Consider the following 72,089-nt stretch of genomic DNA (forward strand, 5'->3'; position numbering starts at 1 on the left):
AGTTATTCAATTATAGGCACTCATCATTACGTAATGTGATTGAACGTTGTTTTGGTCTTCTAAAAGCTAGGTTTCCAATTTTGAAGTCAATGCCTCCATACTTTCTTGGAAAGCAACGTCGAATACCAACATCATGATGCGCTATCCACAACTGGATCAAAATGCATTCTATTAATGATAGAATGTTTGAACAATATTTAGTTGATGCCACACCTGTTGAAGATATTGAAGGAACTGAAAGCCAATCCAATACAACAATAGAAAACCAACAAGAAGGAGATGAAGCAGGAATTTCTGAGGCACCTGTAATGATCCAACTAATTCTAAGACTTTGGACTATTAAAACTACTATACATAGACACTATTCTTAAGAAAACATACATACACAACATTCATAACTTTATTAAAAACTCTAAGGTAAATATTGAAATTCATAAATTCAGGGTATGAGATCCCATTGTTTTAAAAATAAAACATAACTTTAACTTAATTAAAATTTGTTACAAAACCAAGTGCGGAAAATACATAGAAACATAATTAAAAAGACAGAAAATAACATCGTCCTCGAATCGTTCACGCAGTCCACTGAATCCATTATTCATCAATACACAACCCCAAGTTGCCATGAATCCATCCACCGCCATAACTATTTTCCTGCATACATAAAAATAAAGGAATGAGCCTAAAGCCCAGCAAGGAAAATCTACTAAAAACATAAAACATACACATAAACTATATCATAAACATATGTCATATACTACTACAATGACCATTATACTACATGGGGCTTTTTAACTAAACAAGGCATATGCCCAATAGATTTGTGGGGCTTGCTAGCTAAGCAAGTCATATGCCGATAAATTATTGGGGCTTGTTAGCTATGCAAGTCATATGCCCAAGTCTATCAACATACATAATATAACATTACATAACATAATATAACATATAAACATATCATATAAACATATAAAATTCTATCCTATTTTCCTTACCAATACCCGGATATGAGAACAAGGACGGGATTTGGAACACTCCTAAAAACCAACAATGAGAAGGTGAGTATTTCTAAAAGAAGGAGATGAAAAAGAAATGAATCTAACCCACCGAGAAGAAGAGCTTACCGAAAGGAAACTTTAAGTTCAAAGAACTTTAAATACCTAACCAAGATAATGAAAAACAATGAGTTAGGATTTGAGTAAAGAAAACTATAAGAAACTAATGAAACATATAGAAATGAACTAGGAATAGGAATACCTTTGAATGCACTAGAACTGAACTACACCTCGATATCGAAAAACACACTATTAACCTTACTTCCCAAGTGTTTTTAAAGCTTAAAATGATAAAGCTCATAACCCAACCCAAGTGTTTATCACTCTAAAGTAAACCTACAGCTTGAAGGCTCTGAACACAGCTTGAAGAATGAGAGAAATGGTTGGGTACTAGGTCATATTTATAGAGTTTCAAGGAGTGTAAAGATCTTCTTTTAGCTTGAATAAAAATAATGAATATTACTTGAAAAACATTTCAATATTCGTTCAGTAGAGGCTTAAGACTCGGTCAAAAGGTTCAGAGGCTTGCTAAGAGGTTTAGTGTTGAACTGAGCTCGGTTTCAAAATTATTTGAAATATTTTCCCTAGAGCCAATATATCACCCATAGTAGGCGATATATCACGTGGGCTTATATAACCCGAGGCTCGTCGATGCGTTTGCGAAGTTACGTGTTTTCGTATTCCCCGTGTGGCGATATATTGCCCCTATAGCTGCGATATATCGACATACGCTGAAATATTATACACGTAGTTGCACTTTTTTAGCTTAATTTGAATTGGGTAAATAGCTTTGACTAAGTCATAAAACGATTTCAAAGCTACTGGCAAGTTCTGAGGTTTTCAAATATTTCTCTTATAAAACTATTCATCAAAAATGCTTAATTTCTCAATAAACATGCACTTGACAAGTGTCATGATCTTATTGGTTCTATCTAAACCTTATAGTATAATAAATAACATCTTTATAATCAACTATATTAATCAAACCTTATGTTATAATTAATATTCTTAAACTATAGGTTAAACTTATAAAATCTATAAGTGTTGCTACGAGTGTTCAATTAAGTCCCAGCTTGAACCAAAATCCACAGTAATAAACATACTATAACTACTACTAGCTATTACTTTATCTAACTAGCTAAGTAAAGTTCTGGGACTCTACAATTCTCCCCTACTAAAAAGAATTTTGTTCCCAAAATTTACTTACCAAACAATTCCGGATACCGAGCTTGCATGTCCTCCTCCAACTCTCACGTTGCCTCCCATTCAGAACTATTACTCCATAGGACTTTTACTATCGGAATACTCTTGGACCGTAACTACTTCATCCCTCTATCTAGGATGCTAACCGGTCGTTCCTCATAACTCAAGTCTTTCTGGAGTGCTATTGTATCATACTTGAGGATGTGTGATGGGTCTGACACATACTTATGCAACATTGAAATGTGGAACACATTGTGGCTATCTGCTAAAGCTAGCGGTAGGGAAAATCTATATGCAATTGCTCCCACTTTGTCCAATATCTCAAAAGGACCTATAAAACAGGGACTAAGCTTGCCTTTCTTCCCAAAACGCTTCACACCTTTCATAGGAGATATCTTTAGGAAGACTTGATCTCCGACCTTGAATTCCACATCGCGCCACTTGGCATCCGCATAACTTTTCTGACAGCTTTAAGCAGCGAGCATGGGCTTTCTAATTAGTGCTACTGCTTCCTGAGCTTTTCTAACAACTTCGGGACCAAGAAGTTTCCTTTCTCCTACCTTGTCCCAATGTAACGGTGATCAGAACCTTCTTCCATAAAGCAACTCATATGGTGCCATCCCGATCATTGACTGGTAGCTATTGTGGTAGGAGAACTCTATCAGCGGTAAGTACTTATTCCATGATCCTCTGAAATCAAGTACACAAGCGCGTAACATATCTTCTAAAATCTATATGGTACGCTCAGACTGACCATCGGTTTAAGAATGAAAAGTTGTACTAAGACCTAACTTAGTACCCATGGCTTGCTGTAAACTTCCCCAAAATCTCGATGTAAACAATGATCCTCTATCGGATACTATTGTCTTGGGGATTCCATGTAACCGTACTATCTCTTGGACATAGATGTCTGCGTATTGATCCGCTGTGTATGAAGTCTTAATAGGCAAGAAATGAGCGGACTTGGTTAGTCTATCTATTACTACCCAAGCCAAATCATGCTGCTTATTCGTTCGTGGCAAACCCGTCACGAAATCCATGGCTATATCATCCCATTTCCATTCTGGAATGCTAAGTGGTTACAATAAGCCTGCAGGCCGCTGATGTTCTGCTTTCACTTGTTGGCATACTAAACATTTAGACACAAATTCTGCTATATCCTTCTTCATTCCTGGCCACCAATATATTGCCTTGATGTCGTGAGTCATCTTGGTTGACCCTGGGTGAACTGAGTATGGGGTACTGTGTGCTTCTTCTAAGATCGTCATCTTAATCCTCTGATCATTTGGCACGCATAGTCGATCCTTATATCTCAATAACCCTTGACCTGATATTGAGAAATCTGTGGCCTTACCTTCTCTAACTGCATCCATGTGTGCTACTAGTGTGTCATCATGCCCTTGCCCAATCCGTATATCTTCTAACAGACTTGACTGGATAGACAAGTTAGCCAGCTTACCGATGACTACTTCTATTCCAGTACTGATCAGCTCCTACTGTAGCGGCTTTTCTATTCTGGCTAGTGTTGCTAGATTTCCACAACTCTTCCTACTTAGTGCATCAACAACTACGTTTTCCTTTCCCAGGTGGTTGTAACGCCCTAATTTCTCATAGATTACCGAGAACACAGCATTGGGTCATAATCGTAAATATTGCTATTTTATTTAATAAAAACTTAAAAATAAATACATGGATCCATGGTTTTTTAAAAAAATACTTGTCTTTAACATAAAAATCAGCAACATTTAAATAAATCTTAAAGTAAACTGTTAATAAATAAATAAATAAATAATTTGGCTTGCTTGATCTTGCTCGACTATATGGTCCCCAACGAATACATCACGAAGCTCTTAGGTCCCACTCGCCACCGACCTTTCTATCCGTAATTTCTTGAAATAACAACATCATAAGGAGTGAGCTTCTAAGCCCAGTAAGGAAAATACAAACAAAGGGTTAGTCATATAATCAAACATAACATAAATTCACAAGAGTCATACAAACACAAACCTCTAGATCATATCATAACTTGAGTCATAATTCTAAATCATAATCTAAGCCATAAATCATAAATCATACTCTAAGTCATAAGTCATAGGTCATAAGTGATAGATCATAAATCATAACTATAGGTCATATATCATAATCATAACTATAAGTCATATATCATAATCATAACTGAAATAACAAGTCAGATATAATAAAAAGATAAGTGTTTATACATGGGTGGCAATTAAGCCCCGGACAAAAGTCCGTCATACACCGGACATAAATCTGTCATAATGTTTTGGCAACCGAGCCTACCGGACATAGTCCGTCATACATCATTGGACACCTTAGGTCCAGACACACTTACCCCTTTATTGTGCCTGAAATGTTAGGACATACAAACATAAACTATATCATACATTACATAAACTAGGTCATAATACTAAACTATCTAATTTTCCTTACCAACACCGGGATAATTGAGAACAAATGTGGGACTTGGAACATTCCTAAAACTAGCAATAAAAAAATGATGAGTATTTCTAAAGGAAAGAGATGAAAGAAATAGAACTAAACCACTAAGAGGAAACTTACCAAAAAGATACCTTAAGTTCAAAGAACTTAAAAACCTAACCACAAAACCATAACAAAAGTTAGAACCTGAATGAAAACTAAAGAAACTAAGGATTCAAACAGAATTGAACTTAAGAATAAGGGTACCTTTGTTGACTTTATGGATTGTCCTAACTCTAATACCGAAATAATCTAATCCTCACTTCCCCAAGTGTTTGATAAAGCTTAAGAATAGCAAAGCTTTTTCCCAACCCAAAGTGTTTATCACTCCTATGGTCTCACTAGCACCTTGGAGTCAGATCACAGCGGAAGAGTAAGTGGAAGGGCTGGGTTCTAAGTCCTATTTATAGTGGTAAGGAGTGAAACTAACCCCATTTTGATTTGAATAAAATAATGTTTTTAATTGGAGATAATTGAATATTCGTCAATCAGAGGCTGAAGACTCGGTCAAAACTATCAGAGGTAGGTCTAAGGATTCAAAGTGGGTTTTTAAAATTAAAATAATAATAATAATAATTAGGGTGATATATTGCCCCTATGTGGCGATATATCAGCTCTACCCTAATCCCGAGCCTCCATTCGTACGATCGTGCAACATCAACGTGTTTTCCGTATTCTTCGTCAGCGATATATCGGCTCCACTGCTGCAATATATTGGCATACGTGAATATTTTAAACACGTGATTGCACTTTTTCATCTTAATTATGGTTGGATAACTACTTTGACAGAGTCAAACTACGACCCTAACAGTTTCTGGTGAAGACTAAGTCTTATATTCCCTTATTTTATCATTAAAATAATAATTCCTTAATAATCATGCTTATGACAAGTGTCATATTCCTATTGGCTCCATCTAAACCTTAGGTTAAAATAAGAAATATATTTAGGAGCAGCAATATTAATCAAACCTTACGTTATAATTAATATTCTTAAACTATAGGTTAAACTTATAAAATTCATAACTATTACTAGGAGTTTCCAACTAAGTCCCGGTTTGAACCAAAATCCACGAAATTTAAAATACTACAACTACTACTATCTAGCTAACTACGTAAAATTTTAGGACGCTACAGTGGTATAGGATTTCGCAGTCATAATCCTTCACTAGCTCTAACCACGTACGCTGCCTCATGTTGAGCTCCTTCTGAGTGAAGAAGTACTTTAAGCTTTTGTGGTCCGTATAAATCTCACACCATTCTCCATAAAGATAATGGTGCTAGATTTTTAACGCAAATACCACTGCTGCCAACTCCATATCGTGAGTTGGATAGGGTTGCTCGTACTCCTTCAGCCACCTTGAGGCGTAGGCTATCACCTTGTCATTCTGCATCAGCATGCAACCCAATCCTTGATTCGACGCATCACAGCAGACTATAAACTTGTCGTTGGGTGTTGATACATAGAGTACTGGTGCTGAGCACAGCTTATCCTTAAGCAACTGGAAGCTCTCTTCACACTTATCAATCCAGTTGAACCTTTGTTGTTTCCGGGTCAGGTTGGCGAGCGGAGTGGCTATCTTAGAAAAGCCCTCTACAAACCGTCGATAATAACATGCTAATCCCAGAAAACTTCTTACCTCTGATGCGTTCCTTGGTCTTGGCCAATCCTTCATAGCCTCTACCTTAGATGGGTCTACTGCAACTCCGTCCTTGGATACAATGTGCCCGAGGAATGCTACTTGCGTAAGCCAAAATTCACACTTCTTGAACTTGGCGTAAAGTTGATGCTCCTTTAGTCGTAATAAGATCAACCTTAAATGTTCATCATGCTCGAATTCGTTCTTCGAGTATACCAAGATGTCGTTGATGAACACTACGACAAATTTATCCAAGTAATCCTTAAAGAACATATTCATTAAATCCATAAACGCGGTTGGAGCGTTGGTAAGACTGAAAGACATAACTAAAATCTTGTATTGCCAATAATGAGTTCTAAAGGCTGTCTTGGGAATATCCTCTCCTCGCACCTTGAGCTGATGATACCCGGACCGTAAATCAATCTTTGAGAACACGGTTGCTCCTCAGAGTTGATCAAACAAGTCGTCAATCCGGGGTAGTGGGCACTTATTCTTAACCGTTACCTTATTCAGCTCGCGGTAATCTATGCACATCTGCATGCTTCCATCCTTTTTCTTCACAAATAGCACTGATGTTCCCCATGGCGAATGGCTTGGTCTGATGAAACCCAAATCTAGGAGTTCTTGTAGATGTTTCTTTTACTCCTTGAGTTCTGTAGGTGCCATCTGGTATGGTACCTTGGAGATAGGCTCGGTGCCCAGTACTAATTCGATCGTGAAGTCAATTTCCCGAGTCGGCGGCAACCCTGGTAAGTCATCGGGAAATACTTATGAGAATTCTCTTACAATGCGGACTTCTCCAACCATAAGTGGTGTTTCCTTTACCACATGTGTGATGCTGGCTAAGAATGTTTGACATCCTTTTTCTATCACCCTTTGAGCTTTGAGAGATGATATTAGCGATCTGTGTAGTCCTGAAACTTGTCCCATGAAGCACAGTCTCTGGCCATCAGGAGTCTCAAACGTCACTTTCTTGCATTTGCAGTCGATGTTTGCGCCATGCCTTGCTAGCCATTCCATTCCTAGTATCACGTCAAAGTCTTTGATCTACGTTCTCAATCTTGATCAGTACACCTCGTACTATCCGTGATGATAGAACTACTTTGCCCGAAGGCAACTCTGTTACAAACCTAGTTTTAAATCTTTCAAAAGGTTTGTCTAGTTTTTCTATCATTCCTAACGAGATATACGAATGAGTGGCTCCCGAATCAAATAATACAGAACATAAATTATTGAGGATAGAAACCTGACCTATAACCACTATATTGCTAGCATTAGCTTCTCCTTGGGTTAAGGCAAATACCCTGGCAGGAACCATCTTGTCTTCCTTTTTCCCTTCTGGCTTAAGCTGGGGACAATCTCTCTTCTGGTGTCATTTCTGACCACAGTTGTAGCATCCCTTGGTGTTTTCCCGACATTCACCAGGTTGTTTCTTCTAGCACTTATCACATTGCGGGTATTCTACATAACCTGGCCTATTACTTCCATTATTCGTTCGTGCCCTTTTATCCTTATCAGACTGCTTATTGTCAGGATGCCTTCTTTTATGACCGTTATTGTTGTTGCTGGACTGATTGCTATTATTGTCATGGTTGTTGTTCCAATCATTCTGAGGTTGACTTGACTGTTTAGGCTCAGGCTTACTGGCCTCCTCTTCACTAACATTAAGCTGAAGCCTTTCTACTTCTATTGCCGTCTCTAGAACATCAGCATAGGTATTATTTCTTGGGTTGGCTAGCTTAACCCCTAGTTCAATCTTTGGTCGAAGTCCTCTAACGAACTCGGTCACCCTCAGAATGTCAGTTGGAACAATTTCCAGTGCAAACTTGGCTAATCGGTCGAACTGCCGAGCATATTCTGCCACTAATAAACTCCCTTGTTTCAGACCAGCGAACTCCTCGACTCTTGAAGCGATGACTGCCAAATTGTAGTACTTTTTGTGGAACAGCTCCACAAATCTGGTCCAAGTCATGGTGGTGACATCGTGAGTCTGTTGAACTAAGTCCCACCATATTCTGGCATCTTTCTTAAGCAGAGACGAAACACAGGATATGCGGTCTGCGTTGCCGAGATTCATGTGCGTTAGGATTGGCTCCATATTTCTGAGCCATTCTTCCGCCTTGAAGGGGTCTGTAGTCCCTTCAAAGTTTGGAGTATGTTGCTTACAAAACCGCTCATAAACTGGCTCCATGTGCTGAGTTGGGTATGACGCATAGTTCACCATTGGCCATCCCCATATGGACCAACTTGATGGGGTGTTGGGGCCATCTGCTGAGGCTGTGATTGCAGTGGAGGTGGAGGCTGAGTCTGAGGCTGAGCCTCTTGTCGCTGTTGCAACAGTAATTCCTCAACTTGCTGTTGTAGTCTGGAAATTTCTGCAGAGTTGTCAACCGACAGCGGCGGTGGCGCATTTTGGTTGGCAGTAGCACGCACTCCCCTTCTGCAAACTGGAGGGGCTTCATTGTTCTCAGGAGCAACGTTGGAGACATTATCATTGTTGCGAGCAAACCTTCGAAGCGACATCTTCAGCAGAGTTCTAATAGTTGAGAAAAACATGTTAGAACTTTACCCTAATAGGCTCTAAGGAAAAAACTTAATCTAAACAAACATAACTCGGACCTATTAATTATGATTTCTTATGAAAATTATATAAGCCTTCTTTATCATTAGAGTGGGTTTCTAAACTTAGAAAAATAAGCCATCTTTATTATTTTCTAAGTCTGTTTCTAATCATCCTATATGGCTTAATTCTCAGGCTCAAAACTCATCGTTGTTCCAAAGTTAACCATATTGAGGGAGGGCTGGGATCTGTAAAATCGTTCCCACTACTATGGCCACCTAACTCTCAATATAGAGAACCCGGTTCATTGATTTGTATCCACCCTCACCGAACTTAATCATTATTCATTAAATTTATTATTTATTATGATTGCAAAAGAAAATAAAACTCATACATGTCATCAAAATACATTGATATTAATTTGGAAAAAAGTCTTTCACTATTTACAATCACAAATGCAAATAAATAAAATAAATCAAGGAAACTAATCTATTAAAAATCGAGATCTTCTACATCTGATCCTTCATCTAACATATCATCGTCTATTTCTTCATAGTCATCATTATCTTGAGCCTCAAAATGCCATCGAGGAAGATTCGTAAAAATTCTATGTTTTTGCTCATTTGTAAATTGGAATTCCATTTTAGAAGTGAACCTAAGTATGAGAAAATAATATCTCATAGCTATCGGTAACTCATCTTCATCATCTATCGTCTCCCATATATCTTCTAAAGCTGCAATCACAGTTGGATAAACTTTAAAAAGTCTAATCACTAAAACATATTGCTCCGTTGATCTCATCATAATCTGCTTAGTTTCATGGAGGTGATGTATCTCCCTATGGAATAAAAGTAGTCTTCAAGTGATTCTTTCTAGTGCTCCTACGATGTTTTTTTGGTTCTCTAATCCTTTTTAAGGCCTTAATGGCTCGGATATCCTCATAAGTTAATGCTCTGTTCATTCTTAATTGAAAACATAAAGGCTAAAATCGTTATCTATATATATATAAACATAATAGCTATAACATAAACACTTACTTGGCGGTTAGATTAGCCATCGGTAACTCATCTTCATCATCTATCATCTCCCATATATCTTCTAAAGCTGTAATCACAGTTGGATATACTTTAAAAAGTCTAATCACTAAAACATATTGCTCCGTTGATCTCATCATAATCTGCTTAGTTTCATGGAGGTGATGTATCTCCCTATGGAATAAAAGTAGTCTTCGAGTGATTCTTTCTAGTGCTCCTATGATGTTTTTTGGTTCTCTAATCCTTTTTAAGGCCTTAATGGCTCGGATATCGTCATAAGTTAATGCTCCGTTCATTCTTAATTGAAAACATAAAGGCTAAAATCGTTATCTATATATATAAACATAATAACTATAACATAAACACTTACTTGGAGCTTGAGCATGTGTATCAAGGAGAACTTCATGCGAATGAACTGTTTTCTCTGTTACCAACTGTAATGATCCAACTAATTCTAAGACTTTGGACCATTAAAACTACTATACATAGACACTATTCTTAAGAAAACATACATATGCAACATTCATAACTTTATTAAAAACTCTAAGGTAAATGTTGAATTTCATAAATTCGGGGTATGGGATCCCATTGTTTTAAAAATAAAACATAACTTTAACTTAATTAAAATTTGTTACAAAACCAAGTGCGGAAAATACATAGAAAAATAATTAAAAAGACTGAAAATAACTTCGTCCTCGAATAGTTCACGCAGTCCACCGAATCCATTCTTCCTCAATACGCAACCCCAAGCTGCCATGAATCCTTCCGCCGCCATAACTATTTTCCTGCATACATAAAAATAAAGGAATGAGCCTAATGCCCAGCAAGGAAAATCTACTAAAAACATAAAACATACACATAAACTATATCATAAACATATACTACAAACATATGTCATATACTACTACAATGGCCATTATACTACTTGGGGCTTGTTAGCTAAATAAGTCACACTACAAGAAAAAATGCTTTTAATAACACCAACAATGTGTTATCAAAACATACAATAACACTTTTTGATGTGTTAAGACCGACTATGTTATCGTAGGTCAGGGTACTTTACATAACACTTTATCATTGCTATACAGATGTGTTATTATAATGTCAACGATAACACACTTTCTTTGTTATTTTAATAAATCGATAAGTGTTCAATTATATTATTTATAGTCGATTATATAACACATTTCAATACTTATAAATTTGTGTTATACTACACTTTAGTATAACACATTTTTTGTGTTATATAATGAAGTTTGCATAACAAAATTCCTTACTTATAAAAAGTGTTATTGTAATAGATATTATAACACATTTTTCGTATTATTTTAATATTTTGATAAGTTTAAATTCTCATTTATATAACACTAATTTATTCTATTATATTTTTATTTTTTATTTATATAATTAAAATTAACTTTCTAATATATACTAGCATCATCAAATGAACTTGATTTTCAAATAACAAAAAGTAAAAACATTCAACATTGTATGAACAATCCACAAATTAGTTTAAAACATTGAAACTGTCATCAAGGACAAAATGTTCTTTAAGTATTCAAGTAGTCTTAAATATTCAACGTATTCTACTACTTTCAGCACAAAATATTCTATAGCTGCCCAACACAAATCCTTCAAAATTAAGTATCCTTTTCTATTTCGCTTGTCACATCTGCAAAAATAAACAAATAAATATTTTATTTTTATTATCTAGCATCACAAATTACTTCAAGAAAAATGCTATGGAAATTATTCCCAAGAGAGGACACCAAATACAAAATAATGAATTCACAACTACACCAAAGCAAACAAAGAAACCAAACACTAAATTATAAGACATTGGTTCTTTTTTTAGTATGAAATCATGTGGTCATGTATATGTGTGAGAGAGAAAGAGAGGAAGGAAATGATAGAGAAGTTAAGATCCAATGGCCTAGAATCTAGATGACACTCATATTATATGTGTGCAAGGCAAATATGTGATTAGGCTTACTAAAAAAGAAGCAGTAAAGAGCATAAATGGTTGTGCCAATTCATTAGTCTGAAATAGTTTGAGAGATTAAATAAAGAGCATGACCATGTATTTAGACTAAGTCCAACAAGCCATAAGAAACTCATAAAAGAGAAACACAAATAGAACACCACAATAAACTAAGCTACAAAAATCAGCAGCAGAGTGTGCTTTATGATCGAGCCACTACCAAGACTCCTCTCTTTGAATCTTGGCATGCTACAAGCTCATAACTGACAAGATTCATACCATCCCTTAAAGATGTGACTAGTGCTACATCTGAAAAACATAAATGGGTATTTAGATGCAAATGAGGCTGCTTGAAGACATTTCATGCGAACTTGAAATTTTTTTCCCACTTAATCTGGGATTCTGTCACTACCTTAAAACGGGGTTGCTTATAATTCACAAATTTCAGTTATAGTAGCACTCTGTCTTTCATTCTCAGAGTTTCTTAGCAACAATATTCAGAGATATTTTTTATATCGAAAGAAACAGATAGCTAATATGATGTAAAAGATGACTTTTAAGATAGCTTTTTGAAACCCCAAAGGAAGTAGGGAAAGAGAGGGGGGCAGGTAAGTTTACAATAAGGAAACAAGAGAAAAAGGTATGCGCAGAAATAAATTAAGGAAGAAAATTGGAATTCATCATTGGGGAGTAAAAATAATCCAAGAGTAGATTAAAAAGGAGAACAAAAAATTGTACCTGTGACAGCATATAGAGCACATAAAGCATGGAAATCAAGAGAGCGATCCTGTAAAGAAAGAAAGATAGGACCAGAAAGAGTACACAGTCATTACTCCTTAGGAACTAGAAAGTTACATCTAACATGTGAGAAATAATCATAGCAAAATTGGAGTGTATAAATATCATATGAATGAAAATACATATAGCATATTAGCTTTTATGTTTAGATATTTAGTTGACTTACTGGCATGAGAAACTGAGGTTCAATTCAAGAAAAAAACAAAGATGGAGCACAATGATGTGACCTGCTCATCAAGATACCACATAGATGGGTCACTGATGTGATATGCACTAAGCTTAACACTCTCAAGGTCCTATTTTAATCGTACCAGGTAAGCCTATACCATTTGAAATATAGAACCATTGTGTCTAAAAGAGTAATTGCTTAATCTAACAATGATAAGATACGGTTCAGTATACACAACTGTCAACAACACTTAAAACATTTGTCCAAATACCAAATAGCCCAAAAAGAATATAGTGAGATATAAATTGTCCATTCATATAGTAATTACTAACTAAGATGGCCATAAACAAACCAAATGATGTATTGGAACAACTGTCAATGTTCTAAATCTACCATTAATTCGTCCAACAATTTTATGGACTTGGCTTGTGAGTTTTTGGTCTGTGAAAATGAAATATAAAACAGTGTATTAATTGAATTTTAGCAACAAAGCAAACAAAATGCACTTAGAATTGAAGTGTACTTCCTCAAACAAGGTAAGTTGTTTAACTCTGAAAAAAAAAATATATCTTAACCATTGTTGATTGAGTAAATTATTTTAAAACAATGACAGTAATAAGATGGAGAGACAAAATAGAACACTATTCTACATCAACCCCAAGCTACAATCAGAAGTAACCTAGAACTCAAAACATAAAGCTTATAGCTCAAATTCAGACATAGAAACACATTAATCTACTAAAGGATCTAGCACAAGGAATTCAACTTAAATTTAGACATTCCAATGAGTTTTTCTCTCCTTACTAAAGAAGAAGAATTCCTAAAATGCAACAGACGCTAGTCCTTCTGCCAGGGCTTAAATTAATCAAGGAAACAAAAAGAAATCATGAAACATAAAGAATAAAACTATTTTGCAAATCAGGCAAACACAAGAAGAAGCAATGCAAATTTAGAGAGAAGTATACACTCTGGAACATCTGTTCTAGTTGGCACAGCAATTTGCAACAAAACTACTTTGTCACGCCAATCAGGGTTTTCCTCGAGGAATTTTTCGAAGGCCAATATCTTCTGAGGAATCCCTTTGATCATATCAAGGCGATCTACACCTGACATCACCTGTAATGCCATATATTTCACATAAGAAATAGTTAATATATAAAACATAAGATATATCATTAAATATACAAATTAGAGAGGAAAAAAATATTAATCTACTAAAATTAGAATTACAAACACCTCTCTACCCATGCAATAAGCAGTAGCAATAGCATAAATAGAAATGTGTCACTAGGAAGGTAAGGACTAAGAATAGCTTTATAGTAAAAGAACCAAACATGAATATCCAAGATGAATACTCTGAAACAAATCATAAGTTTCCATAACGTGTGGGCTGAATAAACTAGACAGTGATAACTTGCACATGTTACTATCATAAACAAGGTCTCAAAGCATATCAAGCGACCAGCTATCCTAAAACTTCATGTCATTGGAAACTAGACAGTGAGATAAATTATGCTTAAGAATTAATACATGTTCCCATTATGTTGTGGAAGTTGAGTGTATGCATGGCATACTTTTATTCTAAAAATATATTATTTACCTTCCGCCCAGCAAATCTTTCTTTAAGTTCTCTGATGTGTTCCTGGACTTGAGGAAGCTCCAGTGCACGTATAAAGCGATCTGAATCTATACCGACGGGACACTGAAAATTTTAGCACTGGAGTCAAAATGAGTAACAAGTTAGCATACTGAAGTTTACTCATATAATATGTCTTCAACTTTAAATTAAATGGGCATGTAATTTCAACTTACTGCAGCCACTCGAGTAAGCCTTCCTTGATCCTCAACTCCCTCGGGAGTACCCTCCAATCCAAGAATGCGAGTACAAGCACTAACGAAATGACGTGCATAATCATATGTATGAAAACTGGAAAAATGACGATTAATACATAAATTACATGTTCAAAAATTCATATAGTCCAAACACTTGAAATGAAGAAAGTAATATAGAGTCAAATTACCAAATAACATTATATTTAATCAAACTACTACTTAAACCAACATCATTCAAATAGAAGATGTTGAGTGGAAAATAATAACACTTTATAAATAATGAAGGGCAACACAAGATGTTTAGGTTAGAGCACTCATGACAAAAGAACTCTCTAAGGCACTTTTACAACTGACACACCTACTATTTTCCAATTGCCCTCTAAGCACACACCACTCTTCTATTAGGCTACAATGAAGAAATCTAAAACTTTCTAGAATTTTCCAAGTCATTAACTAGTTTATACTATTCTCTAAATAATTCTATAATAATCTATATCATAGTCTAATTAATTCTAGGTTTCTCCTAGAACATTCTAGAATACTTTTAACAGAAGAACATCATAATAAGTGAAGCACGTTTGCATATGCTGAACAAACTACCTATTTTTTCTACTCCAGCTGACTTTAAAAGACTGGTTCTTGACAACTTTAAACAAAAGTCATATATAATATTCACAAGTGCTGCCGATTACTCAACATACCCGACTAAATCTGCAGCAAGAACTGAGCACAACAGCTCTGATCGAGATGGCAATGTCCTGTGAATTTCAGATGCAGGAAAAGGAGTATGTAGAAACCAACCAACTTTCATTGATTTTTTTAAATCTTTCAAGCATTTTGGAAGATACATAAGATGGTAATCGTGGCACCAAACAACATCACCCTCTTCACAATGCTTGATAACCACATCAACAAACATTTCATTAGCCTTTTTATATGAAGCAAACTGAGACTGGAAACCCCTGGTGGTAGCAAGCCGATTTTCTTGTGGAAGTCCAAGGTAATGAAAAAGTGGCCACAAAATGTTGTTGCAGTAGCCATTATAATATTGATGAACAATCTCTTCATCAAGAAATACTGGAATACATCTCTGTGAGGAAGAAATAGAAAAGCATCAACATAATTGATTTTCACATAATTTAACTAAAAAAACATATTTACTCAATAAGAGGGAAAAAAATCAACCCAATAAGCAAAAGCAGTAATATTAAATGGTCTGAATGACTCTATGTCAAGAGTCGACAATTAAACTTTTCGACTAGAGACTTAGTAAGTGCATTCTGTCCAACTGTATCGGGCACATTTACACCAGCCCAACTGATCCACCTTGCCTCAAACTCCTTCAGGCCTTTAAATCAACCATACAATACAAGTGAATAACAAGTTTACAAAGAAAAAAACCAAATAAGGTAAAAAAAAAAGTAACAAAAAACTATTAATACGGGGAACTATTTTGTTAGACACGCAATAATATCATCAAGTAACACAATCTTAATATAAATATAAATAGACCAAACAATCTTAAAAAATGAAGAGTAGGAATTTCATACCCAGAAGAGCACTGACTAAACCCCAGAACTAATCTCTAAGTGCCATACATCTTCACCTTTCCTTATAGTAGAGACTGGTAATCTGTTAGCAACTACCAATAACTGTTGCCTAGCAGGCTTTTTATCTGGCTTTTCACATCGCTCATAATTGTTAGTCATTGCAGTATCACCATCAGGGCACTGTCCAACAGTGGCAACTTTCGAATTATCATCTTCTGTTAAGCAGACATCATTCTCAATATACTGAGCCCCCTATTATTATTGTTATTATTCTCAGTAGTTACATCGTTTGATTGAGAAGTCCTGCTGTTTTTCCTAATCTTCCTATCATTCACTAGCCGTCCAACTCGACCGGTCGACAAGGTTTGGTCACTCTCATACTTATTCCCTGGAATGCGCTCTCTATGCAACTGAACCTTGTGTGCCAAAATTTATAAGCACAAATGCTTCTCAAGACAACTGCCTCTCCTACATTATATTTTTGGAATAGTGAGTCTTCAAGGGCCAGTAAACAAGACAAAGCTTTGAAAATTAATTAAAAAAAAACATAAATACTGCTGTAGAATTACTCTAATAAAAGTGTTAAGCAATGAGATAGGCAAAAGGGTAAGTGAAAAACACAGTTACGTCATTGAATCAATTATTTGAGTCCATAAATTTGAAGGAAAAAAACCCAATTAATAAGAGAAAAAAGTAGGTTATTAACTAGTGAAGAAAAGGATCCACTACTACCCAGAAAGAAAGAAAAAATGAATGAAAGGTACATCGAGCAAGTCCCCACCATAGGTACATATATCACATCATTCAGACAAAACAGCAAACACATTGCATGGGTGGAAAACATGTTGGAACTACAATTCAGTGATATTGAGAAAGCAATTATCGTGATATATCTTAAGATGCCAAAGCCAACTTCAGAAACTTGAGAAACAAAATAAGAAGAAAATCTTCAAAAACCCAATTCCAGAAACACTCAAAAGAGCAATTACCAATTTCTTGATACAAGAGCCAAATTTCAATTGTCAAGCTTCTTTTGCAGATGAGATTCAACTATAATCTATATCCCACCCACTACTACTACTACTACTAGGTATGAACTAGAGAGAAGAAGAGATAAGAAGGGATAATGAGAAAGAGAGAAAAGGGAAATCTCCAGAATGTGAATGGCAAGGAGTTAATGAAGTGAGAGAAAAAGAAAGCGAAAAATCGAATCCTCGTGTAAGCTTTATAGGGTATAGACAACTTTAAATCCATGCATGTAACACCAAACACTGGGTTGAAAACAGAAAGAAAAAAAAATGTTTTACCGAATAAGAAAACAAAATGAAAACTTGTTATTGCCCAAAATCAGTATGAGGTTAGACAAGGTGATAAAAAAAATAAAAAAAAATAGGTGAGAAAAAATCTTACCCATTCGTCAACCTTCAGTCCTCGTCTGTCCCCGACCTTGCACAAGACACAGTCGACCACCTCCTGCACCGATCTAGCCCTCACCACCAAAGCACCGTCTGCATCCCATCATCATCAACCTTTAGTCCCTGCCTACGTCCCATAGTCGTCAAGCCTTAGTCCACGCCTGAGGGACAATCGGAGTAGCTCTTGCGGCAGAGCAGAAGAGGAATCAGAGAAAATTGGTGCGGAGGAGCTTTCAGAGCCTTTGCCTTTTACATTTGCTAAAAAAAAATGCTTTTACATATGCCATTTTTTTTTGTTTCCCTCCCTTTTAATTTTACCCAGCCATTTTTTTCCCTACATTTAACTTTACCGCTTTCTAACTTTACCTATTATAATACTTTTCCAATTAGCTTATAATTATGTATTATAGAAAGAGGTATTTGGTGTAGTGTCATATGCCCAATAGATTTTTGGGGCTTGCTAGCTAAGCAATTCATATGCCCATAAATTATTGCGGCTTGTTAGCTATACAAGTCATATGCTCAAGTCTATAACCATACATAATATAACATTACATAGCATAACATAATTTAACATATAAACATACCATATAAACATATAAAATTCTATCCTATTTTCCTTAACAATACCAGAATATGAGAGCAAAGACGGGATTTGGAACACAACTAAAAACCACCAATGAGAAGTTGAGTATTTCTAAAAGAAGGAGATGAAAAAGAAATGAATCTAACCCACTGAGAAGAAGAGCTTTCCGAAAGGAAACTTTAAGTTCAAAGAACTTTAAATACCTGACAAAGATAATGAAAAACAATGAGTTAGGACTTGAGTAAAGAAAACTATAAGAAACTAATAAAACATACATAAATGAACTAGGAATAGGAATACCTTTGAATGCCCTAGAACCGAACTACACCTTGATATCGAAAAACACACCATTAACCTTACTTCCCAAGTGTTTTTAAAGCTTAAAATGATAAAGCTTATAACCCAACCCAAGTGTTTATCACTCTAAAGTAAACCTAGCAACTTGAAGGCTCTGAACACAGCTTGAAGAATGAGAGAAATGGCTGGGTACTAGGTCATATTTATAGAGTTTCAAGGAGTGTAAAGATCTTCTTTTAGCTTGAATAAAAATAATGAATATTACTTGAAAAACATTTCAATATTCGTTCAGTAGAGGCTTAAGACTCGGTCAAAAGGTTCAGAGGCTTGCTAAGAGGTTGAGTGTTGAATTGAGCTCGGTTTCAAAAATATTTGAAATATTTTCCCTAGAGCCAATATATCGCCCATAGTAGGCGATATATTGCCTGGGCTTATATCCCGAGGCTCGTCGATGCGTTTGTGCGAAGTTACGTGTTTTTCGTATTCCCCGTGTGGCGATATATCGCCCCTATAGCTGCGATATATCGACACACGCTGAAATATTATACACATAATTGCACTTTTTCAGCTTAATTTGAATTGGGTAAACAGCTTTGACTGAGTCATAAAACGATTTCAAAGCTACTGGCAGGTTCTGGGGTATTCAAATATTTCTCTTATAAAACTATTCATAAAAAATGCTTAATTTCTCAATAAACATGCACCTGACAAGTGTCATGATGTTATTGGTTCTATCTAAACCTTATAGTATAATGAATAACATCTTTATAATCAACTATATTAATCAAACCTTATGTTATAATTACTATTCTTAAACTATAGGTTAAACTTATAAAATCTATAAGTGTTGCTACGAGTGTTCAATTAAGTCCCGGCTTGAACCAAAATCCACAGTAATAAATATACTATAACTACTACTAGCTATTACTATATCTAACTAGCTAAGTAAAGTTTTGGGACTCTACAGCACCACAGATTAATTTCAGTCAAGCTTATATGGCTGGCTCAGATGGAAAATGTTAGAGATGACATTGCTGGACAAATGTGGCTTAGTTATAACAACAATGTTTAGTTATTTAAAAAAATGCAAATTTAATTTAGAAAAAAAAAATCAAAATTAATGACAATGCAATATTGTTATGAATTTAATCAATGCACTATTATTAAATTTTAATTTATCAATATAATTAAATTTTACTTAATTAAATATATTGATAAATCAAAATTTAATATTATACAACTTATGTATATAAAATATATAAAATTAAAATAATATTCAGATTCAGCTGAACCAATAACGTATTCAGTTTCTGTTATATTTTTAAATTTTATACCAATGACAGATTCAGTTTTTTGAAAGTCAAAAACAGTTTACTGACATTGAACCAATCACATTTTCAGAAACATGTTTTTAGTCACTAAATTCATATTTTCATTTCGGAATCCCACTATTCAAAAATACAGTTTTCTAATCGCGAACCAATCAGACCCTATATCAAACGACAAGTTTATAAATATAATTAATTCTCATCAGTCATATTGATAACTCTAGGAATTAGAGTTATTTCAATGCTTTTTTAAACTTATATTTTTATCAAGAAAATAGGGGTTTTGAGTTTTTTGTAGTGTCTTTATTTTAATTTTGTCAAATACTAAAAATAATAAGATAATATGAAATATTAGTATAATGCTGGAAAAATATATCCTAAATTGTGGAATTTTATCTTGGCAGGTGGTTGATAGAGTTTTAAATATTTTGAAAGAAATTGAAGCTTGAAATGGATTCAGGAGGATGGAATGTTGCGGCATTGCAGCATCATCGCGTTCTACCAACTAGCTGTTTGGAAGGCCCACGTGGGAAACTTAAATTTTGTCTTATCCAACTCAGTTTCTTGGACTCACTTTAAGTTGGGCTGAATATTAATTAGAAGGCTATTAGGCCATTAATTACCTTTGGGTTCATTAGCTTACAAAGAGAAGGGAAAGAAAGAAAGTGAGAAAGTGAAAGGAGGACCACATGGGGAATTTTTTGGAGAAAGGAAATGACCTAACTTATCATCATGATCAATTGCCCATTTTTTGAGATACATGTACAGTAGCAATTATAGAGGAAAAGTGGAGAATGAAGAAAACGAAAAAGAAAAAAAAAAAGAAGAAAGAGAAGGATTCAAGAGAGAAAGACCTTTTTGAGAACATCTTTTTGGCTTGATTCTCTTACCCTTCTCCTTAATATTTTATTTTCTTTTTGTTGTATTCTCTAAACTATGACTTATTTTTTTAATGGGTGTTTTTGAGATATTGATTATGAGCTAAACTTTTCATTGCTAGGATAATTAATGAATTCTATTATGTAATTTTGATACTTATTATTGATGCTAAATGATAATATGGTTTTATTCATTCAAGTATTTTTCATGTTTAATGCATGATATTTCTTGATCACCTATAGTGAGTAATTGAATTAATTGTGGCATTAATGGACATACAACTAGAATGGTGCAAGAATAAGTTCTTTGAATTTAATTTGTGTTGGTAGACATATATTAATGTCTTCCATAATCTTTGTGGAATTGGTGCTTGAAAAATATTCTTGAAGTTAGATTGGCGTAGACATATGTTAGTTTAATTAGAGAATTGATATCATAGTGACTTCGACGGAAGCCTATGAACTAAATTGGAATTGTAGATTAATTACTCCCAGTTTGCCACAACATTACTCAAACATTAACATCAAATTTACATTTTAGGAGGAATTAATTATTCTAGCTCATCATCATTGTCGTGCTCTCTCGTTTATTTGTTTATTTTATTTACTTTCTTGTGTAGTTTTTAGGTTAGTCAAAATTTTATTACTTGTTTTGTTCCAATTTGTTAAGTGTTGATTTTATACAATTTATTGCTAACGCAATCCCTGTGGAGACGTTACCCACCTATCACTGTATTACTTGTTTGCTGACTGTGTACACTTGCACAATTTTATTTGTTTAAATTTACGCAACAAGTTTTTGGCGCCGTTGCCGGGGATTGATTTAGTGAATTTTTTTTCGTTAAAATCAATTGTTTCCAATTTGGTTTCTTATTTTTCATTTGTTTATTTTTGTTTTTCCTTATTCTATTTTACGCTTTTGTTTGTTTGGTCTTTTTGCGAGATACTTGAGATGTCTCATCAGCAAGTCCTCATTAGCTTTGTTAAACATGACTTGGAGCCTTTCCATAGAGCATGGTGGAGATACAAAAATTTGTTCAAGAGGTTCCCTTACTATGGTTTCTCTAGAGAGTGTTTACTTGAAGTCTTTCTCAATGGGTTGCATACCACCACAAGAGAATGGGTAGAAAGAGGAGATAGTACCACCAATTTCTACCAAATATCCATTAATGAAGCCTATTGGATGTTGGAAGAAATGGCGGAATATGATGAGTGGTATTGTTTGAATTCTCCAATAACCAACCAAGTTTGGGAGAATAATTTGTGCCATATGGAGCCAACTTTTGAATATTGCACTCAAGAACCATGGGGGGTGACATTGGAGGATTTTCAAGACTTTATCATAGAAGAACCTCAACAAGTGGATCAATAAAATTGGTTGGAGGCATTAATGATGGAGTTTATGGCTAAAAATGATGCCTTCATTCAAAGCCAAGGTACATCCTGATAGGAAAAACTTATACAAGATCTTTATTTATTTTCATGTAGATCTAATATTAAACAAATTAATATAAGATAACCTAGAACATGTTTCTAAAATTTAATTCAAAGAGAAATAATGATAAGAATACTTACATTATACGCAGGGGAATGAATGAGTCATTCCTTCAATTTCTCTAACCATTGTTTCCTTTCTGGCGCAGAGTATTACCAAGAAACTGAACTGATCTTCAATTTTTTTCTGTCTTCCAAAGTATCATTTGAAACATCTAGACTATAGTGGGCAATTCTTAACACATGAGATAGATACAGAGAGAATAAGAGAAAAGAACAATAAGGCTTAGAAAAGGACTTATGTTTAGAGAGAATCTAAAACCTATTAGAAAACCAGTGTTTCAGAACTCTGAACTTATGATTTCAACTCTCACTTAACATTCCTTTTATAGACTCATTTAGGTCATTTATTTAATTAAAAAATCAATAAAATAATATTTAATTTACAACCCTAGGTCGAAATTATCATAGGCTTTAGGCCTGTGAAACTTCCCATTGATTATAAGCCCGTTGGACTTAAAATCAAGGTCTGTATTTTTTTATCATGATTTAATTAATTGAATAATTATTTAAATCATTTATCAAATTAATTATTTATAATTTGAACATTGATTTAAACTTATTTATTAATTTAGATACCAATTTCTCTTAATTAATAAATCTGCCATAGAATCTCTTTTCCTCTCAAAATTACATAACTCTGTGAAACTATCCAAAATTGACCTAGTCAACTTTGATAATTCTAATTGATAATTAAATCAATTAATTGAGACTATCTAGATGATTTTATCCAAGGTACAGTGGGGACCATGGGCCTAGGAAATCAAGCTCCAATAAGTTATAATAAATTTAACAAATAAATTTACTGATTTATTAATTCCTCGTGACTCCACTAAAGACTTGGAATTGCACTCTTGAATTCATAGAATGCTCTATAAAAATATAGATACACTATTAATTATCCATTTTTACGACCACAATTATCAGTCAATCCTCTATAGACGATCTACAATGTGATGAGACTAAAATACCGTTTTACCCCTCATTATATTTTATCCTTAAAACACTTAGATCCTTGTAAATGATATTTCTATAAACTAATATTAATTACTAAAATGAGATCTCTATCATCTAGCACCTTGAACCACACTAAGAGGAACCATCATTTCACTTCTTCATCAGAAGTTATAGATGTTCAAATCTATGATTAACACTCCCACTCAATTATACTATCGAGTTCCCAAGATGTAAGATTGGGTAGTCCATAGGGTCAGCTGGTAACGAACAAGTCAAAGAACTCAAATAATAAAATCAGTTAGAATACTAACCACTCATAATTAAGATTGAATTGGCCTATGGTCAACTATATGATATGACTAGAATAGATAATAACGGTATGTTTACTTATCCTATCAACTGTCAATATTGGTCCAGTCCGATGTAACAAATACATCCGATCTTATCTACTTTGCTAATGTTCTCGAAAGAACATAACACTGCAATGTATAAGTAGATCATATCGTAGTGTAGTATCCCAGAATATTTACTTAGCTAGCTAGTTAGTAATAGTAGTTACTGGTAGTTTGTAGTATGATAGATTTCGTGGATTTTGGTTCAAGTCGGGACTTAGTTGGAAACTCATAGCAACAGTTATGGATTTTATAAGTTTAACATATAGTTTAAGAATATTAATTATAACATAAGGTTTGATTAATATTGCTGGTCTTATATATATATTTATTATAACCTAAGGATTAGATAGAACCATTAAGAGCATGACACTTGTCATAATCATGTTTATTAAGGATTTAAGTATTTTGATGAATAGTTTAATTAAAAGAAAGATCTAGAAGCTCTATAACCTTCTAGAAAATGTTAGGATCATATTATGACTCAGTCAAAGCTGTTTACTCAATTCAAAATATGCTGAAAAAGTGCAATTACGTGTTTGATATATCAACGTATGCCGATATATCGCAGCTATACGGGCTGATATATCGCCTACGGGAGATACGAAAAACACGTCGACTTTGCACGAACATACGCATGGGGCTTGGGATTAGGGTGGAGCCGATATATCGCCCAGGGTAGGCGATATATCGCCCCAGGTGATGTATTTTTTACTGTTGATAATTTTTTAATTTAAAAATATCCTTAACCACTTGGACTTGCCTTTGAACGATTTTGACAGAGTTCTGGGCGTCTGTTGAACGAAAATTCAAATCTTTTTCATTTTATATTCATTTATTTATTTAAATTAAAAGGGGTTAGTTTCACTCCTTGAACTCTATAAATAGGACCTAGTACTCAGTCATTTTCTTAATTCTTCCAGCAGTCTTCAGAGCCTCCAAGTTGCTAGTGTTACTATAGAGAGAAACACTTGGGTTTTGGGTTAAAAGCTTTATCATTCTAAGATTTTCTAAACACTTGGGAAGTGAGATATAGCGAGATTTCGGTATTGAGGTTTAGATCAATCCATAAGATCATTCAAGGTATTCTTTTCCCTAAGTTCAGTGCTTTATGATTCTATAGTTTTCTGTAGTTTTCTTTTATTCAGATCCTAACTCTTGTTTATGATTCTTGATTAGGTATTTAAGTTTCTTGAAACTTAAGGTTCTTCTTGGTAAGTTTCTTCTTGATGGTTTAGTTTTCTTTCCTTCTTTATTCATTAGAGATACTCACCATTCTTACTGTTGGTTTTTAGGAGTGTTATAATCCCGTTCTTGTTCCCAAATATCCCGGCTTTTGGTAAGGAGCATAGGATAGATTTTATGTGCTTATATGTTTATGTTATAATATGTTTATATTATTATATGTTTTATGTTATGATATGTATATATATGTATAAATATGTCTTGTAGTCATTTGGGGCTTATAGTTGCTTAAATAGAAAAGCCCAATCATTTATGTCGCTTGGGGCTTATAGTTGCTTAGATATCAAACCCCAAGATTATTTAACATTTTCATGGTTTAGATTTATGATTTACCCTACCTCGACTAGTAGAGGACCTAGATGGATTATCATATACTACTATATGATCTAACCTACCTCAATTAGTAGACAGAGGACCTAGATGGTTTATCACATGCCATGTTAATGAGTTGATGGCCATTAATATTGTAGTGCTATATGCTATATGTTTTTATAGTCATATATTTTATAGTATATGTTTATGATTTATTCTTATGATTTATGATTTATGTGTTAGTAGATTTTTCTTGCTGGGTATTAGGCTCACTCCTTTATTTTTAGCTTGATGCAGGAAAATGAATATGGAAGGCGGAAGGATTCATGGCAGCTTGGCTTGTGTGTTAAGGATGAATGGATTCAATGGACCGCGTGTTGATCGAGGATGACGTTAATTTTTTTTGTCTTTTAAAATTGTGTTTTTGATGTAATTCGCAATTAGTATTTAAAATTATGTTTTATGTTTTATAAACAATGGGATACCATACCATATCTATCACATTTTATAATTTTATATTATCTTGTATTTGATACAATATTTTGGGTTTTTCAATAAAGATATGTTATTTCTTATGTTTGTATAAAAATAGTAGCTATGTCTAGTAGTTTTTATGGTCCAAGGTCTTAGAAATAGTTGGGTCATCGTTAGGAATTCCTAAAACTTTGAAAATGTTTATGATTTCCTATGCATTAGGTAAAGACATGAGTATCTAGAGTAATCATCAATGAAAGTGACGAAATACTCAAAACCACCCCTGGCTTGTACAATCAAAGGTCCACAAACATCCAAATGCACAAGTCCAAGTGGCTCTTTGGCCCTATCACCCTTCGTAGAGAATGGATGCTTGGTTAGTTTGCCTTCTAGACAAGATTCACATACAGGTAATTCACCTAAGGTGAGTTTCCTCAAAGGCCCGTCCTTTGTAAGTCTTTGAATCCTATCATAGCCAATGTGACCTAGTTTCAAGTGCCATAAATGCGACATATTATCGTTATCGGTCTTTTGACGTTTATTGGTCCTAGGTTTAGATACTTTGAATAAATCATTGTTAAGAGCGAGGGGTCCATTAGGTCGCAGAATATAAAGCTCGTTTTCCAAACATGCAATACACAACTGTGATCCATTGAAAAAAATAGATATATTAGAACATGTGAAAGTCATAACAAATTGTTCTAATTGCAACATGGAAACTGAAATTAATTTTCTACTAAAATCCAGAATAAAAATACATCATTTAAAATTAAGTATTTATTTTTGAATTTCAGACGAGTTATTCCTCTAGCTTGGACTGCAACAAACGCTCCATTCCCAACTCTAAGCTTTAAGCCGCCTTCTTCCCACAATTCAAGAAGCTGTAAAGAGTTGCAAACATGGTTGGTAGATCCAGAATCAATAATCCAAACAGATTTATCTTTCTCTAAAACACATGTTTCCAATATAAATGAACTATAATCATTACCTTTGTTTTTCACTGCTAGAAAATTAGGGCAATCTTGTTTTCAATGCCCATTCCCTTTGCAGTGAAAGCACTTATCTTTACCTTTCTTGTTTTTCTTGTTTATCCCCTTAGGCGTCTGTGCACTCGTCTTTGCAGGCTTGGGGTTATTGTTTTGTCCCCCTTTCCTCTTGTTTCCAGCTTTCGAAGACGAAGCTTGGTTAGCTTCAGCCTTAGCTAGATCAGCAGCAATAGCAGTAGTCTTATTTTATCCTCCCTTATTAGGTCCACCCATGATAGGCTCAAAAATCTAAAGTTCGTTCATGAGATGCGTTAGACCATAGTTGAGTTGATCACGAATGTGCGGACACGGTGCCATTCGAGCATTCACGGTGTCATCACGTATGTGCGGAGATGGTGCTATTAATGCATTTACGGTTCCATCACGAGCATTGACGGTGTCATCATGAACGTGCGGACACGGTACTCGTTCTGGGGATTCCTCAATCATGATGAACTCGGAGTTGTAACCGATCAACTCTATGTTGATATTCTTCTTCCAATTAAGGAAGTTTTCTCCAGTGAGTTTCTCTATCGAAAGTTGAGAAAGGATTGGAGTAGACATAGACACTACTTAATTTAAAGCTACAAATTATCAATAAAATAGAAATCATTCATATTTGCTCAATAAAACTCCTATTCACACAAATTTAAAGAAATAGCACAACAAATACCAAAAAAATATGTAAGATATGAGAAAAAAAACCAAAATAATCATATATCTATTTCTTTAGGTTTTTAACTAATCTATAATATCCTTATCCCAGTTGGCGAGAGTCAAAAAATCCCACTAGTTAAATAAAGTTGTAAATGTATTTAATAATGGACACCATTATTAACAACTACTATTCGATAAAAATAAGAAAACAAAATATCTTATTTTATGGACCCACGGTTTCGATAATCATAGATTTAGTCCTAGTAGTCACCGTAGGGGTGAGTCTAGTAGGATTTGACCTATAATTATCTATCTTTCAAAATCTAACCTTGTCAAAATAACTAAAGAACACCTTCCGTAGGGGGACGAATCAAAGCGTCTTGAGGCTCCATTAAATTATTGACTTTATTAAACCAACGGTGGAGATCGAATATAATTCTTAAAATAAGTTCATTATAAAATTAAAAATAGTATTCTTATTATTTTTCGAAAACTAATGGCTGGTTCTCCAAAAAAAATTGTAAGATTATAATTTTTAAAACCAAAGTCCTATAATTTCCTATTAAATCTAAAGTGTCACATTAAAAAAATTTAATTAATTTGTTGCTAATCAATATTTAGGTTTAACTAATATAATGAACTTATACAATTAAGTCAAACTCAGGAAATTGGGCCTTAACAATTGGGCTTGTATGGAGGAGGGTTGGGTCCAGTATGTTGTTCCCACTACTAAGGTCCTCAAACTTCCATACAATGTCCAAAAGACAGGAATTTAAACCTTTGTTTTATTAGATGTTATTAATTGATTAGGCCCACTATAGTCATGCAAAGCAAATGGACCTTCACAAGTGGAATCACCCACAAGAGAGGAATTTAAACTTTACATTTTCTAATGGGCCTAAATAAAACCTATCATTTTATGAATATTTTATTTGGAAAAAACTTCATATATCTAACAGACATATGGGCCACTATATGCATCTAAGTCCAATTGCAAAAATACCACATATAGTGCATACAAACATGTTATAATTGGATGGGCCTAATCATGTTACTATATGAGCAAGTCTATGAATTTATGCTAAAATACCACAATTTATTTCATTTGCAAAATACCACAATTAATTTCTAGAATTTATCAAAAAATTCAAATTATTTAAATTTTTACAAAAAATAAGTCAATTTAAATGAAATTTATCAACAATTAACCAAAGTTAATTTAAATCCCATTTAATAAAAAAATATATTTTATTAATTGGTTGAAAAAAATGATATTTTTCAAAATTTAACCAATTTTAAATTTTAAAATCAATATCTTAACTGTTTTTCGAAAATATCTTGTGTTGTTACAACTATAAGCAAATATTTTAACCAATTAAAAAATAAAAATAAAATATTAATAGTTATAACAACCCTAAAATATTTCAAAACATTCAAACAAATTAAAATATCCATGAAAATATATAACTAACAAATTTTTAAATTTCAAATAATTTAAATAATAAAAACTATAGAATAAAGAGATATTTATATTTTTAAATAAAGATTTAATAAAAATATCCAGTATTTAAGTTCTTAGTCTATTTTTAAATTTGAATTTGAATCTTTGTAAAAATATCTAATTATTTAAATCTCAACAAAAAATATCTAATTTTAAAAACTAATTTTAAATGATAAAACAAATATGATATTTTTGGCTTTGATTATAAATAATTAATTTTCACATTTTAATTTCTTTAATTAAAAAAAATTAATTTTTTTGATGAATAGCACCCATGACAAGTACTGTTCACCGTGTGCTTGGCTGTAGGTGTGTGCGCGCTATGGGACTGGCTGCCGACGGTGTGTGCGCGCAGCTGGGGTGATGCACACTGGTGCGCATGCGGAACGGCAGGTGCGCGCGAGTGTGCGCACACGCAATGGCGACCAGGCCAAAAAATTTCGAAAAAAATTTTTGTGCAATTTTTCAAACCAAAATCATTTTCTTATTAATTTTTAACATTTTTTACACAAAATAAATCATATAAAAAATATAATGGCATAGATACACAACAAAATAACCTAAAAATTACTAATAATCACATAAAATAAACATACTTCATAAAAACATGAAAATTCATCCAATTATTCAACACATCAAATAATTAAATTTTTAACATGTTCATGCATGAAAATAAAAATTATCAAAAGCTCTGAGGCCAGGTGTTAAGAAAAACTTATACAAGCACTTTATTTATTTTCATGTAGATCTAATATTAAACAGATTAATGTAAGATAACCTAGAACATGCTTCTAAAATTTCATTCAAAGAGAAATAATGATATGAATACTTACATTATACGCAGCAGAATGAATGAGTCATTCCTTCAGTTTCTCTAACCACTGTTTCCTTTCTATCGCAGAGTATTACCAAGAAATTGAACCAATCTTCAATCTTCTTCAAAGTCTTCCAAAGTATCCTTGGAATCACCTAGACTAGAGTGGGAAATTCTCAACACAAGAGATAGATACAGATAGAAGAAGAGAAAAGAACAATAAGGCTTAGAAAAGGACTTATATTTACAGAGAATCTAAAACCTATCAGAAAACCAGTGTTTCAGAAATCTGAACTTATGATTTCAACTCTCACTTGACATTCCTTTTATAGAATATTCTGGTCATTTATTTAATTAAAAAATTAATAAAATAATAGCCAATTAAAAGCCCTAGGTCAAAATTATCATGGGCTTTAGGCCAGTGAAATTTCCCATTTGATTATAATCCTGTTGGACTTAAAATCAAGGCATGTATTATTTTCTATTGATTTAATTAATTAAATAATTATTTAAATCCTTTATCATATTAATTATTTATAATTTGAACCTTGATTTAAACTTATTTATTAATTTAGATACCAATTTATCTTAAGTAATAAATCTGCCCTAATTTATCTTTTCTTCTCAAAATTACATAACTCTATAAAACTATCCAAAATTAACCTAGTCAACTTTGATAATTCTAATTGATAATTAAATCAATTAATTGGTACTATCTAGATGATTTAATCCAAGGTACAGTGGCAACCATGGGCCTATGAAATCAAGCTCCAATAAATTATCATAAATCTAACAAATAAATTTACTAACTTATTAATTCCTCGTGACTCCACTACAGACTTGGAATTGCACTCTTGAATTCATAGAATGTTCTATTAAAAATATAGATACGCTATTAATTATCCATTGTAATAACCATAATTGTCACTCAATCCTCTATAGATGGTCTACAATGAGATGGGACTAAAATACGGTTTTACCCATCATTGTATTTTATCCTTAAAACACTTAGTTCCTTGTAAATGATATTTCTATAAACTTATATTAATTACTGAAATGAGATCTCTATCATTTAGCACATTGAACCAAACTAAAAGGAAACCATCATTTCACTTCTTCATCAAAAGCTATAGATGTTCATATCTATGATTAACATTCCCACTCAATTATACTACCGAGTTCCCAAGATGTAAGTATGGGCTAGTCCGTAGGGTAAGCTGGCAATGAACAAGTCAAAGAACTCAAATAATACAATCAGTTAGAATACTAACCACTCAGAATTGAGATTGAATTAACCTATGGTCAACTATATGATATGACTAGAATAGATAATAACGGTATGTTTACTTATCCTATCAACTGTCAATATCGGTCTAGTCTGATGTAACAAATACATTTGATCTTATCTACTTTGCTAATGTTCTGTAAAGAACATAACATTGCAATGTGTAAATAGATCATATCGTAGATTGGCAAGTCAGTGTAAATCCTGTGCACTGACTAATCTTAGGACTAACTTATTTTGAACATATAATCATATTTATATTCCATTGTGATCACGTTACTATAAATACAATTAGCTATATGCTCAGGATTTAATAAAAGTCTATATTAAAGAAATAATCATGAAAATAAAACATGTGAGTAAAGTGATTGACCCAAGTCAAAAAATGATTTCTATTCTTTTATTGATAATAAATGAGATTACAAAGAAATTTAGTTTTAATTAGGGCATAAAACCCTAACACATCCTTGATGAATTTGGATAATCAAGTTGAGCTAGAGGCCAATGAGTTATGTAATAGACCCTACAATGATGTGCTTAGTGTTATCCCCAAAATTTGAAAATGATGACGTGGCAATAGAATGAAAAATGGCAAGGAATGGCTGGGTGATCTGGCTTAGGAGTGATCCGGTAGACCGGTGAAGATTTTTGACTGACCAGTCAAGTGTCATGACCGACCAGTCATGTGCTTGTCCGACCAGTCATATGCTTGTCCGACCAGTCATGTGCTTGTCCGACCAGTCATATGCTTGTCCGACCAGTCATGTGCTTGTCCAACCAGTCCGGTGCCTGTCCGACCAGTCAAGTGTTTGGCCGACCAGACATGTGTTGGCCGACCAGCCACTTGTCTTTGCCGACCAGTGAAGGTTTGGCCGACCAGTGAGGAATTTTGGCCCTTCAGTTTTCCTCCTGGGTGTGATGTGGACCGACTAAATAGAACAGTGCTACGCAAAAGATCCCAGTAGCGGCTTCAACTAGAATCGGTCATACCTGCGCAGGAATCTCTCATTTTATCGCGAAGAAGTAGTGTATTGTTGTATTTTGAATATTATTATTAATTAAATATAGTGAGAATAACAAAATATCCTGATTATGGGGGACTTCATTTGTACGATCCCGAGCCTATAAATATAAGGCTCATGGCATGATAAAGAGGATTCAATTCGATTCTAACATTCTGAGAGAATATTTGTATCTGGAGAGAAATATTGTATTCATTTCATCCGCACTAAAGAAACTTAGTTGACTCAGGTTGATCTGATCTTGAGTGTAGATCTATAATCATAACTCTAAGTGGACTAGGCTATTACCAACACATTGGGGCTGAACCACTATAAAAATTGTTTGTGTCGTATATTTTTCTTGAAGGTTTTTTGTCGTTTTGATGTCTACACGTCGTTGGCAAAAAACGCGGTAAACTCTTAGTGATATGGAAAATTCAAGGGGGAAAGAACAAAGTGGGGAGGTTATTTTGAGAAATTGTGAAGATTTGGCGATGCTTTGGGAAAATTTTGAAAGGCAAAGGAGCCCACTTCAATCCAAAGTAAAGAAGAAAGGAGAGAGAAAATGCATTTCAAAGATAATCAAGTCTTTGGTCTCCAATTTAAAGAGTTGATGGTCATAGAAGAGTATGCATAGGAAGATCCTTTTTGGCCACCACCACCTCCACCACCAATAGTATCGTATCTTGGTGTCCACCACACTCAATCATTAAACGCAAGTTGAGTTGAGCACATGAGCCCATCAATTCCACATCTCGCCAAGCTTGAGGGCATTCATAATGAAGACCCATGTGTGAGGGCATATGCCACTCTCTATGAGTGAAAGCTGCTATTTTATGAGCACTTTTCAACAAAGTCAAGCTGGTGACTTTAAATCAAGCGCTTATTGGGTGACAACCCAAGTTTCTAAACTTTTTTTTTTATTCTAAAAATTTAGTTAAGTTCATTATACTTCCTATAGTGATTTAAAAAAAAATTAAGAAAAAAATGCTTTTCCCTTGTTTTCTTAATCTTCTTTCACTTGGTCTTTGGTGTTGCATTTAATGGTGTAGGTGTTAGGTTATAAAAGATAATGATTTGGAGTGAAAAATTCAAGTTTTGGAATGTTTTGGAGGCGTGGTAGGTGAACCAAAAGGTGGGGAGCTAAGGAAAGGAAATCTGAAATTCTGGGTTGCCATGTTGTAGTAATGTTGCAACAATCTGGGCTAAGTGCTCAACATGTTCAGGGCATTTTGGTCATTTTGGGCAGAGAGAACTGTGATGTGTCACCCAGTAGGTGGCGACACATCGCTTGTAGTTTTTTTTTTTAAAATCTAAAATAAATAAAAGCCCAGCTTGACACCTCATTTTCTCTTCTTCCCCTCTCTCCCTTTGCCCTAGCTGCCTCCTCGCCCCCACCAGCACCGACCTAACCACCATCATCTTCATCACCTCCAGTCAGCCACCTCCATGCCCCACCGTCTTAGCAATTTATCCCAGCCAAGCCAAGCTTCCGCGACCTCACCTTGCCTGTACATGAACCCAACCACACCAGTTGCGTGCATCTCCCAACCCCACCGTGCGAGAACCCTGACCACACCACCACAACAATGAGATCCCTGAGCCTCTTTGTCGAGCCTCACCTCACACAACCCATAACCTGCACTTGTCCCCTGGCAAACACAAACCCAACACCCTAAATTAGCGAACTCCCAAGCTGAACCCAACTACTCTCCCTTTCCCAAGCCCATGACCCCTTCCTCACCATCATCTTTGACCTTATCATCATCCTCTCACTAGCCACAAACCCAAATTGCCAAGCCAAACTTTATCTATCCAGCCATTAGTGCTAATCTTTAGAGCATCCCATACATCTCAAGCATGCAATTTTAGATTTATTTTGTTGTTTCTATGAGATTACTCTTGCTTTTGTTTTTTTGTTCCTTTCAGGTTGCGACATGTTTACTTTGAAGAAGGTTCTTTGAAGGGTGAACAATTCAAAGGATCATTAAACAACGATTTTTTCTTTGCCTTTATCTCATGATTACCATGTCAAATTGTGCTGAGATTAGTTTGGATATCATGTGACTCTGCTTCGCCTGCTGTATTTGTTGTGCTTGATTGTGTGGGTGGACTTATTTGTTGAGAGCAATGAGGAGTTTGTCAATTTTAAAGTTTGGGATGTTGGTGTGTTTTGTTGTTGAAAATGGAATGGGAGCAATTAAACTGCTGCCCCTCTTCAATTTAGCAGTGTGGTTGTTCAATCATTTTGTTTGTTTTGGTTAATTTGAGTCATTTAATTTTTTGTTTGTGCTTTTGTGAGTTTGTGTTGAGGTGTAGGTCATGTAGTTTGTAATTATCTTTTTTTTGTTGTCTTTGAGAGGATTTTTCTTGCCTTAGTGGTGCTTAACTTGGGGCTCGATGATGACCAATTTAAAAAAAATCACAAAATTAAAAAAAAAAATACATTCACGTCACATATCAATCACCTCGCCTCTTGTTTTGTGTTATAGGCAAATAGTACTCAAGTGTTAATGGAGTTTGAAAAATCTTGATGATAGTGTGGATCCCAATTTTGTGTGCATAGCTTGACCAATAATTCTTGAACCCTAAAAATTAGCTAGGATTTTGGGAGAGCTGAAGTTTCTAGAATTGCTTAGTGGTTCTCTTGAGGCAAAATCCTAGACAACACTAAACCGATGATATTATTTAGGCCATCTTTGGACCGTTTGAGCCTTTTGTGCCAACCATAATATACATTTTATCCCTAGTCAACCCCATTGAGCTTAATTGAATCTCTTTCTTTCTTTACCACATGCTAGCCTCGCTATATACATATCCATTCACCATACCCTTTGAGCACCTTGGTTTTTCATGGATATATGTTGAGTGTTACATCATGAGGGAGGGTGAGAGGAGTGTGCCCTAATGAGTTGTATTTTGGTGAGTGCTACATAGTTTGCCTTTCTTGTTTTCCACATTGGGGACAATGTTGAACTTTAAGTCTGGGGAAGAGTGTGCCTTGTCTTATATCTCTTTCCATTTTTTTTATTTGCATTTATATAGTAAAAAAAACTAGTCTATGTGCAAAGAACAGAGTGCACTCCCATGAAATAAAAATTGAAAAAAAAAGTGTGCAAATAAAGTTTGAAATTAAGTTTGCAGGTGTAACATCTTATCTAAAATAAAGTAAATTAAAGTATATTATAGTATTGGTTTTAATAATGATTAATGGCAAGGGTGATATTCAAATTGTATAAGGTATTCTTTGGGGAGTGTTTGTGAGCTCTTACTTTGGTCATAGAAAGCTTAAAGTGTTTTGAGGTGATTTAAGCAAAAAATGACTTATTTTAACCACCATCACCTAAGCCTTGCATTACAAGCTAGATAAAGTCTTTTTGATCTTTGGTTTAGTGTTTGTATACATTAGTGGAAAGGGAATCATTAAGTCAACCTATGGAGATAATTATTAGGCTTTATGATAATGGTCTAGTTTGCTTTGGGGGAGAATTGAGAATGTTTGGGAAGAGGTATGCACATACTTTATCAAGAAAAGAGTGATTCAGTGTGTTTTGTAATGTCTTTATTTTTGTTTTGTCAAATATTAAATATAATACGATAATATAAAATATTAGTATAATGTTGGAAAAATATATCTTAAATTGTGGAATTTTATCTTGGCAGGTGGTTGATAAAGTTTTGAATAATTCAAAAGAAATTGAAGCATGAAAGGGATTCGGGATGAGGGAATGCTGCATCATTGCAGCAACATCGCGTTCTATCAGGGAGCTATTTGGAAGACCCACATGGGAAACTTAAATTTTGTCTTATCCAACTCAGTTTCTTGGACTCACTTTAAGTTGGGTTGAATATTAATTAGAAGGCTATTGGGCCATTAATTACCTTTGGGTCCATTAGCTTAAAAAGAGAAGGGAAAGAAAGAAAGTGAAAGGAGGCCCACATGGGGAATTTTTTGGAGAAAAGGAAATGACCTAACTTATCATCATGATCGATTGCCCATTTTTTGAGATACACGTATAGAAGCCATTAGAGAGGAAAAGTAGAGAATGAAGAAAAATAAAAAGAAGAAGAAAGAGAAGGATTCAAGAGAGGAGGACCTTTTTGGGAACATCTTTTTGGCTTGATTCTCTTACTCTTCTCCTTGAAATTTTATTTTATTTTTCTTGTATTTTCTAAACTATGATTTATTTTGTAATGGGTGTTTTTGAGATATTATTTATGAGCTAAACTTTTCATTGCTAGGATATTTAATGAATTCTGTTATGTAATTTTGATATTTGTTATTGATGCTAAATGCTAATTGAGTTTTATTCATTCAAGTATTTTTCAAGCTTAATGCTTGCTGTTGCTTGATCTCCTTTAGTGAGTAATTGAATTAATTGTGGTTGCTGAAAAAGAGTTATAAGTGATGGACATACAACTTGAATGGTGCAAGATTAAGTTCTTTGAATTTAATTTGTGTTAGTATAGACATATATTAATGCCTTGCATAATCTTTGTGGAATTGGTGCTTGATAAATATTCTTGAAGTTAGATTAGCATAGACAAATGTTAGTTTAATTAGAGAATTGATATCATAGTGACTTCAAGGGAATCCTATGAACTAAATTGGAATTCAAGATTAATTACTCCCACTTTGCCATAACATTACCGTAACGTCCAAAAAATACTAATAAGGTTTAGTGTCTTGATCAGCATGTCGGGAGAGCATAATTGGATATATGTGTGTGACTAATTGATTAAATGTGTGACTACGTGGCATGCATGATTTATATGATAATATGAATATAAATGCATGTTTATGAGTATTAAATATGCACAAGGGCCCGTTCTTGTTATTAAGGGCATATTTGTTCTTTTGGCCTGTTAAGGGAATAAATATGATTATATGTGTTAGATGATTGTAACCACATTATTATGTGGATATATTTGTAATATTCGGCTCAAGGCAATCCTAGTGAGCGGATTAGCGGAATAGTCACAACGTGGTCTAATACCTGGCTCGGGGTGAGCCTAGGGGTATTTTGGGAATTTAACGTATATTTGGGATATATTGATTAGTGGGTAAGTATTTGGTAATTATTTGGGCATATCGGGATTAATTGAGAATTTGTTGGATGACTAGAGGAATTAGCGAGAATTGAGGCAAATGACCGTTTTACCCTTATGGGCAATAAAGGGTTGAGTTATTACAAATGGGGAAATTTGGTCTTTGTGGTAAGGGATATAGTTAGGAAGGCTTCAGGAAATAACCAGAACACAATAGAACATCTTAAATTCTATTAGAACTTTAAGCTTGCATGGAAGAAGATTTTAAGTTTGGTTTTGAGTGTTTGGTGAGGGTATGTAATTATTTCTGAACTGCTATGATGTTTAGGCTATGTGAATAAGGATTCTAGGCTTAATTCTAAGTTTTATTCATGTTTGGAGTGTGAATTATTTACTTAGGCTCGAAGAAAATGCAGTAGAAAACTTGATTTCTGGGTTTCAGGGGCTCGCATCTCAGCCCTGTTCATCAGGTGCCGCGGCTCACTTGAATTTTGAGGCTTGGGAGGCTCAGTTTTTTCCCAAGTGTCGTGGTGCAGGGTATAGCGTGTCACAGCCATGTCCTATGACTTGAGCGCCCCACAGTCCTTAAGGGACCGAACCACGGCTCAAATGTGAAATATTTGTTGTTTGACGGTTTTCAGCTCGGGAACCCAAACGTTAGGGCTCGGGGAGGATTCGACTACCCGGTTTAGAAGAATTCAAGGACCTGGAGGCAAGATTAATATTTCAAAGTTCTTATTTGATTTAGGGCTTGATGGATGGTTATTGTGAATGCGTTGTGACTAGGTTATACCGCAAAAGCTCGGGATTAAGGATCGTGCTCGGGACCACTCTACATCCTTCGCTCGGGACTCAAGGTAAGAAACTACACTCGAGTTGTGATTGGGGCTGAGATCCCCTGCAAATGAATATATGTGAGATTATAAATGTATTCGTGATTGGAGATATTTGGATATGCATGTTTGTTCGTGCTACTTTATATTGTGTGTTTCGCAACCTGTTCATATGTTATGTTTGATGTGAAAGTCCGGCCTAAGGGAACTGGGGCTGATGTTAAGCATGCGAAACACAACTCGGACTAAGCGAGCTGGGATCAGCTAAATAACTAGAGGGCTCGACCTAAGGGAACTGGCACCTAACTTATTGTATGGAGATTGAATTATAAATTTGGATTAAACTATTTACTATTGTCTAGCTTATTGCTTGTATTTTGTTGTTGATTGAACTAGTTGATATATGTTTTTTATTAATATATTGTTGCTATCTATGCTTGTTGAGTTTAGTTTTCTTGTTGAGCCTTGGCTCACTGGTGCTACGTGGTGTAGGTAAAGGCAAGGGAATGCTGGACCAACCATGAGTTGGAGAGCTTTGGGGGCGGTGTGTACATCGGTAGCTGCTCGACCACCACGGCCGAGGGATTTACAAGGACTAGAGCCAAATTTGTATTTTCCATTTAGGCTGGCTTTAGTTGTAATTAACTTTTGAGGGTTGTAACTTCCTTGTGAACATTACTTTTGGGATCTCGTGTATCAAATTCTTATTTTAATGAAAGTCAACCATTTTATGATCAAAATCTTTTAACCCTAACCTGTCAGTTGACTTTAGAAACATGTTTATGTCCAAACGACTTGATTAAAAAGTCTTGAACTATTGAAAATACACCGTGTAATGGTCCTTGATATCCAGGGCATTACAACTTGGTATCAAAGCGGTCTAGGTTTAAGGGTTCCTGAAGACTGGCTGGACATGTACACTTGCCGCTAAAGACAAGCTCGACTCAGACTTTGGTAACCCTATATGTGATTTCATGTTTGAGTGCTTAAATGAAATATAAATGTTATCTGTATGTTTATTAGGGAGCATGAGATATACTGATAGGGCCTGACCCTTGACTGCTATGTGAATATGATATGGCGTGTAACACCCCAATTTGCTAATAAGGTTTAGGACCTTGATTAGCGTGCCTGGAGGGCAATAAGTGAATTAACATGTTAATATATGAATTTGAATGAATATGTGATTAGAATGCATGTTTAGGTGGTATAAATATGCATGTGGGCCCCGTTTGTATGTTAGGGGTAAATTAGTAATCTTAGCCCGTTGAGGGCATAAATGTAATAATTGTGTAATATGATTAGTACCACGTGTGAGTGGTGATATTACTGTGATGCATGTGCCGAGACGGTCCTAGGGGGCTAATTAGTTTAAAAGTCACAACGGGATTAAATACCCGGCTCGGGAGGAGCCTAGGGGTATTTTGGGAATCTTACACTTTGAGGTTGTAAGCTAATGGTTAATGGTGACTGAGTAACTTGAGTGACCATTAGTAACCATTAAGAGTAACAGAATTTAGATAAGGAAAATGGTAGAACTGTAGAAAAGGTGAAATGGCAAAAATGCCCTTGAGGTTTAGTCAGGAAAGGATTTTGAGAGAGGGGTAAAATGGTCCTTTGGCAAAGGTTAGATAGCTTCAGCAGAGGGAAAGGATGAATCACGTTTTACACTTAGTCATATTTGGTTTATGCTGGAATTTGAAAGAGAAAACTAGAAGGAAAGGGAAACATGAAGGAAGCTGAAATTTGGAACCTAGGAGGAGAATCAAGAAGCTTGAGGCAACTAAAGTAAAGTATAGGCTAAGATTGTTTAGAGGAAAGAGTTTATCCTCTGTTTTTGTTAAAGTTTAAGCTTGATTTTCAGAGAGTAAGTGTGGAAATTTAAAGATAGTATGGCTGGTTTTGCATGGAAACTCAGTTTGGTAATCAAGGGGAGAGTGGCTTGAAGCTAGGATTGGAGAGAGTTCAAGCTTAATTCTTGATTGAGGTAAGAGTTTTTAACATCTTTGAATTTTCGTATCTGATGTGGTTTAAGAATTTGGAAGCCTGGTTTACATTTTTCAAGCTCTGGTTTAAGTTTTAAAAGCTATGGTTTAAGTTTCTGAAATCTGAAACTAAAGTATGGATTTTGGGTGTGATTGTGTGTTTGAGCTTGTTGTTGGTGTTTATAGGTTGTGAAATGGTTCATTTGGGGTTTTAAATTGGTTTTGGGGTTTAGGTATGTGTTTGGGTTGAATTGGAGGTGTTTTGGCTCGGGAAAAACGCAGGGGAAAACCCAGAATTCTGGGTTCGCGAAGGAGCGTCGCAGCCCTGTTCTTTAGTGCCGTGGCGCAGGGAATTTTTAGACAGTGAATTTTGCATTTTTTAGGGCTTTTGCCCGGGGGCTCGGGAGATGTTTCTATTGCATTGTTTTAGGGAAATAGGGGTCCCGAGAGTACGGGATTGGTCCCGGGAAGTGGTTTTGGATTGGTTAGTATTAAAGAGTATTTTATATGTGTTGTGACTAGGTTTTTGGAGAGGCTCGGGGTAGAGGACCGTGCTCGTGACTTTGGTGCATTGGAAAGCTCGGGATACAGGTAAGAAAACTATAGTACCCGTAGAGCAGGGCAAGGGCCCATAAGTATTGTTGCAGGGCACGACCCTAGATTGTATTACATGTTAGGGTGTAACCTTGATTGAATTGTTATATGATTGAATGTTGTTTGAGTTAAGCTACATGTGGTTATAGTTGAATGAACGGCAAAGGAGCCGAGAACGGCAGTGGGGCCGAGAGTAACATTGGGCATGCAGAGTGCATACCACTAGGGTGAGACCCCAATTGATACATGGGATATCCTTACGGTGAGGACCGAGATCCCAGGCTTTGGTAATGCTTCTGGGATGGAATGGCCGTATATGTGTTTAATCTGATGGACTATCTGTTTATCTATGAGTTATCTGTTATAATGGTTGTATAATATGCGTATGTTATGTGCTGTGTGAGTTTTCTTGCTGGGCTTCGGCTCACGAGTGCTATGTGTTGCAGGTAAGGGCAAGGAAAAAGTCAACCAGCCATGAGTACAGAGAGCGTGGGGCGGTGCGTACATGTTTGGCCTGCCCGACTGCTTTGGTTGGGGGCATTTTGAGAAATGGCTGTATTAAACCCTAATTTTGATGGTTAATTACCTGTAAACAAATTTTGGAATTGTAAATATTTTATAAACTGTATTTTGGGATCCCAAATATAAGACACTTGAAATTTTCAATGAATTAAGGAATTTTCAAAGATTATAACCTTGGTTTCTGTTTAATCACACTTTTGTTCTAAAAACCTCATTTAGTGAGTTAATTGCACATTTTAAACTCACTTAGTAACGACTCTAAGGTAGTAGGGCATTACAGGGCGTGCTTATTAGCATTGCTATTGTATGTGAATGATTGTTTAAATGCCTGCTTACATTATAACTGTGTGCACTTGGTTGAGTTTCAGTGTTAGACCATGGGGTGATTAACTCTAAACTTGGAGTCGTTGATTATAGGTAAACTTGGAGAGTTATGACTCAAAGGCGAACAATTCGACTAGCCGGGATCAGGGTCGAGGCTAGAAATGATGAACAGGGCTAGAACCTTCGCCAATCCTTGAGAATTGGCAGCAGCAGAATGCTGGCATGCAAGCTAGACTTCAGATTCAAGAGGAAGAGATTCGCTTCTAAGGCAGCAGGCTCTGCCAGAGAGTGTTGCACCTGACTTGCTACCTGTTGTGGCACTAGTTGTACAACCCCCTGAGATTGGGAATAGGTGGGTGCCGCTTTATGAAAGATTTAGGAAGGAGCATCCTCCAACATTTGTGAGATGACCATATCCACTTAAGGATGAATAGTGTATGAGTTTGATCACCTCCATCCTGGACTTCATGAGGGTGGAAGGTAATGATAGGGTGGCCTGTTCCACTTATATGCTTAGAGATGATGCCCACATTTGGTGGGAGGTGGCATCCCAGACTCGAGATGTTTCTACCCTAAGTGTGGATGAGTCCAGAGATTAGTTCAACCAGAAATACTACAATATTGCCGTCAAGGCAGCAAAGGTGAATGAGTTCACTGGGTTGGTACAGGGCAGCATGACAGTTACTGAGAATGCCCTAAAGTTTAACAAACTAGTGAAATTTGCACCTGATCTAGTGCCTACAGATGCAGCCAGACAAGAAAGGTTTATTTGAGGGATTAATGTTATGATAGCCCGAGATGTGTAGATCACATCAGTACCCAGGGAGACAACTTATGCCCAGGCGGTTGAGAAGGCCCTCACTGCTAACGAGGCTGAGAACAAGATATGGAGGGAGAGCACTGCAAGATGGGATGTTCGCAGGGCAGTGCCTACACTTACAGGGTCTGGTAGGGCCAGAGGCCCTATTGATTAGAAGAGGAAGACCCCTTACACCTCGACCACTACTGGTCCTGATAGGATGGGCCGGGGTGTTCAGCGTGGCCTCCAAGGTGGTGGTGAGACATGGAGAAGCTACCCAGAATGTACTAGATGTAGAAAGTACCATTTGGGTGAATGTCAGGCGAAAGCCTGTTACTTGTGCAAGGTGGTTGGTGGTAACACCCTGCTAATTAGGGTCTGTTACCTAGTGTGTTTAAAATTAGTGTCGGACTCGCTAAACGAGATATTTGGACAAAACATGTGATTAAGCCACTAAGGTTTCAAGCATTTAAAATTTTGTTCATGTAATAAACATTTTCATAAAACAAAAACTTTAGTCTTTAAATGGGATCCCAAAATACAAGTTTAAAAGTCGGTTACAACCCCAAGATTACAAAATAAGCTGACCTAGGCGAAAAAACTGGGTCCAACCCTAGTTTCCTTGTAATTTCTCGGCCGTGACGATCGAGCGAGCTACATATGTATACATCACTACTATCGCTCTCCAACTCATGGCTCACCAAGCTTCTCCTTACCCTTACCTGCACCACAAAGCACCCGTGAGCCAAAAGACTCAGTAAGAAAACATATTCAAACATTTCACGGAATAATACAACAGGCTTACCAGTAATAACTGGAACTAAGGGAAATTCTGTCAATTACCACTTCCCGTCAAATTATCGAGTGTTCCTCTAAATCCCCAACTATCTCCAAAAAAATAATTGTGAGCATAGGAAAATGGCTAAGGGCGTAAGTTAACCTTCATTTGTAAGTACATTCCAACCTTCACGCCTCATCGATGGCCTTGCTATGTGAGGGCCCTAGCAAGGGTCATCCGAGTATGGCTCCGGGTGATGGCCTTGCTATGCGAAGGCTCTAGTAAGGGTCACACGCGTGTGGCTTCATGGATGGCCTCACTAGGTGAAGGCCTTGATAGTCGCCCACGCACATCGCCTGGAGGGCCTCGCTATGCAAGGGCCCTGGTGACCCGTCACCCGCATGCACCGCGCATACAGCGTCATGGAATGGCCTCCCTAGGCGAGGGCCTTGACAATCGCCCATGCACATTGCCTGGAGGGCCTTGCTATGCAAAGGCCCTGGTGACCCGTCACCTGCATGCACCCGCGTACGGTGTCGTGGATGGCCTCACTAGGCAAGGGCCTTGACAATCGCCCCGCACATCACCTGGAGGGCCTCGCTATGCGAGGGCCCTAGTGGCCCGTCACTTGCATGCACCCATGTACGGAGTCGTGGATGGCCTCACCAGGCAAGTGCCTTGACAATCACCCACGCACATCGCCTGTAAGGCCTTGCTATGCGAGGGCCCTGGTGACCCGTCACCCGCATGCACCCGCGTGCACCTCGCCATATCCGGACTGTAGCATTCCAAATTTACTAATAAGGCTTGGGACCTTGATTAGCGTGCCTAGAGGGAAATAATTGATATATTGCATTAGTATGTGAATTTGATAAGTATGTGATTAGAAATGCATGTTCAGGTGAATTAAATATGCATGTGGGACCCATTTGGTTGCTAGGGGCATATTTGTAATTTTAGCCCATTGAGGGTATAAATGCAATATTTGTATATATTGTGATTGATACCACGTGTGAGTGGTGATATAATTGTAATGCACGATCCGAGACAGTCCTAGAGAGCGGTTTAGCTAGAAAGTCGCAACTGGGTCATATACCCAGCTCGGGAGGAGCCTAGGGGTATTTTGGGAATATAACTTGTGTGCAGGAATTATTGAGTAACGGTTAGTAGCTTATCAATAATTTGGTATGTCGGGATTAAATGGGGATTTATAGGAATACTCGAGGACTTAGCGGGATTTTCGTGAAATGACGAAATTGCCCTTGAGGTTAGTATAAGAATTTTATTAGGGGAGAGGGCAACATGATAATTTGGCCTTATGAGAAGATAACCTTGGCTGAGGAGAAGTCATTCACGTTATCTACACTTAGGCTTATTCATGAGTATTCTATTGGAAGTCTAGAGAGAACCAATAGCTAGAAGGAAGGAGAAGAAGCGCTAATCTTATTTGGGGTCAAGGAAGGAACTCAAGGGTGAACTAGGGGATACTTTAGGCCAGAAATTCAAGGGTTCAAGGGTAAGTTTTAACTCTCTTCTTTGTTGAAATTCTGCTGAGGATGTTAGGTTAGTGAGCTGAAATTGTGTTATTTGCTTGTGGGTTATTAGAGTGAAGATTCAGCTTGGGAATCAAATGATTTAAGCTTGGAGTTGGACTTAAAAGTAGCTCAAGGTCAAATCCCTGCTTGAGGTAAGAATTTCATGCATCTCTGAGGTTTATATTGTGATGTGGTTTAAGTTTTCTGGTTTGTGCTTTAAGCTTGTGAAGGGTGGGTTAAGTTTTATAAAGTTTTAAACCACTAGGTGATTTATGGGTTTGATTGAGTGTTTGAGCTTGTTGTTGTTGTTTCTGAGTTGCTATACTGTTTATTTGAGGTTTTAGGCCAAATTAGGACTTGTGTATACTTTGGTAGTGATTTGGATGAGTTTTGGCTTAGGAAAAATGTTGGGAAAAACCCAGTTTTCTGGGTTCGCATATGAGCATCGCGACCTTGTTCTTCCGTGCCGCGGCACTGGGATGAATCAGGATAGGGGAACCCTGCTGGGCGCCACGGCCCCTATAGTGTTGTGCCATGGCGCTAGGCCATTTTTAGGATATGGGTATTTTGTTTTTTTAAGGTTTTAGCTCAGGGGGCTCGGGGGACGCTTTCGCTACCTTGTGTGGGGAAACGGGATGTCCCAAGAGCACGGGATTGGTTACGGGGGTATGATTATGAATTGGTTAATAACGAGAGTGTTATGTATGTGTTGTGACTAGGTTTTCAGCAAGGCTTGGGTTAGAGGACTATGCACGGGATTTCGGTGCTCAAGAAGCTCGAGACACAAGTAAGAAAACTATTGTACCCATAGAGCGAGGCGAGGCCCTATAGTTTGTATTGCAGGGCAAGACCCTATATGATTGTATTGCAGGGCGTAGCCCCACTGAATATGTTTATACATGCTTAAGTATCTGTTTAATTATGTTATGTGTACATATATGTGAATGAACGACAAAGGGCCGGGAATGGCGAGGGCTGGGAACGGCAAGGGGCCGCGAGCAGCGTTTAGCACGCGGAGTGCGGGTTTCCAGGGTGAGACCCTAAAGGATACTGGGGATATCCTCACGGTGTAGACCGCGAACCCAGGGCCTGGTAAAGTGCCTGGGACGGCATGGTCGTATGTGTTTAGCCTATTGGCGGATTTGTAATATATTGAGTGATTAATATGCATATGTTATATATTTGTGGGGAGTTTTCTTGCTGGGCTTCGGCTCACGGGTGCTCTGTGGTGCAGGTAAGGGCAAGGGAAAATTCGACCAACCATCAGTACGGAGAGCGTGAAGCGACACGTACATGTTCGGCCTGCTGAACTGGCACGGCTAGTGGTATTTTTGGGTGATGTTTTGTGCTAAATCATAATTTGTCGTTTAGTCGACTTTAATCATATTTTTGAGTTGTAAATATTTATAAACAGTGTTTTGGGATCCCGAATGTTAAACGCTTTATAATTTTCAATGAATGACTACATTTTCAAATTATGTGATTTTATTATAGTTTAGTTACACTTTTGACCTAAATTCTTGATTAGCAAGTTAAATGCACATTTAAAATTCAATTAGCAACGACTCTAAGGAAGTAGGGCGTTACACAGACCATGCCGAGGTGCCACCCGCCTCCCTATGCGAGTCCCCGCGTGTGTTAGAACCGCAACTTTGCATGAGAACCCATCTCGTTAGCCACACATAGAAGATACTATGTGATAAAGGTTTGGGTGGAGTCCCTTGACTCATAGGTTAAGGTGGCTACGCATGCTACTTCCAGTAACTTGCAAAGTCTTCTCACACTTAGAAAAATGGGAGAAAGCTTGGAGAATAAACAAGTCTCGAATGTGCAAGAAGAACCATAAGGTGCAAGGTGCACAGGGTACGTATATGAGCATGGGGTGTACGACCTTGAGGAGGATAGAGGGTTGACCCTGACATCCATGTCCAACGAGCAGTGGAAGTATGAACCCGTACAAACAAAGGAGGCATTACCTGAGCACCCCCGACCATGCACCAGAATCAACACCACGACACCCTGCACCACTACTTTGACAGAGTGTTCACGTACGAACTTGTCCCTTGGGACCACCTTGTATCAGAGACCATTAGATCCCATCTATAAATAGGCTTCGACCCCTCAAATGAAGTGGGTTAGAAAATTCTATGTATGCACAGACAATTAGGGAATATAAGATTTTTGCTTCATTGTTTTCCTGCATTTTTCTCCTAAGTTCTTTCTATCTTCTTCCTACATATTCCTTGCAATACACTTTGAGTTTTCCATCCATATATTGTTGATGAGTTTCTGCTGTCAACAATTTGGCACCGTCTGTGGGAAGAACAAGCATCAAGCCAACGTTCTTTCATCATTTCCAACAAGGAAAAATGCCAAGGCATTCAAAACGCTTACGAAAACTACAAGATGTAGAGGTTCACCTGGACGGAGAACAACTGAGGGCCTCCAGGAAATACCCTCCTCCGCCTGAGCATGGAGATATACTGGAAGAATGTCCTCCCCCAAGGGAGGAGAAGGAAGCATAATCCCCGGCTGTCTGGCCCGACGGAGGTCCTCCAGAGTCCCAAGCGCACCCACATCCTAAGCCCTCGGTGGTACCACGCTCTAGCCACCAGGACCTGGGTCCCTCGACGCGCAGGCCAGGCAAGAGTCCCCGAGTACACTCAGTGAGATCTAACTCAAGGACTCGCCTCAATGAGGATGAGATTCGTGAGTTACATAAAAATAATCGAAGGCTGGAAACCACGCTAGAGAACATGCAGGAGGTTCTAAACGACCTTCTACAAGTAAAGTCTAGCATACCCCTTCCGAAGCAAAAAGAGAAAAAGCGAGAATGAGGGGAAACCACTATCCTCGTAGACAATGGGAGAACCCAACTTTCCATGAGCAACACTCCCCAAACAAAGTACCATAAGGGACCTAGGCCGACGAAATACCCCAAGGAGCAAAGGCGAAGGGACGACGTTGGTCGTAAGAACGAAGTCAAAGTCAACTCCAAGGAGGCGCCACCTGACCTAAGAGAAAATATCAATGGAAGAAGGTCAAAAGTAAGGAGGACACATCCTATGGCCCCTCCAAAGGGTAGAGCGAAAAGAAAGGCCAACCCTACCTAGCTGAGGGAGTCCTTGAATAGGAGGAGACAGGAGCTAAACACCGAGATGTGGAGCCTCCGGAGCAAGATTTTCACAACGTCTAGGGGGCACATTACTGATGAAGAGTTCAATTACGAGTCACCCTTCATGCGAGAAATCCAGTTGGAACGACTCCCAACTAACTTTAAAAAACCTCATATGACCCCATATGAGGGCACCTCAAACCCCAAATACCACTTGGATGCCTTTAATGATTTAATGAAGTTGAGTGGGATCATTAGCAGAGCAAGGTGTCACTATTTCATGGTCACGTTGAAGGGGCCTACATACAAGTGGTTCAAGAGGCTGAGGCCGAAGACCATTAGGTCATGGCAACAATTTTCTGACGAGTTTCTCCAACAACATCATGCTGTACGTGATTATACCCTTCTAGGCACTAGCCTCGCTAATATAAAGCAAGGAGAAGGAGAAAGCTTGAAGAGCTACATCCATAGGTTCAACATGGAAGCGACTAAAGTAAGAAGCCTGACCAGGGGAGAACTCAAGATGGCAATCACAGCTGGAGTTTGCCCAGGCAAAAAACTTTTGGATAATATGCTCAAAAGGGAGGTAACTAACTTAGATGATTTCTACGAACAGGACAAAAAGTACATTTGTGTCGAAGACAGCCACGAGAACCTGAAGGCATCCTTTGTCAAGCCCTCAGCCCCTGAAGGTTCGAATGACATAAAAAAGAAAAGGGTGTACGAGGGCCCAAGAGAAGACCACCAGAGGAAGCACAAACATGGAGGTAATCCTAGGCAAACATCCCACACCTTCTACACTGACCTAACACATACTAGGGAGCATATCTTCCTAGCAAAAGAGAATCAGGTCCCCTTTAGGAGACCCCCACCAATGAAGAGAGATCGGGCAAAGAGAGACCCCAAAAAGTATTGTCACTATCATAAAGACATTGGCCACACCACAATGGAATGCACTCATCTAAAGGTTGAAATTTAGGAACTCATGCGCATGGGGCACTTGGGTAGATACGTACGAAGAGAAAATGAAAGACAAGATGATAGACCACCCTCGCCACGAACACGAGATGTAGCCCCAGAGGTGGAAGGGGAGGTGAGGATGATATTCGGAGGACCAGGATTCAGAGGAGAATCGAGAAAGGGGAAAGATATATGCGCCAAGGAAGCCAGACGAAGTCCACCCCCATGCACGCTAAGTTTAGAGAAACGAACCCCGAAAAACTTTAAAGGGGAAAATGACTCAATAACCTTCTCCGAAGAAGACGTGCGAGGTGTGCATTCTCCACACAATGACCCCTTGGTGTTAAGTGTACAGCTGGTCAACATGAAGGTACATCAGGTGCTGATAGACATTGGAAGGCTCCGTAGACATCCTATATCGCCCAGCCTTAGAGAAGATGGGACTGGGCATCAAGAACTTAAAGCATTACAAAACCTCCCTGTATGGGTTTACAGGAGACTCGATACAACCCCTGGGCACAATCGAGTTGAATTGAGGGCATTGTATTGAATGGCTTAGTATATTTGTAAGAACTCAGGGCTTAGATACTGAGTGAGATAGAATTCTCAAAAGTTGATTTTTGATCTAGTTAGTACCAATTAGGGATCAGGGGAAAGAATATGCAAAAGACTGTGTTTATATCAGATAAGAGCACTAGGAAGTGCTGGATTATATTTTGAGAATTTGTTTAATGCTAAGTGTTTATGGATGAGATGAATAGAGCATTCAAAGGTTTATTTGAATGGGATTTGTGATCATCTTGGATGATGGTATTGTGGTGTATTCTCTGTGGAAATTTGCTAAGGTCAAGGAACACCTTAGAAGGCAGGAGTGTCCTTGGACGGGTATGGTATTATATGTGTTTTGTGGAAAGAGTTCTGAGTCTCTTTTTACAGATCAGAATCAATTGGCAGGTGGTTATGACACCTTGGTGATACAGAGAAATGATTGATTATGCAACATGTTGGTTAAAGGATTTGACCAGAACTAGAGTAGAGTTTCTGGTGGGTCAATGGCCAGTTCTGTGCTTGAGATTACTATCTCAGAGAAGATCAAAAGGATAGATGACTAAGTGAATCACAGATAAGAAAGATTGAATGGAAGTCTTAGCTGGGTTAGCTAAGAGTGTTACAGTGTCGGGTATGAATTTACTGTGATATAAGGATCGGATCTGGGATCCGATGGACACTGGATTAAATGGGAAATTCTGGATGAATCTCATGTTACTCTCTTATTCTCTTCATTCAGGCATCATGTCAGTATACCAGAGTATGAAAGCTATATGGTGATGGCCTGAGATGGAGAGGGGCATAATGGAATGCATGATAAAGTTCTCAATCTGTTAGCAGATCGAGACAAGGTATCAGGAATCTGTAAGGTCATAGCAGCCTTTGAGTATTTTGTAATGGAAATAAGAAAGCATCGCGATGGGTTTCGCGGTGGGGCTACCCAGGAAAGTGGGTCAACATTATTGATTTGGGCTATTGTGGACCAGTGTTGTGAATAAGTGTATTTCTGTCTGTAAGAATAAGTGATACAGTGGACCAGTATTCAGATCTCTATGTGAAAGAGATAGTGCACCTTCATGGAAATTTAATATCTATCTTATTAGATGAAGACTCTATTGTTACTTCCAGGTTATGAGATGGGTGAGATGTTATGTCTGGATCATGAGATAGTTTAGGGAACCATTGAGATTATTAGAGGTTGGAGCTTGAATGCTCACTTCTCAGAGTGAATGGAAAAATGTTATTGAATTGAAAAGCAGGAACATGGAGTTCCAGGTAGGAAGTTATGTCTTCTTAAGTGAATCACCATGGAAAGGGGTGATGAGTAAAGGCAAGTTGAGCCTAGATTGGTATGACAGTTTGAGTCCTGAATAGGACTAGTCAGATTACCTTTTGTTGGGCCATAGTTTTGGCTCTGACGGCTGTACATTGTGTTATGTATTTCCGTGCAGTGGACATGGGTTGAAAGAACTCATGAGTTGAGTTATGAGAATCTGGGAACTAAAGTTAAGTTATCCTATAAGGAATAGTCAGTTTGGATTGTAACAGAATGAATAAGGTTCTGAGGAACAAAGTATACCTTGATTTAAGGTATGTTGCAGAAACAGTGAGGTCGAGAGAACGACCTGGGAAACTGGAATCAGTTGTGCGGAATTCATTTTCTGGCAGTTTAGATAAATTTCGAGGACGAAATTTCTGTAAGGAGGGGATAGTTGTAATGCCCCAAATTTCCTAATAAGGTTTAGGACCTTGATTAGGAGGCTGGGAGGGCCATAATTGATTTATTATGCTATTTGATGATAATATGCATGTTTAAGTGTATTAAATATGCATGTGAACCCATTTGTGATTAATTGGGTGATTTTCATATTTTGGCCATTTCGGGCATTTTTGGCATATATGTGAAATGGGCGTGGTGCTTTGTTATTATTTGGTTATGCCAAGGTTACCCAGCACAAGAAGATCCTAGGAGGTAAGCTAGTGGGAAAGTCACAACGGGATTTAAGCTTGACTTGGAGTAAGTCAAGGGGTAGTTAGAGCATTACCGGGTTATTGGGTAATAGGAATTAATATTTGGTGATAAATTGGGAGTTAATAAGATCAGGGGGAAATTCTGGAAGTTTTGACTATAATGTCCCCGGTGGTGTTTTCGGGACCCCGAGCACTAGGTTTTATTGTAAGCTACTTAAGCTCGAAGTAACCTTTTAAAAGAATAAAAAGAACGTTCTGTACGCTCTCTCTCCCTAAAAGTTCCCTTTTCGTCTCCCGATCGCGTTTTTGAAGATATGTGGAGTTCTAGGACTCGGATTCAAGCGAGGATTGAGGCATAGCGATCCTAGGAAAGATTAGAAGCTTATTAACTGGAGGATTTAGTTGGAAACAAATCAATTGGAGGTAATTCAAGTTTAAGGTTTAAGTTTTAAAAGTTTTTAAGCTTGAATTGGACTTTGTGAATCGTTGAGTTTTTAGTTTCTTTGAGCTTCAGGTTTTGGTGGTTTTGGACCATTGGGAAGTTTGGTAACTTTGATTTGATGATTTGGAGATGTTTGGATAGGTTTTTGGAAGGTTTTAAAAGTGGAAAAACGAAGAAAAGTGGCTGGTGCGAAGTTGGGCCGCGACCCTAGCTTGAAGAAGGTGGAGGAGGCTCTGCCAGGGGGGCGGGCCACGGCATGGTCCATGTAGGGTCGCGGCCCTTAAGGGAAAAGTTGCCCAAAAGTGTGTTTTTGTGATGGAAACTTAGCTCTAAGGGCCTAGGATCGATCCTACTACTTAGTTGAGTGGGATTCGATGTCTCGGAGGCTTGGGTTGGGTTTGGAAGTATTTATTTACCCATTTTGATGAGGTTTTATATTATGGTTGTGACTAGGTTATCACTAGAGGCTTGGAATCGGGATCATTCTTGTGGCTCGTTTGTTGGTAACCTGTACTTGGATCAAAGGTAAGAAAACTGCACCCCATATGTGACATGCATGGTTATGTTTGATGCATGTTGGATGTTTAAATGTAAACGTTGATAGCATAATGAATGCTTGGCAATTTTGCCCATTTGCATATGATTATTATTGAGGCATGCTGGATGATTAAGTTGTTAGGAACGAATTTCCTAATACGCAGCGGAATAGTGGTGTGGTTGGCCCAGTGTACAACAAAATTTTTGTAACATATTTAAACTACCTTTAAATATGCAAATCCATTAATATACATACATTAATCATAAACAAGATAAGGATAGAATTCATACCTCTTGAAGCCTATCAAGTATCATTGCTATCTTTTTGTATTTAGAACGATCTTCCTATCCAAGCCGCTCCCACGTACTCACACCAAGATCTTCCAATGCGTTCTCTACACCTCAAGAAATGTGTGGGCACTTAGAGAATGAAGGATAGTTTATTTGTGATTCTACTTGATGTACTCAACACATGAGTTCAAGAGAATAGGCATGGGAATTGGTTCTTTATTTTCAGGGAGAGAAAACTATCGTTCTATTGTTCACAGAGTGAATGTTCAGAGTTGTCTCACATCTCTTTTCTTATCATATCTGAATATTTTTCTGATTAGTCATACTTAAAAGAAAATATTCAAATTTTAAAAAATAAATCTGTAACCATTTTACAATTTACTTTTTAATTAATTAATTATTCTATTAATGAAAAAAATCCAAAAACCAATTTTTGAATTATCCTTTAATTAATTAATTAAATAAATAAAAATGAAAATCACATCCCTGAAAATGCTGGCCCTACACGCCACACACAGTCCGGATTGCGTGTGAACGTGTAGCTTCCTAATTTCTAGGAATATTGGTTTTTCAAATTTTATTTAATTACTTATTCAAATTACTTTGTCAGATAAGATCTAACAACCTGATAACTAATTCAAATTTGAATTCAAATTAATTAGCTCTTTAATTAATTATCAAATATAATTAATTATTTGAATAAATATTAATCTTTCAAATTCAAATCCAATTTGAACTTATCAGATTATTTTCTCCCACTCAAATAAAGAAATTTAATTAATTCTACCAATTAATTAAATCCAAAATTTTCAAAAAAAAAAAAAATTAATTTATTATAATTTCGAAAAATTATAATTAATTAATTATTTAATTAAATTTCGAAATTAATTTAATTATTTAATATAATTTCGAAAATTATACAATAATTAAATATTAATTAATTTTATTAACTACAACTAATTTGTAATTAATTAATTAATCACTATTATCATATAATTGCATATTTGGCCTGAAGAACAAATTTCTTCTTAAATATGTCTTTAAACTATTTTCCCTTCATATCAACTCTTACCTTGAACAGTGTTGATAGAGCCGCTATGGGGACCTATGGACCTATAATTCCAAGCTCCAATAAATTTGAGATTATTAATTAAACTCTTTAATTAAATAATCTTAATTTATTAATCTCATGATTATTCTACTATAAATATGAGACTGCACTCTTGTAATTATAGACATTTCATTTACTGAGTACTTTACAATCATAAAGCGTCCATAGCGCTGGTCAGAATTGGCAAAGGTGTTAGTATCAACTGTGAAGCTGTGACTCATTAGTTAGGTTCAACAGTGGTACTGGGCACTGGTCACATAGCGCTGACTCATTAGTCAGGACGGCCTTAGCGTGTTTCACGCAAGCCAACGAAGATTAGATCTAATCGACTTTCTACATTGGATGACTCAAAGAGCATTAATGTCGGACCGACCTCAAGTTCGATGAATATTATAAGCGCTTGTGTGACTTACCCATCAGTCACTCATTTGTTAAGTTAGAGACTTACCCATCAGTCTCTCATTTGTTGAAGGCTAGTGGCTTACCCAGCAGCCACTCTTCCATTTGAATTAGTGACTTGCTTGTTGGTCACTCAGCATGGTTTACCAGAACCTCAAGTGATATTCACTCATCTGATCTGAGCTATGAGCTCTGTATAATCATTTTGATCACCATATGCATGGCTTTGGGTGTTGAGCCCTGTAGTGACTTGCTTGTTGGTCACTCAGCATGGTTTACCAGAACCTCAAGTGTTGAGACACTCATCTGATTAGGATTGACTTAATAGTCCTCCAATCAGAAGGGTAGGATTTCTTATCCTGGATACCCTAGCATTGTTTGAATTCATTTGCATGCTTGAATAGAGCTATGTTTGCTAGGCATGCCAGATATGATTTGATATCATGATATGACTGTTTATGAGCATATGAGTTTTCTTGCAGGACTTCGGCTCACGGGTGCTTTGTGGTGCAGGTAAAGGCAAAAGGAAGCTGAACCATCCTTGAGTTTGAGAGCTTAGGTGATGACGTGTACATATGCAGCTGCTCGACCAATACTTGGGCGAGGTTTGAAAGAGGAACTAGGGCTAAACCATGTTTTGCCGCTTAGAACGGTCTATTGTAAATATTTTCTTGTAATAGACTCTGAAATTATATTTTTGGGATCCCAATGTATATAGTAAACATTCTAGTGAAACGTTATATCTTAACCAAAAAATTTAATCCCTAAACCGCTAATCATACTTAGTTACACGTTTATGGCCAAATGACTCGATTGGCGAGTTTAGCACTGTTTGCAATGTGCACTGTAGCGGTCCCTAGAGTTGGGGCGTTACAGTGTAACGTCCTGGATTTTGGGTACCTTGAAACGACTCGGGTCGGGATTGTTTTCCCCGAGTTAAGAATATTATTTTAAATAATATTATATTTGTTTGGAATTTATTTCCATGAGTTATTGCTAGCCAAATTATGAATTTTGTGTTTAAAAGTCAAGATAAGACATTCGGTCTTGAGTCGACACAAAAGCCCTGATTGGGTAAAAATCTCGGAAAATAAAATGAAAAAATATGGCAAATATATTTTGGGCATAAAATAAATTCATAAATATTAAGGTTTGGTCAAAAAATAATAAACCTAAGGGAAAATGGAAATTTTAGGGCATTTTGTGTTAAATGCTTAATTTTTACCGAATTGGGAATTTTATTCAATGAATGGACCTTAGGTTAAAATTTATTGTGTGATTAATTAAATTAAATGTTAGATACATTTAATTTAATTATTATGTGTTAAATTTTGTTTTTAAAACTTAATAGGAGTGAAAAATGTTATAGGAAGTCAAATTGAATTTTTCTTCTTAGGAAATATTTATTAACCTTTATAAAAAATATATATATATATAAACACATCTTTCCTATTATATAAATGGCTATTAAACAGTATTTTATATTTAACAGATTTTGGTATGATTTAACAAATTTTGGTACTATTTAACAGTTGGTTATTAACAGTTTAACAGAATCTATAATTTAGTCAAACAATGCAACTGTTGAGGAATATACAACCATTACCATAGGATACAACCAATGGCATTTACAGCCATGATAAAAATCATTATCTCATCAAACCTCCTCTCTCATCATTATAAACTCTCAAATAATTAAAAATACCTCCTGAAACATACTCTCATATCAATTACACCTACAAAAAATGTTGAATTAATACACTGTAATTTCAACTCTAGAATGATTTCATCCTACTGAAACAAAAAAAATCTAAGGTTTATTTCACTTGCAGAAATTGTTGAAGTAATACAGTTTGATTTCATCCATGAAACTTTTACAGAAACATTAAAAAGGTTAGTGAGATTTCTTTTCATATAGTAATAGCATAGTAAAATTAGATGAGTACATATGCAAGTTTCAAATTAGTAATCCTGCAAAAACTGGAAAAAAAAAAATACACTAGTTTAAACAAACCAAGAGAAGAAAACTAATTCTTATTTACATAAACATAGAAAACTAAATTGAAAGGTAAGAGTTACATCTCATATTGTTTTTTACAAAAGTACAATCATCAATTCCGTAAACATAATACTCATGCATTGAACTATTTTTCTCTCCTCAATGATGTTAAAGAAATGCATTGACTTCTTTTCTAAAAGTTTGAAGGAACAATAAAAAAGTTAGTGATTTTTTTTAATATATAGAAATACTCAATTTCAAACATTACATAGAAATATTAAAAAACCTGATCTTTTCTCACCAGGTTAAACTCCTTAGCAAATTTTTTTCTAAAAAAAGAAATAAATTTAACGTGATTTTTGGATCAGATAAGAACATATCATTTAATAGTTACTTTTTCAAATTAAGATTTATAGCATTTTATCAACCAAAGCTACTTTGATGGAAAAAGAAAAATTTAATCCAACCAAAATGAAACTCCCCAATTAAACACATATTATCACCGAGTATACAACTCCTTTTTATAAGCAAAGTACAATGAAGAAAGGTTAGAATTGTTAACTAAAGTTTCCAATAATTTGATATTATATACTCAGTTAGTTTGGTACAGCTTAAAGTTTTGATGAATTTTTAGGAAGAGCAAACATGATGGATATCCCCAATAAAATGAGATAAGAACATAAGTGACTCTGTTAAATTGTCTGCCATCATGAGACATGGCAGTCTCCTGATTATCAGTTAAGAAGGATTAATAAACAAAGTAGTTGAAAAGTTCTCCATGACAAGAGCAAAGCATACCAAACAGCCTATAACTTCGCAATATCAGCTCTCAAATAAGCAGTGTCCTACTACAACAACAGAGATGGAAGATTTGCCCATTTAAACACTCAACAACACCCATATATCTCACTCAACAACACCCATTATCAATCTAACAATTTCAATGACTTCAAAATAAAAAATAAATATACATACGCAAACATTTTAAAGCTAGAAATCATACCTTAATAGCCAAAATAAAATTTGAAGACACACGCTATCATTTCACAGACCTAATAGCAAGAAAAGAAAGAAAAGGTTCATCAAAACAATGTGAACATACCTCTCATTGCATAAACGAACACGAAAAGCAAATACAGAAGCCACTGCCCTGTTCTTCGATTCTCTATTTTGCTCAAGCTCCCTTCTTCGATTCTCTGTTTTGCTGAAGCTCAAATGATATACCAATTTAGCATTTGATTTCTTCTACTAAAACAAAATCATGACACGAGCACTGAACATAAATACCTAGAAAATATTTTGTATGAAATGGATTAAGAAATTGGAAATATTACTAGTCGATTCAAAGGAATGGATCTTACCAGGGCTTAGAAGCAAAAGCAAAACAGAATTCACCCAAAAAGAAAACGAACACCATCGGAGGAGATCGGAGACACCGGCGGAGGCAAGGGCGAGATGCAGAGAGAGACGAAAATGAGATGTTATCTCTGTGTAAGGTTCTAGAATTAAGTCTCTTGTAAAGTTTCAATTCGATCGAAGCCTTGCCGTAGTAAGATCTTCATCCCTCAATCTCTAATTTTACTTGTTGAACCATGCCTAAGCCAATGCATTTGAAAGGAGAACCAGATCCCCTCGGCTTTGCAGCAAACCTCTCAACCTTTTTTGGTGAAGAAGTCAGAGCATGAAGAAAGCTTCCTGCGTGTGAAAGGGGATTAGAGTGTCGATATATATATATACAAGTATATACATACGCAACCATTTTAAAGCTAGATCACCACAAAAAATACATCAAATTACATGGTAGAAAGAAAGGTGGGTGAAGTGAGGGAAATGATTTTGGTGAAGTAGAAGAAGCGGCTGTGGAGAGATGAGTCGGTTTGGTCTACAGACTACAGAAGGAATTAGGTTTCCTTAGAGTTGTCTCTTGGGCTAATGGGCTCTTGGGCTTGTGTTGTGGACTATATTTAAAAAAATAAAATTGAAAGCAATGTGGCCTCTTGTTAGCTAATTAAAGAGATAGAAAAATAATAAGAAAGACATGCAGAATATTTTTAGGAATTTAAGAAAAGTTTAGAAAAAATTTACATAACATAAATTAAAATCTCCATTGGTTGATCAAATTTTTTAATATTATTAAAATTTACTTTAATTTTTTAATAATTAAAATTGTATTACTTAATTAAATTATATTTAGTCAAAATTAGATATTTATAAAATTTAATTGAGCTCAATTAAAAAGTACACACAGTCTCAATTTTACAGTGACTTTTTGGTCTAAGTAGTGAATTAGGAGTAAGAATTTTAACCTAGTTAAGACAAAATTTCAATGCTGGTAAAGAATATGATGTGGCTAGACATTCATATAGTATTAGAGGGGACCACTCTTTATTTTTACCAAAATCGAAAAATAAAATCAGCAATGAATAACCCACAGGTTCAGCATCATCCAAACAACCAGTTTAAATTAAATAATTGTTAGTTGTGCTTTTTAGAGACATTCATATTATAACAATTATTACTTTATTTTTTTAATAATTAAAGTTCTATTAATTAATTAAAAATATGATACAAATCGGTCAACCCCAATTTTTTTAGTTATTCTTTTATAATTTTGTTCATAATATATATGCAAGAAAATAACAGATATATACATTGGTTTAAAATTCATTCAAAAATAAATTCTAATGTGCATTATCATATTTATAGTGAATGTTAGTTTCAAAAAAACATACTATTAAAAAAATATTTAATTGTATTAAAAATTTAATAATAAAAAATATAAATAAATAAAGTAAAAGTATATTAAAAGAACATAAATATTTGAATTATTTCTATTATCCTTATTAAATATGCATTAATAAATTGTTTCTATAGTGATTCATTTATATCTATATTTTAATCATGTTATTTCTTAATTATAACTTACTTGTATAATAAAGAAAAAATCATAGTATGAATACTATAAATTTAAATTTTTGTGAAAACATAATATACTTACTACAATTTATAGTTTAGTATAAATTTTCATGTTCTTTATTATTATAACTATGCTAAAAATATATATTTCTAATTTTGTATAAATTTAAAAATTTATAATCTTATACATATAATATTTATGTATTTCATAAAAGTTGAAGAAATAAACAGCATGATGCACACATCAATAAAGTATATTGATCCAACTACAAAAAACTGGACAATCAAGAAGATAATTTCTGAAAAGTCAGTTGTACGAACAAGCCCACAAAAACAATTGAAATATCAAAATCTGACGCTTATTGATAAAGAGGTAAAATAATTATTTTCTTCACTAATTTTAAATAATATATTTATCATTTTAATTATTCATTTAGAAATAAAAAAAACAGATTATACCTTAATAATCTCAATGTATTCTTATTTTTGACACAGGGAAATAAAGTACTAGCTACAATTTTTGAGCCTGATATCCACGCTTGGGAGGATTCTTTAAATGTTTACCAATCATATTACATCACCAATGCACGTGTTATACAAGCAAATCCACGTTACAAAATTGGAGACCATCCATATCTATGGACAATTAACTCAAAGACCAAAATAGAAGAATTATCATAAAATGACAACCATGTACAACAACCAAAATATGACATAGTCAATTTCAAAGATTTGGAGCCTTACAAAATGACACCTAAAAACGTAGGTAATTTAATTTAAGTTTTGTTATAACAATTTAACTCATTTTTATTGCAGATTCGTTATCGAATCCCTAATATTTGAAATCCAAAAATACAGATCTATTAACAGTTGTAATAAAAATGAGCCCAGCTAAAGATGTAACGACAATGCATGGAATAAAAAGAATCCAAGAAATATATCTCATCGATAAGAGGTAAGAAGACAACCTAAAATAATTCAATTTTTTAAATACATAAGAAATATATTTTTTTATTTAAATATTAACTATTTCAAATTTTCTTAAACTTTAGTTTCAATCCAATTTGTTTAACCATGTGGGGTCGATTTGTCAAATATGATGGCCAAAAGATATCTGAAATTGTCGATGAAAAACCAATCATATTAGCAACAAACATATCTGTCAAATCATACAGAGATAAGTATTATAAGTCAAAATCTTATAAATTATATAAAAATATATATATACTTTTTCATTAACATTATTTCATTTTGAAAAAGGTTTAACTTTGTCAACAACTTCATCAAGTAACTTTACCATAAATCCTGCACTTCCACAAGCAACAACAATGCGAAAATGGTAATTCTTAAATACATATCGATTAGCTTTTAATTAATTAAACCTAATTACATAATAAGATTTTCTAACATTTATCTTTATTTTATTATTATTCAGGGCAGATAAAAATAAATTAAAATTAAGAAGTATCATTGCAAGATCTTGTACATATCCATCTGTCTCCCTATCGTCTGCTGGGATTCGTGAAATTGTTAAGGTTGGAAATATTGCAGATTTGATGAAAAGTTTACAACCAATGGAGGTAAAGTGATTTTTATTACTTTCCAGTAAATTATATTTATACCAACATTTTTACTGACTATTCTAAATAAATTGATGTAGATAGCAAAATTATGGATTCAAGGAAAAATAATACTAACAAACTTAGCACAAATATTCTACTACATGACATGTCCTGCATGTAACTCGGGAACTACAAAAACATACAATGAAATTTTTTTGTGTAAATGTGGAAGTAGATCAATTGCAACACCACAGTGTGTATTAAATAATTTAAATGTTCTAGAAAATGTATCTTCTTAAAATAAACTAATGCTCAAATGAAAATCATATCAATTTCAGTGCCAGGGCATATGCGGAAATCAATGAGAACACTGGAAGTATATCTGTAATTATGTTCGGCCATGTAGCAGAAGAGATGTTGGGTTGCTCTGCAGTACAGTTAATGGAACATTCTGAAGAGGTTTGTTGTATATACTAAACAAAATTTCAGTAAACAAATTTCAGTAATATCATTTTTCAACACTAACTTAAACCTATAAAAAATTTCTCAGGAGAAGAAAGAATATATTGAAAGACTAAGCAAAAAGTTGTCAACAAAGAGCTGGACAATACAAATTTATGCTGATCCAGAAAAATTAAAGCAACAAAAATATAAGAATTTTAATGTCTACTCTATTCAAGAATTGTAACTAGAGGAAGTAGTTGAATCTTCGTCTTAGTTTATAAATTACCTAACTAAATCTTTTAAATATTAACACATCATTTTTCTTTTAATACCATGTAATATATTTTCATTATTTCACATATTTAATATTTATTATGGAAATTATATAATTTTTAAATATTTCTGTTTTAAATTGTTTTAAATTCAAGCATATGTAGTGCAAAACATAACATGCATTGCACGTACATTCTAACTAGTATATAAAATAAATGGTGGCCGGCCATGTGAAGGAATTAAATGGGATGACAAAATTTTAATTAAGTTTAATCTCATTTATTTAAGTATTAGGGTAAATAGGCAAGTGGGTAGTAAAACACTCAAGTGGTTATAGGATATTATTAGAGTGGTATAAGATCTTCCAACTCCCCAACCAACCCCACTCTCTCTCACTTTTCCTCTCATCTTTTTGAAACCTCTCTCTCAAGTTTTCTCTCCATCTTCAACCTCAAGAACACTGAGAAGGCTTGGACGCTAAGCTTTGGTCTAGAAAGGGTTTCCCTAAGGTAAAGTTTCAAAAAATGTGACTTTGTAAAGTTTATAACCATAGGTTCTTAAATAGCTAACTATCTATGTTGTTGGGGGATTTAGTTAAGATATTGAAAGAGTTTTGAAGGACTCAAAGCTAATAGGAACATCCAAACCTTAAGCAAGAACAACAAGAGGTAAAAAGTTTACTTTTTATGGTTGTTATTGTATGGTTTTTATTTTTAAGCATTATTTTGTATATTTAATGCTTAAAGTTTCTTATTGGTGATGTAATAAGGAAATGGTAGTTGCTCTATAATTTTTATGATGCTTGTGTGTTGATTTTTGAAAATAGGGACCAAAATCCCTAAGGGTTTTGGTGAGAACCCTAAAACAAAATACAAGTTTTAAGCTGTGAATTCCAAGGGGTCAAGCATCCACTGTATATTGATTTTTTAAAATTAAATTATACTGTGATGTTGTTGAGATTGAGTACATGAAATTGAGCTTTTGAAACACTAAAAAATGTTTAAAAATGAGTGAGTTATGCTATTTCAAAGTTTAGGTAAAAAACTGTTTTTTCGTATTCTTAATTTCGGGGCCAAATTTGAACAGCCACTTATAGGGAAAATGAACCCAGTTTTTTCTAAATATTTTGTGGACATATTACTGGCATAACCTAGTATTCCACTGTAAAATTTGGTAACAAAATATTGAACTGTTTGAAAGTTATTAAGTGCCAAAGTTTGGAAAAATTAAGGACTTGAAAATAATTTCATTTTTACCTCATTATTGGAAAATAATTTCACCAATCAAAAATACTCATTTTGACCTAATATTTTACAAAGACCTAAATGGCATACCAAAAATGGAATTGGGAAATTTTGGTAACAATTGGGTAAGTAAATTTTAAGTTATGACCTAACAAAATATGTAGTTAAAAATGTGAAAAATAGGGTTTTCACACTTAGTGTAAAAATGAGATTTCGGAACTTAAGGTATAAAGTAAATTTTGCTTATTGCAAGATAAAAATTTGGTAACTCTTGAAAACATATTTTGACCTAAAATACCACTTTGAGTTTAGTAAGAATTATTTTTATTAAAGAATTTTTATTCTTTTAAAAATAAAAGAATTAATTTATTAATAAGTTAATAAATTAAAAGAGGGTTTAAAACCCTATATTTTGAGAAAATAATTAAGTGAATTATTTTTCTAGTAAGTAAACTTGATTAATTGACTTTGGAAAAATTAACTAGTCAAGATGGGAAATTTTTAACGGTTTTCCTAATTAAGATAAATTAGGCAATTTTCTTAAAACAATTTTTAGAGATTAAAACCTTAAGAAAAATTAAAAGTTTATTTTCTTGAAAAATAATTAAGGAATTTAAATAGTATTTTCAGGATATAATACCGGCTAAAATCTTTTATATAGTTTACCGATTGTTGAAAGTACGGGTTAAAAGCGAACTTTTAAAGAAAAAGATTTTTTTAGCAGATTGTGGGAAAATACTATTGTGATACCAGAGCCTAGGTATGGAGACCATAGGGTAGGTCTCCCCGAGACTTAGGGTTTAGTCTCAAATATTTTTGTATGAATTATCTTTATGGGTTTAAAACCAAATAAGGATCTTTAATCCTTACTAATGATTTTCAAAATGACCAAACTACCCAAAATATTAATAACGAATTATGAAGTGCCATAATTAATCCGAGTATACTGTATGGATAACTACAGTATTGGCTAAGCATAACTGGATTATACATTGGAGCGTGAACTCTTACTGAGGGCAAAGCACTCCAAGTAAGTCAACTTATATTGTAACGCCCTACTACCTTAGAGTCGTTACATAGTGAGTTTAAAATAGAAACTGTGCTTTTGGACTGACTCTACGTGGTTTCTAAAACCAAAAGTGTGAATAAACCAGAACTTAAGGCTGTACTCTTTGAAAATGTTTAGTTTCATTGAAAACATTAAGTATCAAACATCTGGGATCCCAAAATAAGGTTTACAAAATATTTACAACTCAAAAATAGAATTACACCAGGTTAACAATCAAAAGAATGGATTAATACAGCCATTTACAAAATGCCCCCAACCAAAGCAGTCGGGCAGGCCGAACATGTACGCGCCGCCCCCACGCTCTCCATACTCATGGCCGGTTGACTGACTCCTTGCTTTTACCTGCCACACAGAGCACCCGTGAGCCGAAGCCCAGCAAGAAAACCCAAATAGTACATAACATATGCAAATAATATAGCTGACATAATCCACTGATAAACAGGAAAACCATCAAACTAAACAAGCACGGCCATGCCGCCCCAGAGCCCTTACCAAAGTTTGGGGTCTCGGTCCTCACCGTAAGGATAAATCATGTATCCCTTGGGTCCCACCCTGGCTATAGCATCCCATGTGCTGAGTGTTACTTCCGGCCCCAAGGCCGTACCCGGCCTTTGCCGCTCTTGGCCTCAGCCGTTCATTTCATTATAATTGCACGCATAATGCATTTCGAAATAATCATTCAAACATATAATAATCCATTCAAACATATAATAATCCATTCAAACATATAATAATCCATTCAAGGTCATACATTGCCAGTAAAACAATCTAGGGCCATGCGCAACAACACTGTGGGCCCATGCCCTAATCCCGGGTGTTACGGTTTTCTTACCTTTAAATTCGATGGCCTTGATCAACCTGACTCCTTGAGCACGATCCTACTCGAGCCCTAGCGCTTACCTAAGAAAAATCCATAAGTCAAAGTCATTACCAAACCTCGAGTCCAAAACCTAGCCTCGGGACCAATCCCGAGCCCCCCCCCCCCCCCGGGGAGTCCTAGATCCCCAAAACAAAGTGGCGGAATCGAGCCCCGAACCCTAGGTCAAAATCCCTTCACAAAAGCCCAAAAATCCCCTCTATGAACAGTGCAGCGCTACAGCGCTCAAAAGAGGGCGTTGTAGCGCTACAAGCAGAACCACCCCATCAGAACAGGGGCTAGCGCTATAGCGCCCCCTGACTAGCGCTGTAGCGCTAGTTGCAGCCAGACCAAAACCAAAAATCGCTTCTTGCGATTTTCTTCTCCCATTTCAACTCCAAACTTGACCAAACCTTTTCCAAACCCAAAAACACACATATCCACACATCACACTCATCCCAAGCATCCCAAGAACTCAATCCCAAGCTCAAGCAACCCAAAACTCAAAATCTAACACAATGAACCCAAAAACCAGAAATTTACTCAAACAACAAAGATAGGGTCTTAGAAATCATACTGTGGGTGGAATTTCGACCTTGAATTGAACCCTAGACCTCCTTAGCTTGCACCTTCACAACCTTGACCTGTTTTCCCCAAAAATCCCATCCATTTAGCTCAAAAACACAATCCAAACCAGTCAAGCCCTAAAACAGAAATCCCCAAGAACTTACCTCAAATTTCTGGTGTGATCTTGCTAATCCCTTGTAAATCCTCAAGTCTAGCTTAGGATCCTTGATGCTCAGCCTACCCTAGCTCTCCACTGAGCTTGACTCCAAGAAAAATGAAGGAATTTGGTTGGGAGAGCCACAAACCGTTCTTGGACAAAACCCTTCAACTTTCTCTCTTTTCCTTTCTCTTCCTTCTTTCTTTCTTTTTTTCAGCCTTAACTCATTTTCTACTAAATCCACTAAGTATAAAGTCCCCCTTTAATTCATCTCTTACAAGCCTAAAGACCAAAATGCCCTCCCTTACTAATTCTAAACCTTTATGTCGATAAAGGGGCATTTTAGTCATATTAACCAAATTTCCACTAATTCCTCAAGTGTTCCTAATAATTCCCGCTCGCTACCCAATACCTGATTAATCATCAAATATACATTCCTCATCACCAAGATTAACCTCAATATATTTCCAAATTCTCATTTAAACTCCCCAGGCTTAACCCGAGCCGGGTACAGATTCCCACTTTGACTTTTCCGCTAACCAGCTCATTCTAGGATCGTCTCGAGTCATAGATAACAGATATCAACACAGTCATGCCCAACATGGCCAAATTACAAATATACTCAATTAGGCCTACATGCATACTAATTCGCATAGTCATGCATCACAAATAATCAAATAGTCATATAACGTGCATTAAATCATAATCATTCATTAAACTCATTAAAGTCACACACAGAATCCCATTATGCCCTCCAGGCACACTACCCAAGGCCCTTAAGCCTTAATAACGAATTTGGGTCGTTACATATATTGTGTGGCTGCAACATGAAACGACTATTGTATTGTGTGTTAGTATAGTACACATGCACATATATACACTATCGTAGAAAGTTTCTTAGAGACGTTAGTCTAGTGAGTGCTGATTTAGAAAATATGAACGGTAGATATTTGTCATATTCTAGACGGTTGATCCGCGTCATACTACTTGATTTTATTTATGTCGGTTCATTACCGCGACGAGTGGCCAAGAAATGAGGATTGCTGGTTTAAACCTAGGGGCACCAAAATGAATGGGACCTAGGGGCCCTCATGTTTACTTAATCAGTGAACGGTTAGAACCCGAGCAAGGGCTCTAATAAGTTATTCCCGAATAGTTGCCGTGAATATTGGCCATTCAGTGAGAGTGCCTTGAGATACTAAGGGTTGCCAAGTTTGAGTGAGGCTGGAAACCCTAGGGGCAACTGCTCACCAGCACCACTGATTAACATAGAAGTCTCTGTAAACTCGTGTGACTTTGATTACACTCTTGGATAAGTAGTGATGCCCTAGGTAACTTGATGGTTACCCTTGTGAGAGATTTACTCTTTGATAAGTAGCGATGCCCTGGGTTACATGATAGTAACCCTTGATGGGGATATTTATTGTGTTATCCAAAAAACAAGCATGGATGACATGGCAAACATTTAGTACACGTGGCTAACATCTGGCAGAATTCGTGCTCGACTATCGACCAGGACGACATCTAGTGTCACGACGTTCGATCTCTTCATACGACCAGCCTGGTCGTACGAATGCTATGCGCGGAAAAGATCTTATGCAGTTATGATAGTATCCGAAATTATCTCCCATGATTTCCTGAGTATCCAATTATTTAGGAAATGATATTTGTAACAAATTAATGTAAATCCTCCTTGAGCCTATAAATAGAGAAGGAGGGCTCAAGGAGCAAGGATCTTTTTCTTCTTTCTTGCTTTCTGATCAGTAGAGATTAGAGTTATCCTATTTGATATATTGTATTGTTCTTCAGAGGTTGGTGAAACTCATTGAACCCTAGTTCTTTGATCACTCCTTTGAATTCTATATCAATAACAATTCAAGTGGATGTAGGTTATTACCATATTCTGGGGTCGAACCACTATAAACCCTTGTGTTCTTTATTATTTCTCCATCACATTCATTCCAACGTGTTTGTCCACATCAAGCAAATTTGACTTCGTGTCAGTTGGCCAAAATCAGGGTCAACATTCTGGTGCTTTCATTGAGAGCTTGATACATTATCGTTGAAAGATCAATGGAAAAAACTACCAGGAAAATTGGACAGGCGGCCGGCGCTGCACCATTTAACCCGCCTCATCCTCCTCCCAACGTGGCTAAGGATGAGCCACATTTGGAATTTGATGAGGAAGAAATGGACGACGAGACACTGAAGAATACCCTAGGGGTATTGCAGGAGGAACTGGCTAATCTGAGGGCCGGCCAGGAAAGTGCTGCCGAAATCATGGCGCGGCAGAAACAAGAAATTGAACGGCAGCACCTGGAGTTGAGTGAAAGGCAGGCGGAGATGGACCGTCGCTAGAGGGAGGCCATGGCAGCCCTCGAGGCAGCCTTGCAACTGGCTAGGAATGAAGCTGCACCTGCCTCGCAGCCTGATCAACCCGCAAATGGGCCACCCAACAGGGGTCCCAATCCTAGCCCGCCTATCCAGCCCTCGAGCCTACAAAGGCCCGAGCATCCACCGGCACCTCAGGACGATGTCCCGTTGGACCCTGAGGCGCAGCCTCTATCCCAAGCTGGTCGCAACAATCCCCCGCAGCAGAGGCAGAACAGGACCGGGCAGCCGCCTCGCAGTCCTAGACACCACAGGGGCAACGAGCCAAACCCTCCGAGTAGAGGACAGCGTCCACCTGGTAACAGGAGGAACTCAGAGTTAGGCTCTACGGTCCGAGGCCCCCCACAGCATGATAATGCACGGGGACCTACCGACCAATGCAGGCCACCCTCTAACGCTCAAGAGGTCCCAGCCTGGGAAGGCAACCGAGGGAACAGTCAATCCCACCATAGCCAATCGAGATTCAGAGATGGTCATGGTTATAACGAGGCCGACTCAGGCAGAGGAAATGCCGGTTGGAGGAATGAAGAAAGAGGTGGAGGCAGAAGCTAGCCACCTAGGGATGACCAACCCGACAGACGAGACGCTAGGGGGCAGCCCAGAAAAAATAATGTCTTCAACCGGCTTGGAGCTAGCGAGCAGCGGAGGAGAGACGAAGATTTAAGGGACGTACTCAACGGTCGCTGGGAGCGACAAGACGAGAACGTCCCCCCAGCACCAGAAGCCACGGCGATTCCTAGCGCCGAGCAAACCCAGATAGATGCCCTCAACCAGGCAGTGCAGCAGCTGGTTGGGGGAAGGACATCTTATATCGACCACGATAGGAGAAAAGGCACTCCCTTCGTCCAGAGGATAGCTATGGCAGAAACTCCTAGCAAGTTTAAAATGCCTACGCTTCCGAACTTTAATGGGTATGGTGACCTGGTATCTCACGTCAACAAGTTTGAGATACAAATGGACATTCAGAAAGTGTCCGAGGACGCTCAGTGCAGGATCTTCCCTGCAACACTTTCTGATGCTACACAGGAGTGGTTTTTCAAATTCCCTCCTGCAAGTATAGTTTCATGGGAAATGTTCGTGAAGGAGTTTTACGGACAGTTCTATGCGGGTCGTGTGCACCCGACTGAGGCAAACCAGCTGGTCGAAATACGCCAGCAAGATGGAGAACCATTGAAGGACTACGTCCAGCGCTTTATGCGAGCAGCTGCTGGAGCAAAAACAGTGGGAGACGAAGGCAAGATGATGGCCATAACCGCAGGGGTTAAGCGTCGCATGCCTCTCTGGGAAAGCCTCCGAAAACATGGGGTTAGAACTACCCAGGGATTCTTAGATCGGGTTGATCGCTACATCAAGCTCGAAGACGCCATCGCCAACGAAGGAAAGCCCCCAGGCAAAGACAAAGGGACTGCCGAGCCCGCCAAAGCCGCCAATGGGTCCAAGCCCAACGACAAGGACAAAGGCAACGGGAACGGCAACGGCAAGAATGGGGGGAAACGACCGCACAATGAACCTTCCACCTCTGACAGTAAACGAACCAAGGGTAATCGTTATGAACCTCGGTTCACTAACTATACTGCCCTAGTTGAGTCTTGGGGAGAGGTTTATCAGGCCACGAGTTCCAGTGTGCCTGATAAGAAACCTGCTCCCATTTGAAAGGATATTTCGAGAAGAGACACTACCAAGTTCTGTCGTTATCATAACGACTACGGACATGATACCAACGAATGCAACCAGCTGAAGGATGAGATCGAGTGCCTTATTAGACAAGGACACTTGAGAAGATATATACGGGCCTCGGGAAATTCCCAACGAGAAGCTCCAGGTGGCAACGAGCAAGCGCCTACATGCCAACACTCGCCACCTTTGCAGCCTGACCCCGTAACTGACACATTGTTAACCATCTGTGGAGGCCCGCACCTCGCGGGAAACAGCGGAAAGGCCATAGAACGATATGCTCGGACTCTGCGCCACGACTAGGACATCGAGATGATGACTGTGGATGACCGCGCACCGAAAAAGGCTCGGTTAGTAGAGGGCAAAATAACCTTCTCTGATGTCGACACCCAACATGTCCGGTTCCCACATTCCGATCCGCTGGTTGTGGATATCCAAATGGCCAACATGATGGTGAAGAGAGTGCTAGTTGATACAGGAAGTTTGGATCATGGCGAGCTAACATATAGCTGGCAGCAGCTCAGTTAATATCATTATCAGTGTTACCTTGGCCATAGGTGGCGGCTGCTGCCCCCGACTCTGCATGTGATGCCCTGGATAGCCAAGAATGTTACACTGTGTATTTTAAATAGTGCTAGACTCGCTAAATGAGTCATTTTCCCATAAACGTGTAACTAAACATTATTAACATTTTATGGTTAAAATTTTTGGTCAAAAGGTATAACCATTTCATTAAAATATTTATGTTCATACATGGGATCCCAAAATAACGTTTAAAAAGGGTAATTACAATTCAGAAGTTACAACCAGCTGACCTAAGCGGAAAATAGGGTTTGACCCTAGTTCCTCTAAGAATCCCCAGCTGTGGTGGTCGAGCAGCCGCATATGCACACATCTCCACCGAAGCTCTCTAACTCATGGCTAGTCCAGCTTCCCTTTTCCCTTACCTGCACCACACAGCACCCGTGAGCCAATGCTCAGCAAGAAAACTTAAACATGCCCATAAGCAGTCAATAATATATCATAGAATAATAATCAGCATGTCTAGCAGTAATAACACTACTCATGCATGCATTATATGTAGATAAGTGACTATATTGTCAAACAGGGGGCCCTCTGCCCTAAATAAATGACTATTGAGTCATATCGGGGGCCATGTGCCCTAGGATAGAGGACTAATAAGTCACCTCGGGGCTCGTTGCCCTATCCTCTATATAACCAGCCTTACAGCTGGCCCAACATACCTGGCGCTTTAATTTTCCACGACCACTGGGTCAGACAAGCGTATGCCACGCTCCTGATTAGGCCTAACCATATCAACCAGTGCTCAGCGCGCTTTTGTCGCCCTTAACTTATAAGTCAATGCTTTTCAATCAAATAATGCAAACAAGCATACATCATTTAACAATTATCCAGATACAGAGAGTATTCAAGCATGCTTAATCAAGCAATCACAGGCATAACATAATCATGCTGATTCACAGGGGCTTGAACCCTAATCACATCTATATTTAACAATTAGGTCAAGCTCTAATGACATATATCATGTATTGGGTGCAGTTTTCTTACCTCTGGTCCAAGCACGAGTTAATTAACAATGAACCCCAAGCACGATCATGTTCGAAGCCCTAACGATACCTTAGTCACAACCATAATAGATAATATTTATCAATATTGAGTAAATAAAGCCTTCTAGACTGAGTCCTAGTCTGCGGGACCTTGAATTCTACAAAACTGAGTAGTAAAATCCTTCCCGAGCCCTTAGGTTTGAGTTCCGGTCACTTAAAACCTATTTTGGCCATTTCTCTCACCGTGGTGCCCCCTGACAGGTCGCGGCACTCCTAGGGATGTGCACCGCGGCGCGCCTACAGGATTATAAAACCACCTGAGCCCTAGGTTCACGCGGCTCGTGGCATCCCAAGAACAGGGCCATGCGCGACCCTATGAACCCAGTTTTTCCAGCTTTTCTCCAAGCCAATTTCCCCTAAAATCCATCCCAAAACAATCCCAAAGCCACAATTAAGTCCCAGAACATCATCAACACATTATCACCATCAAAACCAAACCTTAAACTTGATCAAAACCCCACCAAAACTCAAAATCATCACCTTGAGTCTCAAAACTCAAGAACACATGAAAACCAAATCAGAATTAATCAAAACAGGATTTACAGCCTTACCTTAATTATTTATTATGTCCTCCTAGCTGCAGCTACTAAATTCCTAGCCTCAAGAACAAAATACCACTCCAAATTCAAGCTTCCAAGCCATAAATTCCACTAGATTTTCTCAAAAACTAAACCAACCTAGAGAGAGGGAGAGAGAGAATGTAAAGTTCAGAGAGAGTTGAGTTTGTGTTTGTGAATGTTCAATTTCCTTCCCCTGAAGCAACCTAGTGACTACGTCACTACTAGGAGAGTGTAATGACCCAAAATCCTAATGTGGCTTAGGGCCTGGATTAGGGGGCCAGGAGGGCCATAATTGATTTATTATGTGATTATATGATACGCATGATTATGTGAGTTATATTATTATATGATGATAAATGCATGCATGTGGGTTTTATTTTTCATTGTATGGGTATTTTAGTAATTTGGCCCGTTGAGGGCATATTTGTATATTTTCATGCATGTCGGGGATTTATGAATGAGGCCACATTATTATGTGGATATGTTCGGTCTATTTTGCATGAGACGATCTTAGAATGCAAGTTAGCGGTTTTGTCATAACAGGATTATTTACCGGGCTCGGGGTGAGTCTCGGGGTAATTTGATGATTAGTACATTACCGGGAACTAAATGGTAATGGGATTTGAATTATTAATTATTAGAGAATATTGGGAATAACGGGAATCAGAGGATGTTAATTATAATTAACAGGATAGACGGGAAATGATGATTTTTCCCGAGGGGCTATTGTGGAAATAAATTAGGCTTTGGGTATTTTGGTCTTTTGACCAAGGGTTATATGCTTAAGTTAGAAGGCTGTACAAGAAATAAGGTAGCAAAAACAAAGTACTCTTCTTCCTCTTCCCTGATCATCTCCTTCTCTCTTTTCCTTTGGAATTTTGAAGCTTAGTTTGAGGGTTCAAGCTTGGAAGTTAAGGC

At 36.5% G+C, this 72,089-nt stretch overlaps 1 pseudogene; it reads right to left on the reverse strand.

The window, feature by feature from the left end:
• Window positions 1–12,168: 12,168 nt before the first annotated feature.
• LOC133824393 (alpha,alpha-trehalose-phosphate synthase [UDP-forming] 1-like) lies at window positions 12,169–17,869 on the reverse strand (annotated as a pseudogene).
• Window positions 17,870–72,089: the final 54,220 nt, after the last annotated feature.

Source organism: Humulus lupulus, chromosome 3 (assembly GCF_963169125.1).
Source record: "Humulus lupulus chromosome 3, drHumLupu1.1, whole genome shotgun sequence".
Taxonomy (NCBI): Eukaryota; Viridiplantae; Streptophyta; class Magnoliopsida; order Rosales; family Cannabaceae; genus Humulus; species Humulus lupulus.